Source organism: Salmo salar, chromosome 12, assembly GCF_965601325.2.
Source record: "Salmo salar chromosome 12, fSalSal1, whole genome shotgun sequence".
NCBI classification, from domain to species: domain Eukaryota; kingdom Metazoa; phylum Chordata; class Actinopteri; order Salmoniformes; family Salmonidae; genus Salmo; species Salmo salar.
The window spans coordinates 12,285,216-12,340,228 of record NC_138302.1 but is presented as its reverse complement, the minus strand read 5'-3'; the positions used below and the strand labels follow the sequence as shown (position 1 = coordinate 12,340,228).

Sequence of the window (55,013 nt, the reverse complement as noted above, 5' to 3'; positions counted from 1 at the left end):
GATATGCTACACCTGTCAGGTGGATGGATTATATTGGCAAAAGAGAAATGCTCACTTACAGGGATGTAAACAAATTTGTTCACAAACATTGAGAGAAATGAGCTCTTTTATTTCAGCTCATGAAACATGGGACCAACACTTTACCTGTTGCATTAATATTTTTGTTCAGTATACATGAAGTGCCTTGGGTATACAAGTCTAGGGGTATACAAGTCTAGGGTTGATTATTTAGAATTACGAGAGAACATTTTTGATCCCCCAGAGCTGTGTGATTTGTACTAATGTCCCTGCTTTTCCCTACAAATTATAAACTATGTCTATGTTCATTACAGGCCCCACCTAACCTGAAGTCAGTGCTGCAGGCCGGCTGGCTGCTGACTGTAGCCTTTGGCAACATCATTGTGCTGATCGTAGCCAAGGGGGCAGGTCTGAATCAGGTAAGTCCCTGTCCCACTAGTCCCACCCTGTATCACTGCTGGCTTGCCTCTGAAGCTAAGCAGGATCAGTCCTGGTCTGTCCCTGGATGGGAGACCAGATGCTGCTGGAAGTTGTGTTGGAGGGCCAAGTAAAGGACACTTTTCCCTCTGGTTTAAGGAGATCCCAGGGCAGTGAAGGGGACATTTCCCTCTGGTCTAAGGAGATCCCAGGGCAGTAAAGGGGACATTGCCCTGCATAGGGTGCTGTCTTTCAGGTTAGGACTTTAAAATGGGTGTCATTGACCTCAGGATGAACCTGTTACTCCAGTAGGTCGTTGGTGGTGATGCAGACGGCTCTGATCTCCATGGAACTAGGAAGGTCAGTCCAGGAGCTGGCCACGTCATTGTCCATGGAGCTAGACATCACCTTCTCCCTCCCCAAACTAATTGCTAAACACGCCCCCAGAACTAGAGGCCTGTTGAGGCTTGAATCCCGTTAGCGGGATCGATATGACGACAGCCAGTGAAAGTGCAGGGCGGCAAATTCAAAACAACAAAACTCTCACTTTTAAAATTCCTTTAACATACAAGTATTATACACCATTTTAAAGCTTTACTTCTTGTTAATCCAGCAACAGTGTCTGATTTCAAAAAGGCTTTACGGCGAAAGCAAACAATATGATTATGTTAGGTCAGCGCCATCACACACAAAAACACAGCCATTTTCCAGCCAAAGAGAGTCACAAAAAGCAGAAATAGAGGGAAAATGAATCACTAACCAACCTTTGATGATCTTCATCAGATGACACTCATATGACTTCATGTTACACAATACATGTATTTTTGTTTGATAAAGTTCATATTTATATCCAAAAATCTCAGTTTACATTGGCGCGTAATGTTCAGTAATCTTTTGCCTCCAAAAACATCCGGTGATTTTGCAGAGAGGCACATCAATTTACAGAAATACTCATCATAAATGTTCATGTCAATACAAGTGTTATACATGGAACTTTAGATAAACTTCTCCTTAATGCAACCGCTGTGTCAGATTTCAAAAAAGCTTTACCGAAAAAGCAATAATCTGAGTGCGGCACTCAGACACAAAAACATACCATACAATATATCCGCCATGTTGGTTGGAGTCAACAATCGTCAGAAATAGCATTATAAATATTCACTTACCTTTGATGATCTTCATCAGAATGCACTCCCAGGTCCACAATAAATGTTTGTTTTGTTCGATAAAGTCCATCCTTTATGTCCAAATACCTCCTTTTTGTTCGCGCCTTCAGTTCACAAATCCAAATTCAGGACACGCATGTCAGATGAAAACTCAAACATGTCCATTACAGTTCGTAGAAACATGTCAAACGATGTATAGAATCAATCTTTAGGATGTTTTTATCGTAAATCCGCAATAAAGTTTCAACCGGAGAAATCCTTTGCCTTCAGAAATGCAATGGAACTGAGGTACCTCTCACGTGAGCGCGCATGCCTGAGGCTCATGCCCTGCTGGCAGTGTTCTGACTCCAGGAGCTCTTATTCATCCCCACTTCACAGTAGAAGCCTCAAACAAGGTTCTAAAGACTGTTGACATCTAGTGGAAGCCTTAGGAAGTGCAACATGACCCCACAGACACTGTAGTTTGAATAGGGAATTAATTGAAGTCCTACAGACCACTTCCTGTTTGGATTTTTTCTCAGGTTTTTGCCTGCCATATGATATGCATCTTAGTTTCTGGGAGTGAGTAGCAGGCAGTTTACTCTGGGCACGTCAGTCATCCAAGCTACTCAATACTGCCACCATCCATAAGAAGTTAAAAGGAACTGGAACTTATCTTCAGCACCATTGGGACTGGGGACCTCTCCACCTCGTTACTGCTGTGCGCTGCTTCTCTACGCTGTTCGCCTGCTGACACGGGGACATGCCCGACGCAACTGCGAGAGGCTTCACCCAACGCTAAACCCCAGCAGGCCCGGCGCAACGCGAGACCACCAAGCAACCAGCCACAGACAACCGTGCCAGGCTACCAAGAGCTCAACTCATACAACGCGCTCTACAGCACTATTAAAGAAAAATGTTTTTTTTTTTTTTCAGCATGTGAGTGTGACTCCAATTGTTGGCCAGTACATGCTCTAATTGTAAGTTCTGTGTCCCCCGAGGCTACAGACACAGGGGACACATCCCGAGGCTACAGACACAGGGGACACATCCGACGAGGTTACAGGCACAGTGGACACATCCGACGAGGTTACAGACACAGGGGACACATCCGACGAGGCTACAGACACGGGACTCGTACGACGAGGCTACAGACAAAGGGGACACATCCGATGAGGCTACAGACACAGGGGACTCATCCGATGAGGCTACAGACATAGGGGACTCATCCGATGAGGTTACAGACATAGGGGACTCATCCGACGATGCTGAGAGGCCTCGTATTCATGGATGCCAAGGGAAGACAGGCTTTTTTTTTTTTATAACTTTCGTATCTCTATATTTCATAATTTTCTTTCAAGTCATAAGAGGCTGAATGTATCTCACCAGAGAAAGTACCTGAGCGAGCACCCCCCGTCCCTATGTGTAGACCATCTATCTGATTCTCTCTGGTCAAAAAATGTATGATTATTACGCCTGTAGCATTGAATGCAAGGGAAGCCAGCAAGGATTTGGCCTCCCTTGATAAAACATGATAAAATAATAGCCAATCAGCGTCGAATTAAACTGAGTGAGCTCAACTGTGAATGGTCCTGGCGCACCAAAACAAAGTGTCAAGGGAGGCCAGTTTGAATTTGGCTTCACACCAATCACATTACATCAAGGCAAATGTCATTGACAGAAAATAAATTGAATTACTACATCTCATTACGCCTGGCGAAAACCAAACACTACATTCCACTGTAAGAAGCTTATACCAACGGTCAAGCATGGTGGTAGTAGTGTGATGGTTTGGAGATGCTTTGCTGCCTCAGGATCTGGATGACTTGCCTTAATAGAAGAAACATTAATTCTTCTCTGTATCAGAGAATTCTACAGGATAATCCGTATGTGAGCTGAAGCTCAGCTGGATCATGCAGCAAGACAATGATCCAAAACACACAATCAAGTCTACATGAAAACGGTTAAAAAGCAACAAATTTGAAGTTTTGGAATGACCTAGTCAAAGTCCAGACATAATCCAAATTGAGATGTTGTGGCAGGACTTGAAACGAGCAGCTCATGCTTGAAAACCCACAAATGTCGCTCAGTTAAAGCAGTTCTGCATGCAAGAGTGGGCCAAAATTCCTCCACAGTGATGTGAGAGTCCGATCAACAACTACAGGAAGCATTTGGTTGTAGTCATTGCAGCTAAAGGTGGCACACCCAGTTATTGCGTGTAAAAGGGGGCAATACTTTTTCACACAGTGGAATTGGGTGTTGCATAACTTTGTTAATTAAATAAATAAAATAAGTATATTTTTTGTGTTATTTGTAAACTCAGGTTCCCTTTATCTAAGATTAGGTTTTGGTTGAATATCGAATAACATTCAATATTAAAAATATAAAAAAATCAGAATGGGGGCATATACTTTTTTAAAGCACTGTATATCCTCCTCCTCCTCTGACTTCGGTCTCCTCCTCCTGCTCTTCTTCTTTCACTCCTCTACCTCTTCTTTAACTTCTGTCTCTGTTCCTTTTCAATCTCTTCCTCTTTGTCTTCTCTCTCTCCCTCCTCCTCCCTTCTCCTCCACCACCACCTTCTCTTCTTCTACTTTAAGTTCACTCTCTTCCTCTTTAACAATCACATTGACTTCCTATGGTTCACTGCAGTCCTCCAGCTTCTCTGGACCCCGCTGTGAACTTCTCTAGGCTGGAAGACTACAGCCAAAACCGGGGGACTCGGGTTCAGACATGGTAGGCTAGTAGGTGTATCTGTAGGTGGTTTAGTCAAAAGAGGCAGATACAGTGGAGGGTTTGGTTCTGTATGTAGCTGAATGTAGCTCAAGCTACATTCTATTAACTGATAAAGTCGTAGCGAACTAGCTAGCTAAGTTAGTTGTTCAAATTACAACTTTTCTCATCACTGGTTGAGTTAACTTCAATGACTTACTACCCATTAACACGCATTGCTTGCCGCACAGTTTTGGAAACATAAGGACATTATCTTTCACATCGGCAAGAAATTATTTTATTTTTTACACTGAAAAGGTTAAATTACAACACACCTTTATAAAGGTTAGGCTTAGGGTTCCTAAAGTGGAAATATTTCCATGTTCTAGCACTTGTTTACGGAAGACAGAGGCGACCACTTGTACCTAACTAGCATGCTCCAAACACCTGTGTGTAACGGGAGGAAGGACGGCAGAAAGTGTTTTAAGTGAAAAATACTGTCTGCTACAACTGTGATAAAGCTGGTTACAGCGCACAGAAAGTGTATATTTTACAACTGAAATGATTTTGATGTGATATGAAAGTAGAGGGATTTATGTTTCTAGAACCATATCGTAATTGAGAATTGATTCACGTTTAGATGGAATAAACCTTGTTGATATCAATAGCAAATTCAGTGAGGTTCATTTTAGGGACGTCCATGATAGCAATGACAAGTTGACAGTGGATTTACAGAGGTCTAAATGGAAACGTAAAATCAAACTAACTGAGCCATTTTTTGACCAATCCCTAAACTTTTCTCAAACTAAGTTAAGACATGTACCATGGATATACATTCCATATTTGGTGTGATTTGGTTCTATGGTTCATGAGAAGATTTTTGGAGTATTTTTAGCATTTAGTGTGGCCATATTTGAATGCATAAATGTTGTTTTCTCAAACTCTTTAGGGACTATTGTGATTAGCCCAAAGACCACATTTGGAGTGAATTTGACTTTTAGTCCATGAGAATAATATTTTTGATTATTATTTTAATTATTAGCATTACATAGTCAAAGTGAATTGTTAATGGTTTCCTTAATTGCTTAAGATATCAATGCCAAACTTAACAATGTTCATCATAGTGGCTTTGATGACCCTAAAAATGTTCATCATAATGGCTTTGATGACCCTAAAAAGTTTCAAGTTTCCATTATGGCCATTGTGGAGTGGATTTACAAAGGATTTAAATGGACAAGTAAAATCTGATTTATCAATTACTCAGCCATCTCTTAACCAATCCCTAAGCTTTTCTCAAACTAAGTTAATGGTTTGGGTGTTATTTGTACTTATGGTTCATGAGAAGTTTTTCAAAATGTTTTCAGAAATTTCCAAGATAGAGGAAAATCTATCCTGACAAACCTTGTGGATGCGTGAGGCAAATGTGTTCAGCACGAAGAAAGAAACATTCATACAAAGTTTCAAGTGTCTTGGTCAAATGGAGAGAAGAATATGGATGGTTTACGTGAGGCGGCTTATAACAGCGCCACCTATAGGCCAATCAGTGCCATTATTATTGACCAAGTTACTCATGGCCTCTAGTTTCTGTGTGCCAAATTAGAATAAACAGTTACCAATCTATACTTCAGTCATTTAGCATAAAAAAGACTACAGAGAACCCCTAATTATTCAAGTAATCGTCTTAGATTTTTTTCTCCATCACTCACACCTGAAGATATTAACATCTAATATTCATCCAATGTCTGCCATGCTTCTGGATGACGTCATCGCTGCTTGCGCTGGGCTCCAGTGCGCATGCGCTATCGGCTCTTCAAACCGGATCTAGAAAGTTGTCTGTCACCACAAAACGGCAGATGTGAACGTGAGTAGATTTAAGTGAAAACAACGGTCGGCAATTTTTAGATGAAGTCTCCTGTTCTTCTCCAGCTCAATGGTATCACTTGATTAGAAGTACGTCATCAATGATGTCCAAAGCATTGTTTTCTCACAACCACCTGATTGGTTTGTTATAGGTTTTCCGTTGGAGACAAAAACCGCTATGCTAAGCACGTGCTACGGCCTGTTTTGATCATGCCTCCAGTAATGAAGACATTTTTGACACAATTGGCTGAAAAGCCTCAATCACTAGTGCTGCTAAAATCAGAAGATAGCCTTTTTTGTTGAGTCCTGAAATAGTGGCAAAATGCTCACAATAATAAACAGTTGATGCCCAGTAAGTCAGACCCTGTGATAATAAAAATAGCTGTTATGAAAAGAAAAACCTGTTTTAAAGAAATACATTATACACAGTAAGGTCAAACGTTTAGACAAAATCGTGAAGACATAATATATGAAATAACATATGGAATCATGAAGTAACCCAAAACATGTTAACTAAATCCAAATATATTGTATATTTTAGATTCTGTAAAGTAGCCACCCTTTGCCTTGATGACAGCTTGCACACTCTTAGCATTCTCTCAACCAGCTACAAGAGGAATGCTTTTCCAAGAGTCTTGGCGTTCCCACATATGCTGAGCCCTTGTTGCCTGCTTTTCCTTCACTCTGTGGTCCAACTCATCCCAAACCATCTCAATTGGATTGAGGTCAGTGATTGTGGAGGCCAGGTCATCTGATGCAGCACTCCATAACTCTCCTTCTTGGTCAAATAGCCCTTACACACCCTGGAGGTGTGTTGGGTCATTGTCCTGTTGAAAAACAAATGATAGTCCCACTAAGAGCAAACCATATGGGATGGCGTACCATTGCAGAATGCTGTGGTAGCCATGCTGGTTAAGTGTGCCTTGAATTCTAAATAAATCACCAGCAAAGCACCCCAAACCATCACACCTCCTCCTCCATGCTTCATGGTGGGAACCACACATGCAAAGGTCATCCGTTCACCTACTCTGCGTCTCACAAAGAAGTGGCGGCTGGAACCAAAAATCTCAAATTTGAACTCATCAGACCAAGGACAGATTTCCACCGGTCTAATGTCCATTGCTTGTGTTTCTTGGCCCAAGCTAGTCTCTTCTTATTATTGGTGTCCTTTAGTAGTGGTTCCTATGCAGCAATTCGACCATGAAGGCCTGATTCACGCAGTCTCCACTGAACAGTTGATGTGTCTGTTACTTGAACTGTGAAGCATTTATTTGGGCTGCAATTTCTGAGGCTGTTAAGAACTCTAATGAATTTATCCTCTGCAGCAGAGGTAACTCTTGGTCTTCCTTTCCTGTGGCGGTCCTCATGAGAGCCAGTTTGATGGTTTTTGCGACTGCACTTTAAGAAACTTTCAAAGTTCTTGAAATTCTCCAGATTGACTGACCTTTGACTAGCTCATGAAGCTGGTTAAGGGAAAGCCAAGAGTGTGCAAAGCTGTCATCAAGGCAAAGGGTGGTGTCTCTGAAGAATCTCAACTAGAAAATATATTCTGATCTGTTGCTAATATTTTTTTATTTAACTTGGCAAGTCAGTTAAGGACAAATTCTTTTTAAAAAACCTACCCCGGCCAAAACCTGGACGACGCTGGGCCAATTGTGCTCCGCCCTATGGTACTCCCAATCACGGCCGGATGTGATTCAGCCTGGATTCGAACCAGGGACTGTAGTGACGCCTTTTGCACTGCGATGCAGCCCCTCAGTTCAACACTTTTTTGGTTACTACATGATTCCATGTGTTATTTCATAGTTTTGATGTCTTCACTATTATTCAGCAATGTAGAAAATAGTGAAAATAAAGAAAAACCCAGGAATGAGTAGGTGTTCTAAAACTGTTGACTGAGCTAGATAGATGATTAGATAGATAGGATACACACACAGATTTTCAATAATTTTTTGTTATCGAATGTTTTATCTCAACGATTTTGGGAGGTTTCATGTTTAAATCCAAAATTTGTTAAAACTGCATCAAAACCTCAGGAGAGGCGCCAGGGTATGAGTTGCCGATCGCCATATGCAGTAGCTACATTCCCATTCATTGAAATGCATTCAAATTGCATGCACGTGCACACGTTCCTTACTCCAGTCACTAGGCAAGATCAAGCAGATCCCTTTTGTCCAAGTCATCCTTGGTCAGCACCTTTCAAAGTGTGTTGCATTATGGTTATAAAATGTGTCAGACTTGCGACTGATTACATGTCGACTGCATAACTTACAAAAATCATGTGATTGAAAACAAAATCTTGAAAAATGAAGCCCAAATACCACTGTACAGTGCATTCAGAAAGTATTCAGATCCCTTGACTTTTTCCACATTTTGTTATAGCCTTATTCTAAAATGAATTAAACTATTTATTTTCCTCATCAATCTACACACAATACCCCATAATGTCAAGGTGACCCATGAGCATTATTTCAATATACAATACTCAAACTCCAAAACATGACTTGGAATCCTCTACTTTCGCCACTAACATTTTTATTTCATAATATAGCTACAGTGTTTATAACATGACACCCAAGTTAAAAGGTTGTCAACCATTCTTCCTTCACAAATATCTACCTATTATACCCATGATTACCATCATTTATTAACAGACATCCAGTGTTTATTACATGATACTCAAGGTTTATAAGATGTTACCAGGGTTACCCAGGATTGAAGTGGTAAAACAATAGGTTAGGTAAACGCTGAGCAGTGATCCAGATGACCAGAGACAAGTTGAGTGGACGTTAATGCCATAACCCCTGTCCTATTTGGGGGGCAAGTCCTATTCCCATAATAAAATGCAACAGAACTCACTTTAACAGGTATGTCGTCAGATTTGATGAGTGACCGAAACCTTTCCCATACTCAGAGCAGTGATTAGGCTTCTCTCTTGTGTGCGTAAGCTGGTGTCTATTTAGGGTCTGTAAAAGGGAAAAACTCATCCCACAAACAGAGCAGTGGTAAGGCTTCTCTCCGGTGTGAGTTTGCTGGTGTACCTTCAGGGCTGCTACTCGACTGAAACCATTCCCACACTGAGAGCAGTGGAAAAGCTTATTTCCTGTGTGAGTAAACTGGTGTCTTGTTAGGTCTCCTGCCCGACTGAAACCCTTCCCACACTGAGAGCAGTGGTGATGCTTCTCTCCTGTATGAATTAGCTGGTGTGTCTTCAGAGTTGATGAATGACTGAAACTCTTCCCACACTGAGAGCAGAGGAAAGGCTTCTTTCCTGTGTGAGTTATTTGGTGTCGATTTAAGTTCTGTGAAAGAGAGAAACTCTTCCCACAAACAGAGCAATGGAAAGGTTGCTCCCCCGTGTGAGTTCGCTGGTGTATTTTTAGTTTGCTTGGGGTCTGAAAACTCTTTCCACATTGCCCACATGGGTGCGTCTTTCTTTTTTTTGTCGGTTTTGATTTGAGGTGAGTTGGACAAATAAAACTGCCTCTGCAATCTGAGCAGGAGCGGGGCCTACAAGTGTGCCTTCTTAACTCCTCTGGCTCATAGAAACTAGTGAAGCAGTCCATGCAGTGGTGATGTTTCTGTCTTGAGTTCCTCTGTCTGTGTTGTTTATTGTTTCCTGATGCTGTGGAACTGGGCTCACTGTCTGAACCTGGGTTGGAGCTCTCTCCTGTGGGAATATGAACAAATATGGGGTTAAGGCCTTATTCTCACCAAGTCCAATTTTTGTCCAAATAATTCAGACCAAAAAGAAAAATACGAGCATGTCATGTTTATGATGCCTTTCACACCAATTGCGAAATATCAATAATTTATTCGGACCCATGAGCACCAGGCCATTTCCATGTAAAAGGACCCATGAGCACCAACATGTGAAGTTCATAGGAGCATGTGAAATTAAATGTCAAATGAAAAGTGGTCTATATTTAAGAAATTAAGGCATATATACATTTTAAACATTTTCCATCCTAAAAATGTGAAATAAGCAAAGACTTTGATTTCTGGTCAAAGAGATGTTAAAGGGGTCTTAGAAAACATTTACTAGAAAAAGTCTTACGGCATCAGAAACACATCAGAACACAATAATGAAGTAAAGACGCCAACTAATATTAGCACTTCTATTTAGATTAGGACCAACTTCCCGGCCTTCCATAAGTTTAAGAAACATTGCCTTGTGTCTTTGTGGGTTTCTGGTAACAGAATTACATATCTTGAAGATATTGTCTAATTTCTCTCCCTCATGAGGATAATGAAAGTTCACAGAAATAAAAAGTAAAAGGTAGAACTCAATAAAATTTGTGTTTTAATGATTCAAAGGAAATTGATATCAGTAAAGTGTTTAGAACTCGAAATAACCAAAATCAGTAACAGAATTTCGGAAAAATCGTTAACGTAATTGTAAATTGGCTACAATGGATAATCATAGTAGTCACAAAACACAATTGGGTTCACAGGTTTGGACAGCACAGTAGAGTATAGTTCAGTACAATAGAGTTAAGTACAGTAGACGTTTATGATTCGTTCAGATTTGGTCCAGACCGGACCAACCAAATTTGGTTGTTTGGAGGCAGAGCTCATTAAAATAATAGCTAGCCAGTGTAGAATAATGCCCAAAGTAGGATATTGCATATATATACACCTTTGTGTACCTATTTAGGGTACATCACCATGAAGAGAATGACATTCATATCCAAATGATCTCCATCATTTCTGTGTAGTACAGATCAGGAATCCATGATGAAATTCCATTACCACAATTCCGTTACCAGGTGTAAATCCACTTCAATAACCAAAAGAGATTTTTTCAAAGTCAATGTGTCATGTCATAGCTGAGACCCCATGATTTCTACAGATATTGGTTGAATCTAAATTCAGAGCAGATATTTAAGAGTTTTGGGAAAACGTGGACGCAACCTGTTTCCAAACTTTGCATCTGCACAGTTCTTCCAGTAAATGTATCTTTGTAAAAATATTCAGAGGAAATTGTTAAAAGTAGTCCTTGTGCATAGAGTTGTATGGTTTGTTAACTCTTGAAAATCAATGGTTTTTGTTTGGCATATATACTGCTCAAAAAAATAAAGGGAACACTTAAACAACACAATGTAACTCCAAGTCAATCACACTTCTGTGAAATCAAACTGTCCACTTAGGAAGCAACACTGATTGACAATAAATTTCACATGCTGTTGTGCAAATGGAATAGACAAACAGGTGGAAATTATAGGCAATAAGCAAGACACCCCCAATAAAGCAGTGGTTCTGCAGGTGGTAACCACAGCCCACTTCTCAGTTCCTATGCTTCCTGGCTGATGTTTTGGTCACTTTTGAATGCTGGCGGTGCTTTCACACTAGTGGTAGCATGAGACGGAGTCTACAACCCACACAAGTGGCTCAGGTAGTGCAGCTCATCCAGGATGGCACATCAATGCGAGCTGTGGCAAGAAGGTTTGCTGTGTCTGTCAGCGTAGTGTCCAGAGCATGGAGGCGCTACCAGGAGACAGGCCAGTACATCAGGAGACGTGGAGGAGGCCGTAGGAGGGCAACAACCCAGCAGCAGGACCGCTACCTCCGCCTTTGTGCAAGGAGGAGCAGGAGGAGCACTGCCAGAGCCCTGCAAAATGACCTCCAGCAGGCCACAAATGTGCATGTGTCTGCTCAAACGGTCAGAAACAGACTCCATGAGGGTGGTATGAGGGCCCGACGTCCACAGGTGGGGTTTGTGCTTACAGCCCAACACCGTGCAGGACGTTTGGCATTTGCCAGAGAACACCAAGATTGGCAAATTCGCCACTGGTGCCCTGTGCTCTTCACAGATGAAAGCAGGTTCACACTGAGCACGTGACAGACGTGACAGAGTCTGGAGACGCCGTGGAGAACGTTCTGCTGCCTGCAAAATCCTCCAGCATGACCGGTTTGGCGGTGGGTCAGTCATGGTGTGGGGTGGCAATTCTTTGGGGGGGCCGCACAGCCCTCCATGTGCTCGCCAGAGGTAGCCTGACTGCCATTAGGTACCGAGATGAGATCCTCAGACCCCTTGTGAGACCATATGCTGGTGCGGTTGGCCCTGGGTTCCTCCTAATGCAAGACAATGCTAGACCTCATGTGGCTGGAGTATGTCAGCAGTTCCTGCAAGAGGAAGGCATTGATGCTATGGACTGGCCCGCCCATTCCCCAGACCTGTATCCAATTGAGCACATCTGGGACATCATGTCTCGCTCCATCCACCAACGCCACGTTGCTCCACAGACTGTCCAGAAGTTGGCGGATGCTGTAGTCCAGGTCTGGGAGGAGATCCCTCAGGAGACCATCCGCCACCTCATCAGGAGCATGCCCAGGCGTTGTAGGGAGGTCATACAGGCACGTGGAGGCCACACACACTACTGAGCCTCATTTTGACTTGTTTTAAGGACATTACATCAAAGTTGGATCAGCCTGTAGTGTAGTTTTCCACTTTAATTTTGAGTATGACTCCAAATCCAGACCTCCATGGGTTGATAAATTGGATTTCCATTGATTATTTTTGTGTGATTTTGTTGTCAGCACATTCAACTATGTAAAGAAAAAAGTATTTAGTAAGATTATTTCTTTCATTCAGATCTAGGATGTGTTGTTTAAGTGTTCCCTTTATTCTTTTGAGCAGTGTATTTTAAGTGAAAAGTCTCAGGACAATTTTGTTATGGTGGAATTGCCAACCCCCAATATTATTTCTCTCATTACGCAGTCCTTCCTCTCTTCAGCAGCGTTTGTGACGTTGAACAAATATTTAATTAAAGTGTGGGGAAAAACGCATCAGACTTGTGAATGGTTTTAAGGTTTGGGGTCAATTCCGTTTTAATTCAGAAAGTAAACCAAATTCTAAGTCCAATTCCAACATCTCCTCATGGAAAAGCATTGAAGAGAATTGGAATTTCAGTGTGATTCCTGAATTGACCCCAACTCTGACGGTTTTGTGTGTCAAAATCAGAATCCATATTTTTCCAGAATATGTAACGCAGTTGGTGTGAAAAGGCCTTTAGAATCAGAAACAGAGCATTGAAGGGGGCTTTAAAATACTTGTTGATACAAGTAGAAGCACAATAATAGGGTTTTAGAATCCCCTGTGGCCACCAACCTCTCCGTACTCCACACCTGAACTTACCTGGGTCAGTGATACTATCTACTTCCTCCTCTTCCTCTAGATCTGGAGCAGACACTTCCCTGTTCTCCACCTCTTCTTCTTTGACTGCTCTTTCCTCCACCTCTTCTTCTTTGACTGCTCTTTCCTCCACTTCTTCTTTGACTGCTCTCTCCTCCACTTCTTCTTTGACTGCTCTCTCCTCCACCTCTTCTTGGATTTCTGTCTCCTCTTCTTCCTCTTTGACAATCACATTGAGTTCCAGTGTTTGACTGCAGTCTTCCAGCTTCACTGACACCATCTCTGGACCCTGCTGTGAACTTCTCTGGGCTGGAAGGCCACAGCCAGAACCCGGGGACTCCATGGACTTGGGTTCAGCCATGGCAGGTTAGTAGGTAGGTGGATCTGTAGGTGGTTTAGTCATAAGAGGCAGATACAGTGGAGGGTGAGTTGCACATAGCTAGCTGAATCTACACTGAACAAAAATATAAAACGCAACAATTTCAATGTCAGGCCTAGCCAATCAGAATGAGTTTTCCCCACAAAAGGGCTTTATTACAGACAGAAATATACCTCAGCACCCCCCCCCCTTCTCCCTCCTCAGTATTTAGTTTTATATTTTTGTTCATTCAAAAGTGTTGTAAACGATCATGGCACTCCTACAGGACTGCTAGTTGTAGAGCCCTATTAAAAATGAAAAATAAATAAACGTTTACATTTTTTTATAAATAAAAATATGTTTAAATTTGGTTCCCGGTTTTGTTTTTCACAAATTCCATTTTGTTTTTCCAGGTTTCTGTTTTTCGCTCTCTAAATCAGTTTTTAACCCTTTACACTTGTGGGAATTGGCCTATATTGATAGGGCTAAACTGAAATGTTTCTTACATAAAAAAATATTAACAGCATATTAAATGCATATGCATGGTAGCAACTGAAAGGGAACACTTTGGAGATTATGGTAAAATGATTAGACTTAAGTTGAGGACACAACAGTTGACCTGACAAGACTATATCCAAACATTACACTGTTGATTTTATGTACATTTTACATTTATTTTGACACATTTGTTGATAACAAAATCTGAAAATACTCTGGATACATTCAGTAACATGATAAGAATATTCCTGTAATATGTGGGGTAGGTGCAACATAAGACAAAAAAAATGACAAGGGTTTGAGTGAGAGGACTAACTGGAGTCTCCAAGTGGACACACACCTCTCCAAAGTGTTCACAGTTCTTAAGTAACTTCAATGAACTTGAATGACTCAAAGAAGAGTCTTAATAATCATAATAACCTTCATAGTTGCTCTCCTAGCTGTGCCGCTGAGGAACTAGAGCAAGCACACTTGTAGTTGTTTTGAACATAATCCTGCATCCCCGCCATCACACAATTACTGTTGTTTACGCCATCCAAACACGGCCCATTATAAATGGCAATCTGGGTCAAGCTTGTTCTATTGCCAACATAACTAGTATTTATTAGTCCCTCAATGTCTCATCTTTCAAAATACATTGAGTCCTCTTAAAATTTACAGCATTTCCCTCTCAAGACAGCAAAACATTTGCAAAAGTTACTCAATTAGCGGGAGAGATGGGGGCAACTTGTCGCGCACGATGCTCAAGTTCAGAATGGCTGTCAGTCAAAACCCATACAGCGCTGTGAAGCACAGAGTCTGAGCTCTGACATCATGTATAGCATGTTAATGTACAGCCACTGGGTTCCAATGTAGCTTTATCAGTGCCCCAATCTGTCATTCTGAGTGTAAAGGTTACTAGAAAAACTAAATTGGACAATGCTTAAACCACTTTTGAGGTCTGGGAAAAATAGAAGAAATTTAGATTTTTGGGTGTAGTTACACTTTAGTGCGCACCAGCAACAAACCGTTGCTTGGTTACCAATGTTTCTGTAGCAATGATGTAATTGCAGTTTGCAAAACAAATGGCCACTGGATTGATGTAAATAATCATGATATCACTCTGCCAGGTAGGTGTTTATCGCCCCGTCCGTGTTGCTGAAGCTGCAACATAATTAAAGCCATTTCTGACTGAAAAGTTCTGTTACCAAAATCCCTAATTTGTTTAGCAAAAACATTCCTTATTCCCTCAACCTGTAAGCATCTCATGCATGTAACCAATAGGAGCTGACCTATAGCATATCATAATCACAATAATACATTGATTATAACAAATACCGTGACAGCAACATTTGACAGCAAAATGGATGCAGAGGACGTGACAAATTAACTCGAAACGAGGGAATGTTTACAGGTTGCTCAGGAGGTAAAGGGGAAGTCAGATGTGTGGAATAAATGTGACTAGTTGTGGAAAATACTGGAGATCTAGAAAAAGAAGGTAAAGGAGCAAGCACTACAAGCATATTATATGTGCCAAACAGGTGCTGATAGATTACAATATACTTTTTCTGACCGTTTGGAACAATGTAAACAACAGCAAATAAATGATAAGCATACCAGAGTGTCTGTTGTAACGTTTTTTTTGTAAAGCCTTTATTACAGCAAAGACTATAAAGCATTGCATTAATTTGTGAAAGCAATTTCCGGAATTGAACGGTTTACATGCTTTAGGCTATTAAACAAACACTCAGACAGGCAACAGAATCTGTCTTATTTCTGGAGATATATGGATGATTTATTTTACTAGGTAAATTCTTATTATCAATGATGGCCTAGGAACAGTGGGTTAACTGCCTTGTTCAGGGGCAGAATGACAGGTGTTTACCTTGTCAGCTCGGGGATTCGATCTCGCAACCTTTCGGTTACTGGCACAATGCTCTAACCACTAGGCTACCTGCCGCCCCAAGCTTAACAGTTAGGCTATTGATTATAGACCTAATTAAGTTGGGGTTTCCTCTTTCCTTGTCTCCTAACTCCACCGCATCGTTCTCAACACCTATATGCTGGATAACTTTGCTATTATGCACATAGCAACATGGTCTAGGAAAAGGCGCCAATTCAACAGCGCATTGATTGTTTCAGACCCGCGGACAGCGACCGTTATCCAACATGAGAGAAAGTGCATGTCATTAAAAAAATGTTTTATTAGTGTTGTTCCGACAATATAACCATACACAATTACAGTAGCACGTCTTAGACTGATGGACTGTACCATCCTCACGGCTTCCACATTGGATCAGTCCACTCAGACACGAGCCAATCAGAAAGGTGACACCATGAATTATTTTTTTTTACTAAAGAAATATCGGACGACCAACAGCCAAACAATGGACCAGTTGACTAAATGGGGTCAGCCCTAAGGCATAGCCGATAGGCACTCACTCAGCCCACACACAGACAGACAGACGGGCATTGCTGTGACATTTCAGAAAGTTGCATGAAAATATGAATCACTAATGCATTTAGTCTCATAACTTGGGCAAATTAATGAACGTTCTATTAAGTTCAATACGTTTTATATTTTTTACATTATGTTTTAATGTCTGGATTTTGTCCATGTTCTCCGCAATGCATATTTTATAGGGCCTTACAATTGCTCAATTACCTCAGGCCACGCCCCTTCCCTCCACACCTGTTCCCACTCTCTAATCACCTCTCCTCTGCCTTTTACCTCAGGCCACGCCCCTTCCCTCCACACCTGTTCCCACTCTCTAATCACCTCTCCTCTGCCTTTTACCTCAGGCCACGCCCCTTCCCTCCACACCTGTTCCCACTCTCTAATCACCTCTCCTCTGCCTTTTACCTCAGGCCACGCCCCTTCCCTCCACACCTGTTCCCACTCTCTAATCACCTCTCCTCTGCCTTTTACCTCAGGCCACGCCCCTTCCCTCCACACCTGTTCCCACTCTCTAATCACCTCTCCTCTGCCTTTTACCTCAGGCCACGCCCCTTGGTTGCAGCGTTGGGCCAGTAACCAAAAGCTTGCTGGATCGAATCCCCAAGATGACAAGGTAAAAATCTGTCGTTCTGCCCCTGAGCAAGGCAGTTAACCCCCTGTTCCCCGGGCGCCAAAGACGTGGAGGTCGATTAAGGCAGCCCCCGCACCTCTCTGATTCAGCTGTACAACTGACTAGGTATCCCCCTTTCCCCACTCTCTAATCACCTGCCTTTTACCTCAGGCCACACACATTCCCTCCACACCTGTTTCCACTCTAATCACCTCTGGTCTCCAACATAAGTAGCATGCTACCTTTACCTTTGTAGATGACACGGGGTGGCTCTATCCTAACCTGTGTGTGACATGATGTAAGTGCCTTTATTATAAAGTGGTAGGGCTGGGCGATTATGGCCATAATCTCATCCCGATATAGGTCATTTCATATCACATTCTGTACATTTAATTAAATAGTTTATATAAAATGACCACATGTAAAGGCCTATTTATTACATTTTGAATTAAACTCAAAAGGTACTTACTCATATTTGATTATTTATCCTTTTACTTAGAACCTTAGCAACTTCAGTTAAGCATGTAACGAAATATTAATGTATAAAAAAAATTAAAAAACACTACCAAAAAACAGGCCTAAAATAAAAATATTTTGGGGGGGGGCTTGCCTGTTTTGCATGTTATTTTGGTATTAATACTTGTCACATATCAATTTGGTACCTTGGGTCGAGTGTTAACACCAGTCATGAAACCCCCGTTTCTCGACGTGTAAATTGGGGCCATGTCTTTGCAGATGTTAGTTGTAACTGCAGTTGTTATCTCCTTCCATCTTCGTGATTCTTTGCCAGATGGTGTGCCGTGGGCAAAAGCCTCTTCCAACGTCTGAGTTGGGGTTGTTTTGAGCACTCGACTGTACTTTTTTGGGCCTCATCCGTAGACTCTCTCCGCACTGTTTCACATGATTCTTGAGTAGGTGGTAAAAGAGGTTAGTGGTGTTTGAGCCGGTTGTTGGGACCGGCCTGCGGCATATTTCGCAGACGGTTTTCTGGCTCTTTTTCATACCCAAACCACGTCCATGCGACCGAAGTAGCCCCTCTTTTAGGGACGAGCTCCGTTTCACTTTCACTCTCCTCGGTGTTTGTTTGTGTTGCAAATTTCCTTTACACGGCACGCAATGCGTCGTCCAATTGACGACAAATATTGCCGTAAAGAGTGTGATTTGCGACACAAGGAAATAAATAACGTTTTTCTATCGTCACACGATATATATCGTCATATCGCCCAGCCCTATATTACGGTGTAGAAGTATTAAGAATCTGTATTGCTGCCCTGTCGCTATAGTAAGTATTAAGCATGTACAGTGCCTTCAGAAAGTATTCACACCCCTTGATGTTTTCCCACATTTTGTTGTTACAGCCTGGATTTAATTGAGATTGTCACTGGCCTACACACAATAGCCCATAATGTTAACGTGGAATTATGTTAGACATTTTAAATTAATACAAAATTAAAATCAAATGTCTTGAGTCAATAAGTATTCAACCCCTTTACAGCAAGTCAACAAAAAAAAAAGTAAAGGAGTAAAAATGTGCTTAACAAGTCACATTAATTTGCATGGACTCTCTCCATGTGCAATAATGGTGTTTAACATGATTTTTGAATGACTACCTCATCTCTGTACCCCACACCTACAATAATCTGTAAGGTCCCTCAGTCAAGCAGTGAATTTCAAACAGATTCAACCACAAATATCAGGGAGGTTTTCCAGTGCCTCGCAAAGAAGGGCACCTATTGGTAAATGTGTAAAACATTTATAACAGACATTGAATATCCCTTTGAGTATGGTGAAGTTATTGATTACACTTTGGATTGTGTATCAATACACCCAGTCACTACAAAGATACAGGCGTCCTTAACTCAGTTGCCGGAGAAAAAAGAAACCACTCAGCGATTTCACCGAGGCCAATGGTGACTAAAACAATTAAGGAGTTTAATGGCTATGATTGGAGAAATATGAGGATGGATCAACATTGTAGTTACTCTACAATACTAACCTAATGAAAGAGTGAAAAGGAAGCCTGTACAGAGTAAAAAGATATTCAAAAACATGGATCCTGTTTGCAGTAAAGCACTGAAGTAAACATTTTTTTTAAATGTAACAAAGAAATTAACGTTATGTCCTGAATACGAAGCGTTATGTTTGGGGCAAATCCAACAACAACACTGAGTACCACGCCTCATTTCCAAGCATGGTGGTGGCTTCATGTGGCTATGCATGTCATCAGCAAGGACTAGGGAGTTTTTAGGATGAAAATAAATGGAATAGAGCTAAGCACAGGCAAAATCCTGGACAAAAACCTGGTTGTCTGTTCCAACAGACGTTCACCTTTCATCAGGACAATAACTTACAACACAAGGTCAAATATACACTGGAATTGCTTACCAAGACGACATTGAATGTTCCTAAGTAGCCAAGTTACAGTTTTGACTTAAATCAGCCTGACAATATATGGCAAGACTTGAAAATGGCTATCTAGCAATGATCAACAACCAATTCGCCAGAGCTTGAAGTTTGCAAGTATTGTACAATCCAGGTGTGCAACGCTCTTACCCAGAAAGACTCACAGCTCTAATCACTGCCAAAGATGACTATAATATGTATTGAATCAGGGTTGTGAATACTTATGTAAATGAGATATTTCTATTTGATTTTCAATAAATTTGCTAACTTCTAAAAACACTTTTTAACTTTCGTGTGTAGATGAGTGAGAGAAAAATCTGTAATCCATTTTGAATTCAGGCTGTAACAACAAAATCTGGAATAAGTCAAGGGGTATGAATATGTTCAGAAGGCACTGTATCAGAGGCCTGCAACACCTGTTCTGGACAGCCCATCCACATGGTGTGCAGGCTCTTGTTCCATACCAGCACTAACACAGTGGGCTCAGCTAAATCAAATAATCATAATCCTCAATTTAGCCCTTATTACTTGACATTCGTATGGGTATGAATATTTTCTAAAGGCACTGTAGCTATAGCTTATGATATGTCCCTTTTGTATAACCATGACCTGTTTGATATGCTAATGCCCTCCTTTTGTCGTGTTTAGTCCTGGCAGTCTCATACATATGTAACTATATGTTAAGCCTAGTCATATGGCATTACTTCATGATTTATGCACCTTTGTTGATGTGTTCCTAATGCGTTTCTCTAATCTCTCTTCTAGACCGCCACTTCCTACCTTACCGTCCTACCGGCCTTACAAGCCCCAACTCCAACTCTTCCCCCATAAGCAACTGTGTTTATTATAAATACCCTAAACGTGGATTATTAACCTCCATCTCCTAAATGTGTTCTGACCGATGCTGCAACACCCCGGAACTAGCCTATACAGTTCACACAGTCCTTTATTTTTGAAATCGTAGCTACTGCAAGTAGTATAGCTAGTACTAACTTGGGTGGGTCTACATTGAGGATATTGAAGTAACGAGACATTGTTTTTTTAATGTCTACTTCTAGCTAATCTCGGTTACCCAGAAGTAAATTATCGCTAAACCTTAGGTGGTGGAAAATAGTTCAGGACTGTTGCTCCTCTTCATCACTGCTAGTAAACAAAGCTAGCTAACAGTAGATAGGTTGTTGGCCCTCAGTAGCGGTTAACCTTCCAATGAGGTTTTCACTGACGATTGATAATGGAAGCCAGACCTTATTCACGTTCATAAATAGTTAAACAGATCATAAACTCACCTTTAAAAATAGTCCTTGTCGTCAGTTGTTTGGCTGAGAAAGGACACGCGACAAAAACCAGCAGGACTGTAAACTACCGCCCGCGTTCTAAAAACGGAAGTGACGTTATATTTGTGCTGCCGCCAGTTAGATACTGTAGGTATGTAGCCAGCAACTCAAAGGCTTTCCAATAAACAAAATATATAAGGCAGCTGAAAAGTATATAGTATTGATACTTATTCCCTTCTGCCACTACCAAAACGCTAGAGAATTAAATAGTTCAACTCTATAAAAAATGGCAGGACATGCCAGTCACAGAGCAAGCTAACAAAGTTAGCTAGCATCGTTAGCATTGGTGTGTGGATGTTTTGTTTGCAGCAGTGGTACTAACATCTGAATTATTGTACCATAATTTGTTAGACATCCAGGGTTTTTACCTGATACTAAAATAATTATTACATGTTACCCAGAGTTGAAGTGATAATGTAGGGTAAGTAAATAATGAGTACTGATGACAAGTAGTGTTCATGTTAACGCAAGAACCCCTGCCTGCTCTATTGTCACACAACAGTTGCGGTTGGTAAATACTATTTACATATTAACATGCGTATACATGTGTTTTACTTCTGTGGTTTGAAGTTGACTTTCTTCTAAAGCAACAGTCCAGTGTCAGGCCTGTGATACAACATCACTACTCTATATTCACGCTCATAAATAGTTAAACAGATCATAAACTCACCTTTAAAAATAGTCCTTGTCGTCAGTTGTTTGGCTGAGTAAGGACACGCGACAAAACCAGCAGACATACCCTCGTAAAACTGACCATCTTACCGATCCTCGACTTTGGCGATGTCATTTACAAAATAGCCTCCAACACCCTACTCAACAAATTGGATGCAGTCTATCACAGTGCCATCCGTTTTGTCACCGAAGCCCCATATACGACCCACCACTGCGACCTGTACGTTCTCGTTGGCTGGCCCTTGCTTCATACTCGTCGCCAAACCCACTGGCTCCAGGTCATCTACAAGACCCTGCTAGGTAAAGTCCCACCTTATCTCTGCTCGCTGGTCACCATAGCCGCATCCACCCGTAGCACGCGTTCCAGCAGGTATATCTCACTTGTCGCCCCCAAAGCTAATAACTCCTTTGGCCGCCTCTCTTTCCAGTTCTCTGCTGCCAGTGACTGGATAGAACTACAAAAATCTCTGAAATTGGAAACACTTATCTCTCTCACTAGCTTTAAGCACCAACTGTCAGAGCAGCGCACAGATTACTGCACCTGTACATAGCCCATCTATAATTTAGCCCAAACAACTACCCCTTCCCCTACTGTATTTATTTATTTTACTCCTTTGCACCCCAGTATTTCTACTTTGCACACTCATATGTCAAATCTACCATTCCAGTGTTTTAATTGCTATATTGCATTTACTTCGCCACCATGGCCTATTTATTGCCTTTACCTCCCTTATCTCACCTCATTTGCTCATATTGTATAGACTTATTTTTCTAGTGTATTATTGACTGCATGTTTGTTTTACTCCATGTGTAACTCTGTTGTTATACGTGTCGAACTACTTTGCTTTATCTTGGTCAGGTCGCAGTTGTAAATGAGAACTTGTTCTCAACTTACCTACCTGGTTAAATAAAGGTGAAATAAATAAATAAATAAATACTAACCAGTGTGTCATTTTTTTATGACCAACAGAAACCCTTCCCACACTCTGAGCAGTGGAAAGGTTTCTTCCATGTGTGAGTGAGCTGGTGTCTTTAGATGGTGTAACTGACTGAAACTCTTCCCACAGAGCAGTGGAAAGGCTTCTTTCCTGTGTGGATCAGCTGACATCTATTTAAGGTCTGTAAAAGAGGGAAAACTCTTCCCACAAAAAGAGCAGTAGTACAACTCATTCCCTTTGAGTTACTTGGTGCATCTTTAATTTGCTATTCCCACATTGACCACAGGGGTAAGTTTTCTTTTTTTGAGAGTGTTGGGGTGATTTAAGGTAAATTGGATAAATAAAACTGTCTCTGCAATCTGAGCAGGGTTGGGGCCTACAAGTGTGTCTTCAAGTCCTGTGGCTCATAGACACTAGTGAAGCAGGCCATGCAGTGGTGATGTTTCTGTCTTATGTTCCTATGTCTGTGTTGTTTATGGTTTCCTGATGCTGTGGAACTGTGCTCACCGTCTGAACCTGGGTTGGAGCTCTCTCCTGTGGGAATATGGACAGATACGGGGTTAGAATCAGGAACAGAGCATTGGAAGGGGCTTTAAAAAGAGCAACTTCCCCTAAAAAACAAATTCCTTTGAAAACAGCCTGTGGCATCGATATAAGTCAAAAACATTTAGTCTAGTGTCACAATTGACTACAAATTGTAAATAGGATAATTATGGTCATAAAGTCAGTCTCGTTTTAAAATGGAATTTGGAACTTCAGTGCGTCACAACAAGTAAATGAAGGTTGGGTTTGGATTACAATTATGTCAACAAATCATGCCCCCTTTTGCCAATCTCCAAGTGCAAATCGTCCCTCCGCCCACTTCGCTTCCCTTCATTGAATGGGGCTCTGTTGTTTCATCGCCCCCAACGCGTTCAAAGGATCATGGCCGTTTGAAACTTACAAGCCCTATACGGATAGACCATGTAATGCATGCTTTCAGTAGGATGCACAGCCTGTGCTTTGCATGCCCAGTGGTTGGAGTTTGTTGGTCCCCAGTGGTGGTGAGTATACCGCTAGCTAGACCATAGACTGCTGGTTATGAATGGTCCAGTCCATTCAGAAAGTATTCAGACCCCTTGATGTTCCCCCACATTGTTGTTACAGCCTGGATTCAATTGAGATTGTGTGTCACTGGCCTACACACAATAGCCCATAATGTCAAAGTGAAATTGTTACACTTTTTTTAAATTAATAAAAAATTAAAAGCTGAAATGGTTTGAGTCAAGTTTTCAACCCCTTTACAGCAAGCCTAAAAAAAGTTCAGCAGTAAAAATGTGCTTAACCTGTTGGGTCTAGGGGGCAGCATTTGCACGTCTGGATAAAAAAAATGTACCCGATTTAATCTGGTTACTAATCCTACCCAGTAACTAGAATATGCATATACTTATTATATATGGATAGAAAACACTCTAAAGTTTCCAAAACTGTTTGAATGGTGTCTGTGAGTATAACAGAACTCATTTGGCAGGCAAAACCCTGAGACATTTTCTGACAGGAAGTGGATACCTGATGTGTTGTATTGACTTTAAACCTATCCCATTGAAAAACACAGGGGTTTAGGAATATTTTGGCACTTCCTATTGCTTCCACTAGATGTCACCAGCCTTTACAAAGTGTTTTGAGTCTTCTGGAGGGAGATCTGACCGAACAAGAGCCATGGAACGGTGATGTCCCATTAGACACCTGGCGCGCTACTTCATGTTGGGTACCCTCGTTCCAATACGTTATAAAAGACTATGCATTCGTCCACCTTGAATATTATTCATGTTCTGGTTAAAAAAAGGCCCTAATGATTTATGCTATACAACGTTTGACATGTTTGAACGAACGGAAATATATTTTTTCCCCTCGTTCATGACGAGAAGTCCGGCTGGCTTACATCATGTGCTAACGAGACGGAGATTTTTGGACATAAATGATGAGCTTTTTTGAACAAAACTACATTCGTTATGGACCTGTGATACCTGGAAGTGACATCTGATGAAGAGAATCAAAGGTAATGGATTATTTACATAGTATTTTCGATTTTAGATCTCCCCAACATGACGTCTAGTCTGTATCGCAACGCGTATTTTTCTGGGCACAGTGCTCAGATTATTGCAAAGTGTGATTTCCCAGTAAGGTTATTTTTAAATCTGGCAAGTTGATTGCGTTCAAAAGATGTAAATCTATAATTCTTTAAATGACAATATAATATTTTACCAATGTTTTCTAATTTTAATTATTTAATTTGTGACGCTGACTTGACTGCCGGTTATTGGAGGGAAACGATTTCCTCAACATCAATGCCATAGTAAAACGCTGTTTTTGTATATAAATATGAACTTGATAGAACTAAAAATGCATGCATTGTCTAACATAATGTCCTAGGAGTGTCATCTGATGGAGATTGTAAAAGGTTAGTGTATCATTTTAGCTGGTTTTATGGTTTTGGTGACCCTGTCTTTGACTTGACAAAACATTACACACAACTCTTGTAAATGTACTGTCCTAACATACTCTAAATTTATGCTTTCGCCGTAAAACCTTTTTGAAATCGGAAAACGTGGTTAGATTAAGGAGATGTTTATCTTTCAAATGGTGTAACATAGTTGTATTTTTGAAAAATTTGAATTTTGACATTTATTTGGATTCAAATTTGCCGCTCTTGAAATGCACCTGCTGTTGATGGAGTGCACCACGGGTGGCACGCTAGCGTCCCACCTAGCCCCAAGAGGTTAACAAGTCACATAATAATTTGCATGGACTCTGTGTGCAATAATGGTGTTTAACATGATTTTTGAATGACTACATCTCTGTACCCCACACCTACAATAATCTGTAAGGTCCCTCAGTCGAGCAGTGAATTTCAAACAGATTCAACCACAAATACCAGGGAGGTTTTCCAGTGCCTCACAAAGAAGGGCACCTATTGGTAAATGTGTAAAAAAGAAATGTATAACAGACATTGAATATCCCTTTGAGCATGGTGAAGTTATTGATTACACTTTGGATGGTGTAGCAATACACCCAGTCACTATAAAGATACAGGCGTCCTTCCTAACTCAGTTGCCGGAGAAAAAAGAAACCACTCAGCGATTTTACTGAGGCCAATGGTGACTTTAAAACAGTTGAGTTTAATGGCTGTGATTGGAGAAATGATGGATCAACATTTTAGTTACTCAATACTAACCTAATGTAAGATTGAAAAGGAAGCCTGTACAGAATAAAAAATATTCAAAAACATGCATCCTGTTTGCGATAAAGCACTGAAGTAAAACCGCAAAAAACATAACATAGTTCATTTCTATGTCCTGAATACGAAGCGCTATGTTTGGGGCAAATCCAACAACACAACACTGAGTACCACGCCTCATATTTCCAAGCATGGTGGTGGCTTCATCATGTTGTGGGTATGCGTGTCATCGGCAAGGACTAGGGAGTTTTTTTAAATGAAAATAAATAGTATAGAGCTAAGCACAGGCAAAATCCTAGACGAAATTCTGGTTCAGTCTGTTCCAACAGACATTCACCTTTCATCAGAACAATAACCTACAACACTTGTGCCTTTTACTGCGGAGTGGCTTCCATCTGGCCACTCTACCATAAAGCCCTGAGAGCTGCAGAGATGGGTGTCCTTTTGGAAGCTTCTCCCATCTCCACAGAGGAACTCTGGAGCGCGGGTTCTTGGTCATCTTCCTGACCAAGGCCCTTCTCCCCCGAATGCTCAGTTTGGCAGGGCAGCCAGCTCTAGGAAGAGTCTTGGTGGTTCCAATCTTCTTCCATTTAAGAATGATGGAGGCTACTGTGTTCTTGGGGACCTTCAATGCTGCAGACATTGTTTTGGTACCCTCCCCAGATCTGAGCCTCGACACAATCCTGTCTCGGAGCTCTACTGACATATCCTTCGACCTCGTGGCTTGGTTTTCGCTCTGACATGCACTGTCAACTGTGGGACCTTATATAAACAGTTGTGTGCCTTTCCAAATAATGTCCAATCAATTGAATTTACCACAGGTGGACTCCAATCAAGTTGTAGAAACATCTCAAGGATGATCGATGGAAACAGGATGCACCTGAGCTCAATTTCAAGTCTCATAGCAATGGGTCTGAATACTAACAGTATGTAAATAAGGTATCTGTTTTAGATTTTTAATACATTTGCAAACATTTCTAAAAAGCAGTTTTCGCTTTGTCGTTACGAGGTATTGTGTGTAGAATGAGGACTTAAAAAAGATCTATTTTAGAATAAGGCTGTAACGGAACAAAATGTGTAAAAAGGGAAGGGGTCTGAATATTTTCCAAATGCACATTTATAATATTAGAAAGGAACTTAGGGATGGCAGGTAGCCTAGTGGTTAAGAACATTGGGCCAGTAGTTAGCTGGTTCGTATCCCCAAGCATAGGTGAAAAAAAATCTAATGTGCCCTTGAGCAAGGCACTTAACCCTAATTGCTCCTGTGAGTCGCTCTGGATAAGAGCGTCTGCTAAATGACTAAAATGTCAAATGTAACTAACTTCTTTCTCATGTCACGCACAAAGTAAGTAAGGAAGGAATCAGGTCACCTCATGGCCTCATCAAGCATGAACTACTACTCAGGTAATAGCATACTGCTTATATGGGAAATGAAAGGGGTGAAAAAGGCAGAGAGGTGATTAGGGAGAAATAACATAGGTTTTTTCATTAGTCGAATTCAGTTGCAATACGTTTGGTCTGTTGCAAAACGTTTTGCAACTGAAACCGTTTACTCCAAATGAAAACGATTTGCATCAACAAGAATTTCTATTGGACAAATTAAAAGGGATACTTCGGGATTTTGGCAATGATGCTCTTTATCTACTTCCCCAGAGTCAGATTAACTCATGGATACCATTGTTATGTTTCTGTGTCCAGTATGAAGGAAGTTAGAGGTTGTTTTGTAAGCCAATGCTAACTAGCATTAGCGCAGATACACCATAGACTTCAAGTCATTGCGCTAATGCTAGTTAGCAACTTCCTTCAAACTGCATGCAGACATAAAAAAAAAAAAATGGTATCCACGAGATCATTTAGCTCTAGGGAAGTAGATAAAGGTCTTAATTTCCAAAATCGCTAAGTATTCCTTTAAGGTAGGTCCCCTCCCGGTTGACTAAATGTTTAGCAAAATAATACAACTAATCAATACCCCTGGTGTGGAGGGAAGGGCCTTCAGGGGTAGCCAAATAGATTCAGCTGCAAACTGATCACAACTAATCACAATTTCATACCTTGATTACATTGGGACATGATCACATCTTTTTTTCGTTTAATAATTGGAAATTCCTAAATTAAACAAATTTTTTGCTGAATTTCTAGTGATTATTTTTTTTTAACCAGAAATTAAATCCCCCCCAAAATAATAATATAGATACTTTTACAACTCTGAAAGGCCCCCAAAATAAAACTGTTATTCTACATATGACTTATTTTAGCAGGGTCTTGATTTTACATATTTTAGCAGGGTCTTGGAAGGATCGGATAGTAACTCTTGATCCAATACATTTTAAGGGTGCTTTAAACGACTCAAGTCTGTGCTCGCAAATTAGTGTATCACCACAGACAGCAGTTTGGCTGAGACACCCCAGCGGCTTAGCTTATGTCAGCATTTATTTTTACATAAATCAATCCATTAAAATGTCACAGCCAGTAAAAATGTAAATATGGACATGCTTGTGGCATGGATCCAAAAAACATCTAATCTTGGCTCAGTTAATTCAGATCTTATTTTCCAGGTCACATATCTTGCTGTAAATCTATTATGGTGTCAGCAATGTGAGGACCGTCTGGCTAACTAATAAGGTCAAAATAATGTGCTGGCCTGTATCAGATCTCTCTGTGGTCTACAGTACTGGTATGTGGTCTTCACCTTTCAGCATGCAGTGTGAAGTCAATGGAGGGCTAAATGTAATATTAATCTAATACATTCACAAGGAGAAACACTTGGATCAAATGGGGAGCTGTTGTGTTTTTCAGCAAGCTGTACAGATCTTTGGACAAACAAGTACTCAAAATGATTACCCCCTGCCAGTGACCTTCTCCTAACATGGCCATATTCCAAAACTGGGTGTCAGAAATACATGCAGCCTGAAGTCGTTTAGTAGAGTAGTGGCCCGAGGGCACACACTTAGTGTGTTGTGAAATGCAATGTTTTTATCTTATATAACTGCCTTATTTTGCTGGACCCCAGGAAGAGTAGCTGCTGCTTTGGCAGGAACTAATGGTGATCCATAATAAATACAAATATAAGCCCAGTTATGTCAAGTTGGCTGGATGTCCTTTGGGTGGTGGACCATTCTTGATACACATGGGAAACTTGAGCAGGAAATACCCAGCATCGTTGCAGTTCTTGACTCAAACCAGTGCGCCTGGCACCTACTACCATACCCCATTCAAAAGTACTTAAACATTGTCTTACCCATTCACCCTCTGAATGGCACACATACACAATCCATGTCTCAATTGTCTCAAGGCTTAAAAATCCTTATTTAACCTGTCTCCTCCCCTTCACCTACACTGATTGAAGTGGATTTAACAGGTGACATAAACAAGGGATCATAGCTTTCACCTAGTCAGTCTTTCATGGAAAGAGCATGTGTCCTTAATGTTTTTAATATGAAGGCAGCTTAATGTGAATACTGGGCAAGAGGTGTGTAGACTTTCACTAGCGACTGTATATACAGGTTTAATATGTGAATTCTGACCAAATAGGTTCAATATTGTAAAATCATTTTAATTGTGGTAATATAATGACCCAAGTACCTCACCTGCATCTGGATGGAGTAGTCCTGCTTGTAATTGCAGTAGTCCTGCTTGTAATTGCAGGACTAATTGCACTTGTCCAGTATTGGTGGCTTGATCCATATGTGGTAACCATCGATGACCCTGACTGCTGTCTTGGAAATACTTATTTAAAAAATATTTCAGGCACCGGAGCTTGTGAATTCAATATAGACTTTATTACTAAGTATCAAGCCGAGCTGGTCCATGGAGCAACTGCCGGTCCCAGACTCGGATCTCTTTATGTACAGTTTCAGTCTGACACAACATACATAGTCACTCCTCTTTATGTACATGATCCACATCTTTTGGTATCATGTAGGTGGTATTCTGACACTATTGTTTCCTAATCTTACTTCTAGTCTGTCTATGCCCATCTTTACTTGGTTTCTCCTCCCCTTCTTGGCACATACAGGGCATAGATTATATTGGCGGCCAAACCATGGCAATGATACAAAAATAGTACAGACATACATTCATAATGCAGGTGCATGTCCAAGGACACACACAGGACTAGACAACGGCCTCCCTCAAGCCCACCATGGCCCAGACACCCACAGGACAAGACAACGGCCTCCCTCAAGCCTACCGTGCCCCAGACACCCACAGGACTAGACAACGGCCTCCCTCAAGCCTACCGTGCCCCAGACACACACAGGACTAGACAACGGCCTCCATCAAGCCCACAACGGCCTCCCTCAAGCCCACAATGGCCCAGACACACACACACACACACAACGGCCTCCCTCAAGCCCACAATGGCCCAGACACACACACACACAACGGCCTCCCTCAAGCCCACAATGGCCCAGACACACACACACACACGGCCTCCCCCCAAGCCCACATTGATTGTGCTCACCACTCCGAGACGCACAACACACACAAAAAAAAATCCCCCATACTGCCTGGTTTAACACTGGATTTCTCACCAACTTCCCGAATCCTGCACGATGACCTCATCTTCTGGAGTCGATGGCCTTCTTGTGAACAATCCTGCACACAGCAGGTTTTGGGACGCTAAAAAGTGCTTGCTATTACCCTCTAGGAAAGGCAGTGGTCTAGCAAGTAAACAATGATTCGGACCTTGAAGTGCTGCCCCCAACCATGATCCTTCTCATAGTGAAGCAGTCTCATGAGCTGTCCCCAACCATGATCCTTCTCATAGTGAAGCAGTCTCATGAGCTGTCCCCAACCATGATCCTTCTCATAGTGAAGCAGTCTCATGAGCTGTCCCCAACCATGATCCTTCTCATAGTGAAGCAGTCTCGTGAGCTGTGCCCAACCATGATCCTTCACCTAATGAATTAGTATTTTGTAGCATTGTCTTTAAATTGTTTAACTTGGGTCAAACGTTTTGGGTAGCCTTCCACAAGCTTCCCACAATAAGTTGGGAGAATGTTGGCCCATTCCTCCTGACAGAGCTGGTGTTACTGAGTCAGGTTCGTAGGCCTCCTTGCTCGCACACGCTTTTTCAGTTCTGCCCACAAATTGTCTATGGGATTGAGGTCAGGGCTTTGTGATGGCCACTCCAATACCTTGACTTTGTTGTCCTTAAGCCATTTTGCCACAACTTTGGAAGTATGCTTGGGGTCATTGTCCATTTGCGACCAAGCTTTAACTTCCTGACTGATGTCTTGAGATGTTTCTTCAATATATCCACATAATTTCCCTCGTCATGATGCCATCTATTTTGTGAAGTGCACCAGTCCCTCCTGCAGCAAAGCACCCCCACAACATGATGCTGCCACCCCCGTGTTTCACGGTTGGGATGGTGTTCTTTGGCTTGCAAGCTCCCCCTTTCAACCCCAAACATAATGATGGTCATTGTGGCGAAACAGTTCTATTTTTGTGTCATCATACCAGAGGACATTTCTCCAAAAAGTATGATCTTTGTCGCCATGTGCAGATGCAAACCGTAGTCTGGCTTTTTTATGGCGGTTTTGGAGCAGCGGCTTCTTCCTTGCTGAGCGGCCTTCCAGGTTATGTCGATATAGGACTCGTTTTACTGTGGATATAGATACTTTTGTACTAGTTTCCTCCAGAATCTTCACAGGGTCCTTTACTGTTGTTCTGGGATTGATTTGCACTTCTCGCACCAAAGTACGTTCATCTCTAGGAGACAGAACGCGTCTCCTTCCTGAGCGCTATGACGGCTGCGTGGTCCCATGGTGTTTATACTTGCGTACTATTGTTTGTACAGATGAACATGCAACCATCAGGCGTTTGGAAATTGCGCCCAAGGATGAGCTAGACTTGTGGAGGTCTACAGTTTTTTTTCCTGAGGTCTTGGCTGATTTCTTTTGATTTTTCCATGATGTCAAGCAAAGAGGCACTGAGTTTGAAGGTAGGCCTTGAAATACATCCACAGGTACACCTCCAATTGACTCAAATGATGTCAATTAGCCTAACAGAAGCTTCTAAAGCCATGACATCATTTTCTGGAATTTTCCAAGCTGTTTAAAGGCACAGTCAACTTAGTGTATGTAAACTTCTGACCCACTGGAATTGTGATACAGTGAATTATAAGTGAAATAATCTGTCTGTAAACAATTGTTGGAAAAATGACTTGTGTCATGCACAAAGTAGATGTCCTAACCAACTTGCAAAAACTATAGTTTGTTAACAAGACATTTGTGGAGTGGTTGAAAAACAAGTTTTAATGACTCCAACCTAAGTGTATGTAAAGTTCCGACTTCAACTGTATGTATGTGTGTGTATATTATTTTACTGCTCTATGGATGTAATTATTGTTTGGATAATCTTATTTACTATTATGTATTGATGTTTATTTTATATATATTTTATATTCACTCTGTGACGTGCAATGCAGAGAACGCCGGAATAAATATAATTTAATTACCATAGTGAATTATTGTAATGTTTGTTTGTGTGTCAATTAGGGATGGGTTGCCAATTGGCGATTTAACACAAAAATACAATTTCATTCATTCGGTAGAAACAAAGTCAAATTGATTGTCTAATAAGGTTAATGCATTAATGCATAAATAGCTGTCTCTGAAAAACTGATGTGAAACATTTAAAATGTAATGATATTTAACTCAAAAGATGCCCAATGATTGAAAAGAGCATTCCGTCTGGATTAATTGCCCTTCTGTAACTTTGTAAACAGCAACAAAATTGCTGTGGTATAGTTTTGGTATTGAGTATTGTGATACTGAACCTGGTATCGGAGTCAACATTCTGCTATCGTGACAACACTTTCAGGAACAGTAAGAGCATTAAAGGGGGCTTTAAAATACTTGTTGATTCAAGCATAATCATCGTTTTGGAATCCCCAGTGGGCGCCAAGGCACCAACTTCTCTCCGTACTCCACAACTGAACTTACCTGGGTTAGTGATACTATCTACTTCTTCCTCCTCTTCCTCTAGATCTGGAGCAGCCACTTCACTGTTCTGCACCTCTTCCACTCCTCTCTGACTTATCTCTTCTCCTCCACCACCTTTTCTTCTTCTTTAAGTTCTCTCTCTTCCCCTATCACATTGACTTCCAGTGGTTGACTGCAGTCCTCCAGCTTCACTGAGACCATCTCTGGATCCCTCTGTGAGCTTCTCTGGGATGGAACACCACAGCCAGAACCTGGGGACTCCATGGACTTGGGTTCAGCCATAGTAGGCCCATGTGGTAGGTGGATCTGTAGGTGGTTTAGTCATAAGAGGCAGATACAGTGAAGGGTTGTTTTCTAAAGTCATAGCTTACTAGCTAGCTACCTATAGCAAGTTGTTAAAATTACAACTTTTCTCATCACAGGTTGAGTTAACTTTAATGACTTACTACCCAAAGAGACATTTAGCCAATTGTTACCCTAACGTATATCTAGTATTTACTCTGAGGTGAAATCAGACTGCATGGGTTCTACTAGGTAGCATCAGGCTAGCCCTTGATCATGACTCTCAGTTCCATTCAATTACACATAAGAGTCATTGGACTAAGGCATCATTGGACTAAGGCATGTTCAGTACGGGGTAGTTTTTGATACACCTTTTAGGGTTAGGATTCCCACACAGCCATATTTCCATGTTACTGCACGTGTTTGCAGAAGACAGAGGGACCACCTGTGCTAATTAGCATGCTCCTAGCACCTGTGTGTAACGGAAGAAGGCCGCCTGAAACGTGTTGTAACTGAAAAATACTGTCGGCTGCAACTCTGATAAAGCCGGTTACAACAGTGTACATTTTGTATTTATGAAATTATTTTTGATGTCATATGAAAGTAGATGGCTTTATGTTTCTAGAACCGTATCGCAATAGAGAATCGATTCACTTTTTGATGGAGTATTTGGCTGTTTTGGCTGCCAGAGCCAGTCTACTTCTAAAAATACCATGTGCTTGGACCTTAAGAGTAAGGGTAGGCTCCTTTAGAGTACATATTAGGTTAGCTAATTAACTATCTTTTAACAAAAGGTGGTGGTATATGCTTCGCCTTTTACTCTCTGCTGGTAACACAAGCTAGCTAAGAGTAACTTATGGTAGCTAGTTATCTGCCCTTGGTGGACGTCATTCCACCAATTTGACTTTCACTGAGGATTTGCAATGGGAGTCGGGGTTTATTTACACTCATAAATAGCTCAACAGATCATACACTCACCTGTAAAAGTTGTACAATAGCTAAGATTAATTATCGTCAATTGTTGACAGGACACTATCAGGAACGTAAACTTCCGCGTTCTACTTCTCTTATTCTATGGTATAAAGGCGTTGACACAATTTGAATGTGCATGCCGCCACCTACTGCATGGTAGTAAGCTAGAGAACAAAATAAATGTCAATTTGCAGAAAAGGGAATTGTCCCCCACAGTGGGCACGTCATTAAACCCATTAAACCTAGCGGTCAAACACGGAAATGGTTCCAATCGTCTTTCCACCATTCATTTTTCACATAGTGAATTTTACAAACAATGTCAGCTACCATCAGGGGTGAAAGTAAGGCAAAACATGAGCCTATCACAATAAAGAAAACATTAGGCTATTACACCATAATTTTTGTATCATTACTGCATGTCAGAGTCATGAAAAATGAGCATAGATATAGCCTATGCTCAAAAATGCCATTTGTTTCGACGGGAACACTGACATTTTGCCAAGGCAGAGATAAGTGGCTTACACCAAGACTTGCACAGACAGCAGTGGAGGCATAAATATTGGTCTAATGACAATCACCAAATGTCATGACACTATTTGGTGTTTTGTGTAACAGATGTCACCACTGTTCGAAGGCTGGAAATATGTTGCTAGTGGGTGAACGTGTGTGGGTAGCCTAGTAAAGCAGACATTTGAAGTGATTGTTTTACAATCAGATGAAAACATCATGACTGGTTGTGTTTATGCCACAATAAAAGGCAATAGATTTATAAAGTCAAATGACAAATCTTCATGACTCACAGAGATGCTATTGAATTAAAAGGGATTCTATATGTAATTATATGACTAGGCCCACAGAGATGCTATTGAATTCAATGGGATTCTTAATGCAATTATATGACTAAGCCCCACGGCAGGCCCCTCATTAGGCAACAGCCTAGAGCGGTAGTTTGACGAGGGCAGCATTTTCCATGCTAAACTGACCAAGACACACCTCCAACAACTCACATTATTCTGGCCAAAAAACAATGATAACTTCTCTCACACAGTGGCATGAGGGCTATTTAGGTGAGTGTTGATGCCGCCCAATGATAACCAGTGCCCACTTTGCCAAAGGCATTGGCGCAAAATATTTATGTTGTCCATGCCCAGCACGTCTCTCTAAGGTGCTGTTGGAGAGACGCGGCCCTTCAGTGCTCCACCAACGCTCCATCAAATGAACTTAACATGAATTCTGTAGTCTACGGTCGAAAGAGTAGTAGCCTAGATGGTTTTACGGTAGCCTATAGACTGGAGACCAAATAATGGCGTGAGTATTGGTTAAGTGGGACAGCTGGCAAAGTGGGACACTTAAGCTTTGTAATGGATATATTTAAATGTATACAATAACATAACCACCAATCAATGCCTGTGTGTTTGTGAGGAAGTATGTGATGATAAAAAATGGCTTCAATTGGTATGATGTCATCGTTATGGGCGTGGCCTCCCGTCTAACGACACGTCTCTAGAGTCGTACTGGTAAGTAAAATGACATAGTGTTCTGAGGTAAATAATGAAAAGGTTATAAAAAAAACGAAAAAAAGATATTCAGTGTCTCATCACATATTTTGTAATGAGATGTAATTGTAAACAAAATGACTAAAGTGATTTCTTACTACTCTCGCCTTTTGAGAATATTGACATTTTGACAGGTGTCCCAGTATGCCAATCACCTACTGTCAAACTGGGAAACCCTGTTACTGTCGAACTGGGACACCCTGTTACTGTCAAACTGGGACACCCTGTTACTGTCGAACTGGAACACGCTGTTACTGTCGAACTGGGACATCCTGTTAGTGTCGAACTGGGACACCCTGTTACTGTCGAACTGGGACACCCTGTTACTGTCGAACTGGGACATCCTGTTACTGTCGAACTGGGACATCCTGTTACTGTCGAACTGGGACACCCTGTTACTGTCGAACTGGGACATCCTGTTACTGTCGAACTGGGACATCCTGTTAGTGTCGAACTGGGACACTCCTCTAGGCCATTTTAATGCAGAACAAATATTTTGGGGTATAATGAAATACATGTTTTCTTAACAGAAATCCATTTTCTAAATAGGATCAAATGTTATTTTTCCTCAAATCTGCTGTCAGCTAGCTTGTAGAAAAAGCTAGAATAGCTGCATTTTACTAAGAAAGATATTACCTCACCAATATTAAAAATCCTAGCTAGCTATATTCATAACCATACAGGTATATGATGACAGCTGTTAACATTCTACAAGGAAAGAGCCACTTAATCAATGATATAATCATTAACCAGATCACCCCGGATACCAGACTTAGATGAGTCATAACTCAGTTCTAGAATGTTGTCATTGATGAGAATGGATCTAAAAATCTATTGACATTCAGAATTCTTGACTTTGTTTAAACACCCAGGCTGTATTGTAGTTTCATGACCAGAGACATCTTCAAAGGCACAGTATTTATTCAGAGTGGTACATGCATTCACACAGTCTTGATCTTTTGGATCCTTCCCATTGTATGATTGATATGTCAAGTGATAAAATCCCATGCTATCATTTTAAAGTTTATGGAAGAAATGCAATTGTCCTCATGTGAAAATGTTTTTATCAAGCCGTAATGTCATCAATCAAATCAAACTTTAGGCAGTGGTGTAAAGTACTTAAGTAAAAATACTTTAAAGTACTACTTAAAAGTAGTTTTTTGGGGGTATCTGTACTTTACTTTACTATTTCTATTTTTGACAGCTTTTACTTCACTTACATTCCTAAAAAAAATATTGTACTTTTTACTCCATACATTTCCCCTGACACCTAAAAGTACTAGTTACATGTTGAATGCTTAGTAGGACAGGAAAATTGTGAAATTAACCCAGTTATCAAGAGAACATCCCTGGTTATCACAACTGCCTATGTTCTGGCGGACTCACTAAACACACCTGCATCTTTTGTAAATAACGTCTAAGTGTTGGAGTGTGCCCCTGGCTAACCCTACATTTCTAAAACAAGAAAATGGTGGTGTCTGCTTTGCTTAATATAAGACATTTGAAATGATTTATACTTTTACTTTTGATACTTATGTATATTTTAGAAATTACATTGACTTTTGATACTTAAAACCTCTTGAAGTTCTCCGTCCCGTATGCAGGATCAGCATCCAGCGTAAAATCATTTCGCCATATTCATAACCGAACAATAGAAAAATTTCATTTTTTTTTTCTTTTTATAGGACTATTTTATATCGTTTTATAGATACACCTCTCCTGAATCGAACCACGTTGTCCGATTTCAAAAAGGCTTTACAGCAAAAGCAAAACAGTAGATAATGTTAGAGGAGTATATCGTCAAAGTATTCACATAGCCATTTTCCGACCAACCACATTCATCACAAATAACCAAAAAACAGCTAAATGCAGCACTAACCATTGACAATCTTCATCAGATGACACTCCTAGGACATCATGTTACACAATACATGCATTCTTTTGTTCGATAAAGTTCATATTTATATATAAAAACAGCATTTTACATTGGCGCGTACGTTCAGAAAATATTTTCCCTCAAATACTGGCGGTGAATCAGAATTTACAAAAATACTTGTCATAAACGTTGATAAAATATTAAACTGTCATTCAAAGAATTATAGATGAACATCTCCTTTATGCTAACGCTGTGAAAGATTTAAAAAAAGCTTCACGAGGAAAGCACTCTTTGCAATAATCTGAGTACTGAGCTCAGAAAAATACACTAGGTTATACAGATAGCCGCCATCTTGGAGTCATCTAAAATCATAAATTGCATTAGAAATATTCCCTTACCTTTGATAATCTTCATCAGAAGGCACTTCCAGGAATCCCAGGTCCACAATAAATGTTGTTTTGTTCGATAAAGTTCATAATTTATGTCTAAATAACTCCTTGTTGTTCGAGCGTTCAGTTCAGCTACTCCAAATGCTCGGACAATGCCACGACGAAAAGTAAAAAAAAGTTGTATTTACGTTCGTTCAAACATGTCAAACGTTGTAAAACATCAATCTTTAGGGCCTTTAGAACGTGAAGATTCAGTAATATTTCAACCGGACGGTTCCTGTGTCTTGAAAAACGTTTTGGAACAGAGGATCCACCCTCGTGAACGCGCACCAATGAAGTGATGTCCTTCCCTGGGTGACCAACTTCCCCACCTTCTCATTCGGTCTCTGTTCATCGTAGACGCCTCAAACAACTTTGTAAAGACTGTTGACATCTAGTGGAAGCCTTAGGAAGTGCACAATTATTACTACGTCACTGTGTGTTCAATTGGAAATGACTTGAAGAGAGCCCATGCATCCAGATTTCCACTTCCTGGTAGGATTTCTCTCAGGTTTTTGCTTGCCATATGAGTTCTGTTATACTCACAGACATCATTCAAACAGTTTTAGAAACTTCAGAGTGTTTTCTATCCAAATATACTAATAATATGCATATCCTAGCTTCTGAGTTTGAGTAGGAGGCAGTTTAATATGGGCACATATTTTTTCCGAAAATGTCAATACTGCCCCCTATCCTTAAAGAGCTGTAAGAAGTTTAAGTATATTTAAAACCAAATACTTTTAGGCTTTTACTCAAGTAGTATTTTACTGGGTGACTTTCTTTTAAGGTATCTATACTTTTACTCAAGTATGACAATTTGGTACTTTTTCCACCACTTACTTTGAGTATTTAGTACAACCAATGCATTTCAAGGTGTTCAGTCATGCATTAAAAGGCATGTAACACTTAACCTCCTTCCTCTTGGCAGGTCTCTATAGGTGACCAGGGGATTCTATTTGTGCTGCCATCAGTGAGCTAGCTATGTATTTAGCAATTCAATGTTTTTCCAGTAAATAAAATGCACATTGAGTGTTCCAAACATTAGAAACACCAACCTAATATTGAGTTGCACCCCCAGTTTGCCCTCAGAACAGCCTCAATTCGTTGAATGCTTTCCACGGGGATTCTGGCCCATGTTGGCTCTAATGCTTCCCACAGTTGTGTCAAGTTGGCTGGATGTCCGTTGGGTGGTTGACCATTCTTGATACACACAGGAAACTGTTGAGCATGAAAAACCAAGCAGCGTTGCAGTTCTTGACACAAACCGGTGCACCTAGCACCTACTACCATACCCTGTTAAAAGGCACTTAAATCGTTTGTCTTGCCCATTCACCCTCTGAATGGCACACACACAATCAATCCATGTCTCAACTGTATCAAGGCTTAAAGATCCTTCTTTAACCTGTCTCTTACCCTTCATCTACACTGATTGAAGTGGATTTAACAGGTGACATCAACAAGGGATCATAGCTTTCACCTGGATTCACCTCGTCATCTATGTCACGGAAAGAGCAGATGCTCCTAATGTTTTGTACACTCAGTGTATAAAGCATTGGATAATTCATGATATTCTTGATACATTGTTCCCCTAAGGACTACTGCCACTACCAGAAACCTAGAGAATGAAAGACCTAACCTGTATGAAAAGGAAGGCCAGGCCAGTCACTGATAAAGCAAGCTCACAGAGTGAGTTAAAGTCATTAGTATAGGTTTGTGACTGTTTTGTTTGCTGCATAGCTGCTAACATCAGAAGCTGTTGTTTTTTTTGAGTCCTGAAATAGTGACAACCATGTTTACAGTACACTGTTATCATCATGCCAGCTTCATATCAATATACAATACTCAAACACAACTCCAATGCAATACTTTCAATCCTCTACTTTGTTCACCATTATTTTTATAAACATAATATAGCTACATTTATAACATGATACCCAGGTTCAAAAGGTTGTCACCCTATACAATAATCTAAAGGAAATTGTTCCTTCACCTCCACCATAATAACCATCATTTATTACCAGACACTCAAGGTTTATAACATCTTACCAGGGTTGAAGTGGTAAAACAATCGATTGTGTAAATGCTGAGCAGTGATCGAGATGATCAGACAAGTAACGTCAACGCTAATACAAGAACCCCTGCTCTACTGTAGAATAACAGGTGGGGTGATGGCTAAAACAAGAACCCCTGCTCTACTGTAGAATAACAGGTGGGCTGATGGATAATACAATAACCCCTGCTCTACTGTAGAATAACAGGTGAGGTGATGGATAATACAATAACCCCTGCTCTACTGTAGAATAACAGGTGGGGTGGTCCTTTGTAGCTCAGTTGGTAGAGTATTGTGCTTATAACGCCAGGGTAGTTGGTTGGAGTCCCTGGACCACCCATACGCATGGCTGTAAGTCGCTTTGGATAAAACCGGCTGCTAAATGGAATATATTACCTATATTATAAATGTTGTTAATGTAGAGTTTTTATTTGTAAATCACTGTGTTTATTTCATGAAAATGACTCCAACTATATTGTTTACCATTTATTTCCCTGAGCCTCCTTTAGCCGTTGGAATGCTCAGTCTGATTGTGGGGGCGTGTTGATACAAATGGAAATATATTTACATACACAGCACTGATTGGTGGATAGGATCGCCTCTAGACTCTAGAGCAGGGATCATCAACCAGATTCAGATATTTTTTTCCTCGCCCGGATGGTTATGGGGCCAGAACAAATTGAATACAGGAAGCCCAAACCGATAACCTTTTATTAAAACATAATAATTTCAAACCTTGCTTACATTTGTATATGATAACATATATTAATCTTATGCGTGGGAATGCTTTAGAACAGATTTTCAAAATTCAAATCACTTGGAGCTGATTGGCTGGTGTTTTTACAATACAAAATGATACATTATTAGATTTTTTGGACCAGAAAACTTGGGGGGGGCCAATCAAAACTACCCGCGGGTTGCCAGTTGGGTAACCCTGCACTAGAGCCTACCCCACAAACCTCTTCAATATAAGAGGATACATATGCAAATAAAAGATGATTGGTCAGATCAGATTGTGATGTCATGCTCTGGGACAAAAACTCTATCACACCTGAATAGGCTGAAAATCCAGTGTTAAAAAGTGTTATTTCAACCTTATTAAAACTGCTCTGCTCCTTTAACATCATAAGATGTGTTTACATGTGTTTTACTTCTGTGGTTTGAAGTTGACTTTCTTCTAAAGCAACAGAACTCTGTCCGGTGTCAGGGCTGTGATACTTTAACTGGTGTGTCTTCAGATTTGATGACTGACTGAAACTTTTCCTACATTGAGAGCATTGGTGAGCCTTTTCTCCTTTGTGAGTTTGCTGGTGTCTATTTAGGTGGTGCAACAGACTGAAAACCTTTCCACAATGGGAGCAGTGGTATGACTTATTCTCTGTGTGAGTTAGCTGGTGTGTCTTCAGACTTGAAAACTGACTGAAACTCTTTTCACACTGGGAGCAGTGATAAGGCTTCTCTCCTGTATGAGTTCGCTGGTGTGTCTTTAGATCTGAAGACTGATTGAAACTCTTCCCACACTGAAGGCAGTGGTAAGGCTTCTCTCCTGTGTGAGTTCGCTGGTGTGTCTTTAAGTAGCTTGAATGACTAAAACTCTTTCCACACTGAAAACATTTGTGAGGCTTCTCTCCTGTGTGAGTTCGCTGGTGTATCTTTAGATCTGAAGACTGATTGAAACTCTTCCCACACTGGGAGCAGTGGTAAGGCTTCTCTCCTGTATGAGTTCGCTGGTGTGTCTTTAAGTAGTTTGAATGACTGAAACTTTTCCCACATTGAGAGCAATGGAAAGGCTTTTCTCCCGTGTGTATTCTAAGATGATTTTTCAGGGAATCAGGTCGCTTAAAGCCCTTCCCACATTGGGAGCAGTGGATAGGCTTCTCTCCTGTGTGGATCAGCTGGTGTCTATTTAAGGTCTGTGAAAGAGGAAAACTCTTCCCACAAACAGAGCAGTGGAAAGGCTTCTCTCCTGTGTGAGTTATCTGGTGTTTCTTTAGTTTGCTTGGTGCCTGAAAACTCTTCCCACATTGACCACAGGGGTAAGTCTTCTTTCTTTTGATAGTCTTTTTGCGTGGTATGAGGTGAGTTGGACACACAGAACTGCCTCTGCAATCTGAGCAGGGGTGGGGCCTACAAGTGTGCCTTCTCAACTCCTCTGGCTCATAGAAACTAGTGAAGCAGTCCATGCAGTGATGATGTTTCTGTCTTGAGTTCCTCCGTCCGTGTTGTTGATGCTTTCCTGATGCTGTGGAACTGGGCTCACTGTCTGAACCTGGCCTGGAGCTCTCTCCTGTGAGAATATGGACAGATAAAGGGTTATAATCAGGAACAGAGCATTGGAGGGGGTTTAATAGTCCTGTTGATGCAAGCATACACACAATAAGAGTTTTAGAATCCCCTGTGGCCACCAAGGCACCAACCTCTCTCCCTACTCCACACCTGAACTTACCTGGGTTAGTGATACTGTCTACTTCTTCCTCCTCTTCCTCTAGATCTGGATCAGACACTTCCCTGTTCTCCTCTTCTTCTTTGACTTCTCTCTCCTCTTCTTCTTCTAGTCCTCTCTTCTTTTTGACTTCTGTCTCCTCATCCTCTTTCACACCTCTCTCCTCCGTCTCCTTGATGACTGCTTTCTCCTCCAGCTCTTCTTTGACTTCTGAATCCTTGTGTTCCTTTTCAATCTCCATCTCTTCCTCTTTGACTGCTCTCTTCTCCTCCACCTCCTCTTTAATCTCCATCTCCTCATGGTCCTCTTTAACCTCCATCTCCTCCTCTTTGACTGCTCTCTTCTCCTCCACAACCTTTTCTTCTTCTTCTTTAACTTCTACCTTCTGTTCTTCTACTTTAAGTTCTCTCTCTTCCCCTATCATAATCACATTGACTTCCAGTGGTTGACTGCAGTCCTCCAGCTTCACTGAGACCATCTCTGGATCCCTCTGTGAGCTTCTCTGTGATGGAACACCACAGCCAGAACCTGGGGACTCCATGGACTTGGGTTCAGCCATGGTAGGCTAGTAGGTAGGTGGATCTGCAGATAGTTTAGTAAAAAGCGGCAGATACAGTGGAGGGTGATTTTCACTCTGCCAAGTCAAGTTACACTCCAAACACTGATTTTCTAAGGTCATAGATAGCTAGGTAACAGCTTCCACGTTTCTCATCACAAGTAGAGTTGACTTGCTAACTGACCAGAGACACCTAGCCAATTGTTTCCGTTATGTATATCTGGTATTTTCTCTGAGGTGAAATCAGACTGCATGGGTTCTACCAGGTAGCCTTAACTTGAGTTAGCTAACTAGCTACTTAAAAAGATGGTTGCACTGTATATGTTTTGCCTCTCAGCTAGTAATTGGCTGGACAATAGAACGAGTCAAAATTCACCCAAGGCTGAAAAACAGCAAAAGAACGTTGGCTAAGCTGGAACACTAGCGCGAGCCCATAGCAAATTAATGGAATCGAATGTTCGCAGAGCCTGTTTTGATTGGAGTGATGCTTCGAATTGAATTCGACCTGCTTTGCTTTATCTTGGCCAGGTCGCAATTGTAAATGAGAACTTGTTTTCAACTTGCCTACCTGGTTAAATAAAGGTGAATAATAAAAAATAAAAAATATCGCCTAAATGGCACAAAAAACTGTATCCCTTTTTATTTTACCACCACAATCTGTTCCTCGGACGAAACTGGGAAAAATACAACTTGTGTAGAAAGTAAATATCCGCACCTCGATTGTGTCAACTGTGCTTATGTCTGCGTAATGAGAAAGTAGGGAAAAATGAAAACGTCGGAATATTTCTGGTCTAGTGACAAACGAGCTTACATAATTACATGTTTAACTAGGCAAGTGACTTAATAACAAATCCTTATTTACAATGCTGACCAGTGGGTTAACAGATTTTTTTACCTTGTCAGCTCGGGGATTTGATCCAGCAACCTTTTTTGTTGTTTACATTTTAACTATACATGAGCATGTATCATTGCCAACAATAAGCTAGGAATAGAACATTCGGAAGGTGCCACAATATAGCTTCTGTCCCTCTCCTCGCCCCAACCTGGGCTTGAAACAGAGACCCTCTGCACACATCAACAACTGACACCCACGAAGCATCGTTACCCATCGCGCCACAAATGCCGCGGCCCTTACCGAGCAAGGGGAATAACTTCTTCACCTCTCACATAGCGCTGTGACGTCACCCGATTGAAACGCTATTAGCGCGCACCACCGCTAACTAACTAGCCATTTCACATCGGTTACACCACGGTGCTCAATATAACTAATAGTAGCTGGCAGGGTGAAAATGTCCCTACAATAAGGCCTGCTTTTTCGTGATTACTTCAAATCGACGGCAAGCAGTTGGTAAATATGGTCATATTATTAAACTGGGCTCCACGGCGGATGCAATTAACTCGTTTTTATCAGAAAAAAGCGTTGTTAAAAATGTCATGTGTCCAGCTAACTAGTAAGAAAACAAGCTAGGTAGCTAACGCTAACAGTAGATAGCTACGCTATTGGCCCTTGGTACCCGTTATTACACCATTTGCTCTATCACCGACGATTGTCAATGGAAGTCATGCTTTAGGCACGCTCATAATTAGTTCAACATATCACAAACTCACCTTCAAACGTTGTTTGACTGAGTAAGAACACGCAAGGTTAAAAACCAAGGATGTAAACTTCCGGATGCGTTCTTCTTCTTTAAGGGCGGAATATATGAATCAATGGTGTATTACCGCCACCTACTGGATGGGGTGAAAACGGAACTTCTTGTTAGTTTGTCAAGTTTAACACCTGCGCAGTGAAAGCAACATAATCCACCTTCTTTAAGATCAGTGTTTCAGGATCTCTCAACAGGTGAATTACATTTTCAGCTGGCTACGGTGTAATCCACTGCTAATTCCTCCTCATTTCCACTATCTCCCTCAACAACGTGCACTGACTCCGCATAGGAGACCTACTGGACAGCTACTCCAACCTTCTTCACCCTCACAGGGCACCTCACAGTCAGGAACATGATTCCCAGCACAATTGCAGCACCGTACACTCTCTGACTCTGAAGCAACATTTATTTTGTGCCGAAAGGAAAGTAGTGGGTGCATGTCGAAAGCGCCCTGCTATAGGTTAGACGGTTTTGATTGAGTTTCTTCCCCCTTCCGTTTCTTACCACACAACTAGGCCTACCATATATTGAGCTACCATACTGCAAGAGTATGGATTTCAGTTTTAAAAACAGAGGATGAGTGTGAGCCGTATTTCACTGTTCATTTTACACAAATAATTGTACATTTTCAGTTATAAAACTGACGATTGTTTATTTTCGATTGTACTATTGCTTCATGAGTTGTATGCGTGTGCTTACTGTGACTGTCACCCTGGTATTGGCTACTAAGTAGCTACTTCCCAGGTCGTTTCTGAACAGTAGTGCTTGTCAAGCGGGGGCGAAGGTCAATGTGTCCAGTATACGCAGTTTCTCTGGATCCCCACAAGGTTGGAGTTAGCCCCCTGTCTTGTTTTGTACGCTTTGTACAAAATTATAAAACGCAGTACTACAGGATATTTCTTAACACAGCTCTTTTATTAGCTAGCTACAACTGGCATGTTCACCTATCTCCAACCATGATCAACTGACCATGGCCTAACCCTCTGGGTGGTCTTAACCAATCATAGCACAGTATGATACAGCGGTAAAATGCATCCAATTATAATTCAGAATGTTTACACATATGAATATTACATCCCCCTTTTAAACAAAATAAAATGTTTACATATTCTAAGCGTTTCTTTTGAAAACATGCTCTGTAGTTTGAACTCAAGGTAAGTAAACATTTATATTGCATACTACACCAACTGAATCAACATAGACTCTGAAACAATGATCCAACATACTGTTACTTTTCGAACAAGGGATTCTCAGCAACTCAGCTTTCACTGTAGAAATGACATCTTAACATTTCAAACAAATACAATACCAAAGCATTTCAAGTGAACTTTCAATAACAAGTTTACAGTCTGGAACTCTTTCAGGGCAGCGATCCGCCTACACCCTTTGACATTTCACAGGTCTAGGACAGCTCTGGGCTTGACCTCTCTTCCTGACCTTGTGCGATATGATGCTGAGCATGCTTCTGTGTCAGTCAACAGCTCTTGTGGTGTTGCAGGTAAGTATGGTGTATGTTGTGCTGTGTGTGTGTGTTTAGTCCATCACGTTCTCTTTCAGGGGAACAGTTCATCTCATCAGTGTGTTGTTCTTTTGTGTTCAGTAAGTGACGACGATTGCGGCGGTACACCGCTCCTTCTGCGGTGCGGACGTGATATGAGCGTTCAGTGTCAGCTGGCTGGATGACGACTGCTGGCTTCCAGAGGCCATGCTCCTGGATTCTAACTGACTCTCCGTCGATCTGTGGTGGCAGTGGTCTAGCTGACCTGTCGTAGTTTTGCTTTTGTTGTTGTTGTCTCTGTGCACGTTTTTCATGCATTTCCTTGTAGCTGACGACCTCAGGTTGCAGCTGCTGGTTGGTGCTGGGAAGGATTGAGCGAAGTCCACGGCTCATCAACAGCTGGGCTGGTGATTTGAAGTTGTCAACTGGAGTGTTGCGGTATTCAAGGAGACTGAGGTAGGGGTCTCTCTTGTCTGCTTTTGCTTTGTCCATAAGTGATTTAGCAATCTGCACTGATTTTTCAGCAAGGCCATTACGTTGAGGGTAATGTTGCTTGTGGTGACGTGTAAACTCCCATGCTTTTGTGAAGGATTCAAAACTCATTTGATTTGTAACAGGGCCCATTGTCAGATATTAAAGTCTCTACAATGCCATGCCTGGCAAAGGCTGCTTTCAGCTTGTGTATCACAGCTGCAGATGTGGTGCTGTGAAGCTTGTCGAGTTCGAAGTATCTGCTGTGGTAGTCCACTGTTACGATGTAGTCCTCGTTGTTCCAGGTGAACAGATCGGTTGCCACGACCTGCCAGGGTCGGTCTGGGATACAGTGAGGTAATATTGGCTCTTTGGTGTTTGAGGGGCGTCGTTCAAGACAGATGGCGCATCTACCAACAATGTCCTCTATTTGTTTGCACATTCCAGGCCAAAACATAATGTCCCGTGCTCTCTGTTTGCACTTTTCCATGCCCATGTGTCCAGCATGGATCTTTGTCAAAATCTCTTCTCTGAGACTGGTAGGAATAATGATTTTCTCTCTTTTGAAAATGATTTCGTTGATCTGTGATAGTTCATCACGATGGTTCCAGAATTCTGAGACGCTCTGAGGGCATTTTCTCCTCTCCTCAGGGCATTTTCTCCTCTCCTCAGGCCATCCATCCTGTATGGCTTTCCTCAGCTGTGTGAGTTGTGAGTCCTTTTCTGTTTCTGCTTGGATCTCCTTCAGTTTTGTGTCACTAACTGGTAAGTTGTTGTACACAGTGTGCACTTGCATGACCATGCCTTCACTGAGGCTGCTGTCCTTGTAGGTAAGTAACTTCCTGGAGAGTGTGTCTGCGACAGGGATGTCTTTGCCTGGACGGTGAGTGATTGTGAAGTCGTATTTTCGTAGTTGAAGGATCATTCTCTGTAGCCTTGGCGGGACTGCGGCTAGTGGTTTCCTCATGATTGACTCGAGGGGCTTGTGGTCGGATTCCACAATGACTTGTCGTCCATATATGTACTGATGGAAACGTTTACATCCGAACAGAATGGCATAGAGCTCCTTTTCGATTTGAGCGTAGTTGATTTCACAGTCTGTGAGAGATTTGGAAGCGTAGCCAATGGGCTTTCCTTCTTGCAGTAGCACTGCACCTAGTTCATACTTTAACGCGTCCACTTGGAGTCTGAGCTCTTTGTTGGGGTCATAGTAGGCAAGGATTGGTCCTTTTTCTTTCGTGATCAAGTCTTTCACATTCTGGAAAGCAATGTCGTGTTGCTTGTCCCAGAGAAACTCACTGGACTGCTTTAGCAGTTGACGCAGGGGTGCATTAGCATTAGAGAGGCTGGGTGCGAACTTGGATAAGTAGTTGACCATGCCAAGCACTGTTTCCAGCTCTGCACGGTTCTTTGGTGGCTCCATTTCTTTTATGGCTGAGATCTTCTGTGGATCTGGCTTGATTCCATTCGCTGTGAGAAGATGTCCGAAGTAGCTGACCTTTGTAGCGCCGACTGTGCTCTTCTTGGGATTGAGCCGGACTCATCTCTCACGGGACCTTTGCAGCATCGCGCGGAGGTTTCGGTCGTGCTCCTCTTTGGTTCGACCTTAGACAAGGATGTCGTCCACAATTGCCACAACTCCGTCGAGGCCTTCGTACACTTCGTCGATCTTTCGCTGAAACTCGTCTTGGGCTGAGATAATCCCAAAAGGCAGGCGACGGAACCTGTAGCGTCCAAACGGTGTGTTGAATGTTGTGAGCTTAGATGACTCTTCTGTGAGCTTGATAGCCCAGTAGCCTGATCTAACGTCCATGACACTGAAGTAGTGTGCTCTCGCTAGCTTGTGTGTGATACCATCTAGCGTCGGTAAAGGATAATGGGGGTGTTTGATAGCCTTGTTCAAGTCTCTTGGGTGGAGACATACTCGGAGCTTGCCTGTGTGTGGTTTCTCCACCACCACTAACGCGTTTACCCAGTCAGTCGGTTCTATAACCTTGGTGACTATGTCAGATTGATCCATGCTCTCCAACTCTTTCTTCAGACGGGCACGGAGAGCAAGGGGAATCTTTCTCGGTGGGTAGACCACACCTTGACCCAGGTTGCGTCTGGGTCAAGGTGAATGGTACATTCTCCTGGGAATAATCCTATTCCTGTAAAAACATCAGCAAACTCCTCCAGTACATTTTCTGTCTCTACTGGTGCTGTCACTGATAAAACTAGCTTGATGAGGTCCATGTCTAAACATGCTTTAAGACCTAGCACTGCTAGGTGTCAACAACGTAAAAGTCCAACATCATTTGTAAGTCGCTCTGGATAAGAGCGTCTGCTAAATGACTAAAATGTAAAAATGTAAATGTAATGTCATTCGCAGAGTGCGACCCTGCCTCACACAGGAAGCGGCGCAGGTCCTAATCCAGGCACTTGTCATCTCCCGTCTGGATTACTGCAACTCGCTGTTGGCTGGGCTCCCTGCCTGTGCCATTAAACCCCTACAACTCATCCAGAACGCCGCAGCCCGTCTGGTGTTCAACCTTCCCAAGTTCTCTCACGTCACCCCGCTCCTCCGCTCTCTCCACTGGCTTCCAGTTGAAGCTCGCATCCGCTACAAGACCATGGTGATTGCCTACGGAGCTGTGAAGGGAACGGCACCTCCATACCTTCAGGCTCTGATCAGGCCCTACACCCAAACAAGGGCACTGCGTTCATCCACCACTGGCCTGCTGGCCCCCCTACCTCTGAGGAAGCACAGTTCCCGCTCAGCCCAGTCAAAACTGTTCGCTGCTCTGGCACCCCAATGGTGGAACAAGCTCCCTCACCACGCCAGGACAGCGGAGTCAATCACCACCTTCCGGAGACACCTGAAACCCCACATCTTTAAGGAATACCTAGGATAGGATAAAGTAATCCTTCTAACCCCCCCCCCCCCCCCCCCCCCTTAAAAGATTTAGATGCACTATTGTAAAGTGGTTGTTCCACTGGATATCATAAGGTGAATGCACCATTTTGTAAGTCGCTCTGGATAAGAGCGTCTGCTAAATGACTTAAATGTAAATGTAAATGTCACTTTCCATGTATTTGCATTTGAAAGTGCATGTGCCTTTTACTGGGAGCTGTTCACCACCATAACCAGTCAGTCTGCGCATGGTGGGCTGTAGCTCACACTCAGATGTCAAGCTGCGGTACTTATTCAGAGGAATAATGTTTACTTGTTCAGCAGTGTCTAGTTTGAACTTTAGCTTTGTGCCTTGTATTCCTATCTCAATGTCAGCAAAGGCTTGCTCTGTCTCTGATATGTGACTTTTCTGTGTCACTGAATCAATAAACAGTTCATCAGCGTTTGACTCTTTGATTACATTTCATCTTCACTCACTGTGTGTACTGTTTTTCCACGGTAAGCTCTGCACACTTTTGCAAAGTGATTCCATTTACCACATTTAGTACACTGTTTGCCTTTAGCTGGGCAATTTCCTTGTTCGCCATGCACTTCATCCACAATATCCACATGTTTTGAGTCTGTGTCGCTCTGTTTTGGAGTTATGTCTCTCTCCGTTTTGAAACACGCTCTCTGGGCACCCGAGGTGTGCATTGATGTCTGCCTGACTGCGTGCACTGCTTGTTCACGTGATGCGCTCGTGCTGCCGCGCGAAATGGTTTTCATCTGAACCTGTGCTAGCTCGTGAGATCTGGCTATGTCGATAGCTTTGTCCAGCGTTAGCTCAGACCCAACATTCAAAAGTTTCTCTCATACTCGCGGTGAGAGAAAGTCTTCGGCACAACATATGCTTCAAAACGATCGTAGTATGTTTTCAGTACCTTTGATTCAGCCTCGGTAAGTGTCCATGTGTTATAAATATCTCCCTTTTTCACCGATCCAGAGGAGCAGGTAGCTGCATTTTTCCTCTTCTCTTTCCTTCAGAGGACCCGTGAACATTAGCTCCACATGCTGTTTGTACTTACGCCATGCATCGGGTAAGTTTGTAGACTCCCAGTCCATTCGAGGTGAAGGAACTCCAGAAAAATCCATCTTTTAAGACCGTTTACTCTGACACCATGTCTTGTTTTGTACAAAATAATAAAACGCAGTACTACAGGATATTTCTTAACGCAGCTCTTTATTAGCTAGCTACAACTGGCATGTTCACCTATCTCCAACCATGATCAACTGACAATGACCGAACCCTCTGGGTGGTCTTAACCAATCATAGCACAGTATGATACGGCGGTAAAATGCATCCAATTATAATTCAGTATGTTTACACATATGAATATTACACCTACTGATCGTCAACACTGGGTCCCCACAAGGGTGCGTTCTCAGAAGGTCAATGTGTCCAGTATACGCAGTTTCTTTGGATCCCCGCAAGGTTGGAGTTAGCCCCCCTCCCCTCCCTAAAACAAAAATGTATGCGGCGTCCATCTCGCAAAAGAGCCTTCAACCTAAAGGGGGTGTTGCGATTCCACTCTTGTAGACGGTCCACATTCAAATGAATGACATCCGGAGCAATGTAACAGAGTGCTTATGTTTAATGTGAATGAGGCCAGATATCTATATATAATAACAAGATGCTCATGTCTCCGCCATAACAATCGTTATCCAAAAGGCGGGAAAGCTTAGGTCCAAAATGAACCCATATAAACACATTTTGGACAGATTTTGGCGAGACTGAAACCTCTCGCTTTGCCTCTTCCTCTCTGAGAAGGCTTTACAGTCCTTACCAGTATTGATGCCTTCCGTCACCGGAGGGTGCAGGTTCCTTGAGTACCTGAGGATGGCAGTGGCGTTCTCTACCTCTTTTCACTCCTTTCTGAGCTTTCCCGCTCTTATGTTCGTGTGCATCAACCGGAGACTTGCGCTCTTTTCCAGGGTGTTTGAGTCGACATTTAGCTCGCTCGGGGTTTCTCCTGCCTATTCTGGCTAACTTTCCTGTTAGTGGGCTAATTTAGCTTGCTCCCTCACTAGCGTCACCATATTCTTAGTCTATTCAATTTTTTTCAGTAGCTAGCTCCTTGGTTGTATACTGTTACTAAACCTTACACCACAGTAGCTAGCTCCTTGGTTTTATACTGTTACTAAACCTTACACCACTGTAGCTAACTCCTTGGTTGTATACTGTTACTAAACCTTACACCACAGTAGCTAGCTCCTTGGTTTTATACTGTTACTAAACCTTACACCACTGTAGCTAACTCCTTGGTTTTATACTGTTACTAAACCTTACACCACAGTAGCTAACTCCTTGGTTGTATACTGTTACTAAACCTTACACCACAGTAGCTAACTCCTTGGTTTTATACTGTTATTTTTCTACACAACTATTCGTAGCTGGTTGGTTTAGTAATTTTCCATTCAGTAGCTCCTTGGTTTTATACTGTTTATACTAAACCCTACACCACAATCTGTAGACGGATGGTTATACTGATACTGTTAGGTCGCGTCAATTCGAATCTGGTATTAGAACAAAATAGTCAGCACATAGTAACTTCTGATTTCTTTGTACTTTAATTAATGCAAACACTTGAATGGTAAATATGTGGCTCGTATATACGGGATCTCTGTAACACCACGCAGGGCAGACAGAGAACTGGTATGACATCACAAGTTCTTCCTTAAATACTGGACAGACTTAGTTCCCTCTCCCTGAGGGCCTGTCATAGTAGAGGCTAGAATATGGTTTAGACTTATTCCAGCCTATCGTTGGCGTGCAGGTTGGTCCCGACCTCTGGACGCACTCCTGTTTCCTGGCGTAGCTGTTGTCTCTGGCGGATGTCTCATCTTGTGACTGCACAATGCACAGTCCTCTAAAACCCTTAACACCCCCCGCATATACCTTTCACCCATATCCTGTTATTGCTATTATTCTACAGAAAAGCTCTTGCAAAACCCTGTTTCTACAGCATCAGCATTCTGTCCACATGACCCACCATCACATGAGCCACTTCCTCTAACATATAGCAGTATTCAATTATCTTATAGTTAATAAACTTATCATTATAGCATCTGTGTTATATTATATAGGTTATGCAAACAAATTGTTATATTATATAGTATATGCACACAAATAGTTGGTCAAACCCTAACAATACTAAACCCAACACCACTATTAATATGATAATATTATATATGCCATTTAGCAGACACCTTTATCCAATGTGTGCACACATTTTACTAATGAGTGGTCCAGGGAATCCAACCCACTACCCTGGCATTACAAGCACCATTCTCTACCAACTGAGTTACAAACGATCATCTATTAGTAGCAGGTTGGTTTAACCTGAATGATAATATTATCAATATTATTGACAAGGCACAAAACTCACGTTTTACGAGAGAGACCGTTCAGCGCACTTACCATAAGCATACAGTGCCAAAGCAGAGACCTACATGATTTAATGAAAAGCAGCAAACAGACACAACATTGTCCACGTTCTATAAGGCTGCAATCAGTATGTAACATTTTGGGTTACCAGACCAAATGCACATAGAAAGGTGTGTTATAGATCTACCGCTCTCATTGAAAGCAAGTCTATAGATCTGTTCTAGGTGCACTATTTCCATACTTCCTGTTCATAAGTTTTGTTTTTCTTTCTTTTACTGTCGTTTTTTGTACACCAGCTTCAAACAGCTGAAAATACAGTATTTTTGGTTATATAAAAGATACTGTATGTTACAGTGGTTTAGATGGTACAAAGATTCTCTACACTTGCTTGTTTTGTTGCATAAACTGAAATTAGGCAAGCTATAGCAACCAAGAAATGGCAGAGCGATTTCTACATACGGCATCTTTAATAAAAGACTCATGAACAGAAACAGGCAATAGGCTACAGCTCGCTCCAGTTTCCCCGCCAAATAGGCATACAAGGAAACATTGAGTGCGCCGGGGTCTGTACACAGTGTAGTACCTTTCAACAACAAAAAATTCCAGGAAGTGCCATGGTATTCAGCCAGGGGCGAAAATCTGACATCAACTTTGGAGGGGACAATTACATACATTTTTCTCAAGAGCAATTCTTGAGGGGGACACCAAAAGTAGTGCTGTAACACATAGCCTACGTTGTTAAATGTATATTGAGGAACCATAATTACTACTACTGGATAATTGATAGGTACAGTAGTTAACAGAAGGGTTGTCCCAACTTGTTCAAATGTTTAAATCATCATAATACTACTACTAATAATAGTTATAGCAGTGTTCCTTATCAGTCCAGTATGTCTGCAGGTATTTGTATTTACAACCAGCAATACCAAGAAAGGGCAGTAGGTGGCAATGGTACTGTACACTGTATGGGTGCAGTTTTCGTAAATACAATGAACATGGTGTGATCTCGTCTAAAATAATCTCCATTGAGTAACATCACAAAGTTGTTCTCCGTATTGAATTGACCTTTTAATTTTACTTTTTCTGCTACATTTATAAAGTCATTAATATGTGCCACTGGCCTGAGTCTACTACAATAGCTTTACAAGAACAAAAAGCTAAAAATAAGTACAGTTCTAAAAGCAAAATAACTACTTCAATGAATAACCGAAATAAATCAACCAAAATATCCTTCAGTCTGTGTCTCAACTCTTCAAACAGCAGCTATGGACAAGTATGTCACACAAAGTATGCAATTTTAAATAAAATAACATGAAATAAATTATTAGTAAGTGTACTGTCATGTACTAAAGCCTCCTGAGGACCTCTGCTGCCTCTCCACTGCTGCTACAGGGGTATTTGTTGTGAAAGAGAGGGATCTGCACTGAAAGAGAATCTATGTTCAGCTCTGGGTACTGATCTAGAGACTCATCCAACTCCCCCGTGAGAAGCACTCTTTCCAACTTTTGCAGGACGTTTAGACTGTCCTGGTCAGAACGGTCGCCAAACTGAACCTCCACACCGTCCAACACTTAAAAAAATTCTGCCCTATAGTGATCCACTGCTTTGCCAGCAAATCGTCTTGAGTGTGTCTCAATGGATTCAATGGATTCAATAGAGTCAATCAATGTTGTTGCTTTCTCATACAGTGCAAGATAGCTTTCGTCATTTCTCTTGCCCCTAAGAGATGACCGCACACACTCGACTGCAGCCTGCATACCAGAGACAGTCTGAGTTTTCTTCTGCAGTGAAATGTTTAGACATTCAAGCTCTCCAAGAACAGCAGAGGCAAGTGTGAGGCCCAACACAGTCTTGCCTTTGCTGAAGTGCTCGAATAAGCCACTGGCAGTTGAAGCTGTCTTGGATGCAGTTTTTGCCATCTCCTCTAGGCTGCTTAGTACCCGCTCATACTGCCCTAGCACAGCTCTAATAGCAGTATTCCGCACAGTTCACCTCGTTGGACTTAGGGGTTTCAGGGTGGTCAGATTTGTATCTTTGGACGTGGCAATTGATTCAAACATGCTCTTAAACTTTCCTGACTGGCCATAGAGGACATCTAACTCATGGACCCAAGAAAGGGAATCCCGGATCAGTGGGGAGGCTGTGCAGCCAGCCTGTGTAATCAGATTACACAGTGTGCTCCACAATGCACATAGAGGGCTAATGGCTGCT

The 55,013-nt window shown here is 41.6% G+C and overlaps 2 protein-coding genes across 4 annotated transcripts; both read right to left on the bottom strand.

Annotated features, from left to right (window-relative positions):
* Positions 1-8,670: 8,670 nt before the first annotated feature.
* Positions 8,671-34,067, bottom strand: LOC106564166 (uncharacterized). Of its 3 annotated transcripts, XM_014130191.3 has the most exons (4): positions 33,965-34,067; positions 32,705-33,010; positions 13,291-13,671; positions 8,671-9,822 (listed from the first exon to the last, which is right to left on the bottom strand). In XM_014130191.3, exons 3-4 carry the CDS (start codon positions 13,646-13,648, stop codon positions 9,008-9,010), a joined length of 1,173 nt encoding a protein of 390 aa, XP_013985666.3. In that variant the 5' UTR covers positions 13,649-13,671; positions 32,705-33,010; positions 33,965-34,067; the 3' UTR covers positions 8,671-9,007. The 3 variants fall into 3 exon arrangements, with proteins under 3 accessions (XP_013985666.3, XP_013985667.3, XP_013985668.3); XM_014130192.3 differs by lacking the exons at positions 32,705-33,010; positions 33,965-34,067 and adding an exon at positions 20,880-20,986; XM_014130193.3 differs by lacking the exons at positions 32,705-33,010; positions 33,965-34,067 and adding an exon at positions 17,853-18,660.
* A 6,498-nt stretch (positions 34,068-40,565) lies between these two features.
* On the bottom strand, positions 40,566-44,565 carry LOC106564164 (uncharacterized). Its single transcript, XM_014130190.3, has 3 exons — positions 44,476-44,565; positions 42,315-42,893; positions 40,566-42,155 (listed from the first exon to the last, which is right to left on the bottom strand). Exons 2-3 carry the CDS (start codon positions 42,868-42,870, stop codon positions 41,005-41,007), a joined length of 1,707 nt encoding a protein of 568 aa, XP_013985665.2. The 5' UTR covers positions 42,871-42,893; positions 44,476-44,565; the 3' UTR covers positions 40,566-41,004.
* Between the last annotated feature and the right edge of the window lie 10,448 nt (positions 44,566-55,013).

Coding starts and splice junctions, on each gene's coding strand:
- LOC106564166 (XM_014130191.3), bottom strand. CDS start 13,648: ATGGCTGAACCCAAGTCCATGGAGTCCCCGGGTTCTGGCTGTGGCCTT. Junction 9,823..13,290: donor AGATAGTATCACTGACCCAG/GTAAGTTCAGGT, acceptor ATATTCCCACAG/GAGAGAGCTCCAACCCAGGT.
- LOC106564164 (XM_014130190.3), bottom strand. CDS start 42,870: ATGGCTGAACCCAAGTCCATGGAGTCCCCAGGTTCTGGCTGTGGTGTT. Junction 42,156..42,314: donor AGACAGTATCACTAACCCAG/GTAAGTTCAGGT, acceptor ATATTCTCACAG/GAGAGAGCTCCAGGCCAGGT.